Below are 72089 nucleotides of genomic sequence, written 5' to 3' on the forward strand. Positions count from 1 at the left end.
GAACATTTCAAATGTCGTGTGGCAACAAAGCATTCTTCCTTTAGTCACCAGATCGTCCCTTAAAAAATTGAAGTCTGTAGGCCTTACCTATGAGGCTGGCTGAGACAACATGAAACTATCTGAATTTAGAACTGCTGAGGTATGTGCCAATTACTATGCTGTATAGCCTCACATCTCCACACCCATCTTTGCTGCCCTGCCCTGTGGCACTGGGACCGGGACGCTGCAAACCACATTTCTGCTTGGCCAGCAGTCTCCCAGTTAGGCTCCGTTCTGCTAGAGGAAGACTGGGAGGCTGGAGGAAGGAGAAGGGACTCCTTCCCGTCTGTTTACAAGTCCTGTGAGCATCACACCAGCAACGCTTCTGCTCCCGTAGCAGCATTTAAATCCAGTTGGCAGGTTTTTTCCAATGCTTGCAGTACTAGTCTCATCCTGGCTGTTTTCTCCTTCCCGGAGGTCTGGTTCTCCAGCCCACGGGGTCCCCGCTCCAAGCTGAGACACTGTTTCCAGCAGAGCTATGCCCCTTCCCCAGAGGTGTAAACTCCATTCCATACGGCCCCTCCTCCAAGTTTCTAAATTTTAATAATCCCCGTCTTTATTCCCCAAACCCTGGAAGTATTAACTGCTTCCTGCAATTGCTAACTCTGTGATGCATTGATGCTCCTTTCTGTCCTTTAGGCTACCTAGTTAACAACAATCTAGACATTGAATTCTCCTTGTTCAAACAATTGGTATGGTCTCTGACTCTTGACTGGACAGCGATGGTACCAGGTTTTTTTAATATAATCATATAATTGGCTTAGATCCATTATTTTAGAAGGTTAATGAGTCATCGTTATCTAGGGAGCCCCAGCTCCTGAGTGTCTGGCCACCCTTAATGTGACTGTGTAGCCCGACTCCTAAATGCCTGGCCAACTGGATATAATCAGGCTGCCCAACCCACCTGCATTAATTCTTTCTGGATTCTGGACCCCACCAATTGACCCTATGCAAGGAATAGCCTGAGGCAATGGAACACACATGTGACTATGGTGCCAGCTGCAATGTGTTGACAGGGTCTTCTTTCCACAGGAAGGTAAGAAATACCAGGCTTTGTCCAGTACTTATGGCCCGTTAGGACATCATCACTTTCCCTTTTTACTGTCAGTGTGGGTGGAACTTTGCCCTCTAAGGCTTTGTCCCTCTGCCTAGGGACCCTGCCCTTCCTTCTCCACTGAGTCTAGGAAGGTAAGGGACAGCATAGAAAGACAAATACCATATCATTTCACTCATATGTAGAACTTAAAAAATAAACGAGCAAAGGAAAAAAAACAATAAAGAGAGACAGTGGCAAACCAAGAAACAGAATCTTAACTGTAGAGAACAAACTGATGGCTACCAGAGGGGAGATCGGTAGGGGATGGGTAAAATAGGTGATGGGGATTAAGGAGTGTATTTGTTGTGAGTTGTGATGAGCACTGGGTGATGTATGGAATTGTTGAGTCTCTATATTGCACACCTGAATCTAATATCACATTGTATGTTAACTAACTGGAATTTAAATTAAAACTTAAAAAAAAAAAAAAAGAGGCAGCATAAAAATTTGCCTGTGTTTTACCCATTTTCCCTGCATATTATTGTCTCATCAGAAAGGTCCTCTTCTTTGGAGGGAAAAGACTAATCTGTTTCCCCTTCCACCTCTGGAACCAACCAATCTGTCCTGAATGAGACCAGCACAACTGGTTACTAAGACATGGGGCCCAACTTCAAGGAGCTTGAGTATACTCGGGGAAACAGACAATCAGGTTGTAATTAGAATACAGGTTCAGCTGCATGAAGCAAAGGCCCAAAACTGCAGTGAGTCAAATAAGAATAAACCTATTTCTCTCTCATGAAACAGTGCAGACATAGGTGGAGGGTTGGTAGGCTTGCTCTATTCCATGAGATTGTCCAGAGAACAAGGCGAACTTGTTATACCACCACCCCTTGAGGGATGCCATTGTCCACAAGGTCTAAGATCTAAGATGCCTGGCTGTCAAGTTCACATCATACTCAGTGTGGCGGTATGCATGCCCTCTCCCTGGAAGCCACACATGTCACTTTCCTCACATTCCAACTGGCCAGAATGGAGTCACATGGTCATAACCAGCTGCAAATGATGCAGGGAAATATAGTCTTTATTCTCAAGGCAACCATGTATCCAGCCAAAAATTAGAAAGTTTATCTTTACAGAAGAAAGATAAAAATGACATTGACGGGAACTAGCCGTCTGTATGATAACAGGCAACTATAATAGTGTGGCAGGCAGTTCATGTAGAAGATGGGCATAGCAAGGAGAGGGCCTGGGGAAGTTTGAAGGGATAGAACATGTCCCAGAGCTTAAGATTTCTAAGATGGAACATTTCCACATACTGACAACGTCCACATGTAGCGTGGGGTGAGTGGCTAGAGTAGTAAAGGGAAATCAATTAGACCTGAGACAAAGATTTTCAAGGTAGCATGTTGAGTGATTGTTTACTTGGGCTTTGAAACTCACTGGAATAATGTTGTGCATTAGGATGGAAAGATCGTGTGGAAAGATCAAGAGCAGTTGACCAAACATAATAGAGGTGAGGAAAGAGTCAAAGACTTCTTTGAATATTCACTCTTGGGAAAAGATAGAATAAAAGTCCTACCCATAAAAATAAAATGTTGGGATGTTTCTATACATTTTCTATATATTACACGAAGTTAAAGTGGGATACCTGAGTACAACAATCCTCAGTCGATGGCTGGAAACCCAGGTCACCCTGAGTCTAGAAACCTGACTTACAAACCGTGCCTGTCTCTGAAAGTGACAACATCAACCCATAAACCATTGTGCATAAGAGGGGACAGTGGTAGGTGGCCCAGTTTGAACCTACTTGGGAACTGCCAGAAATGTAGCCAAGTTGCCTAAAAGACTGACGTGCCTTCTCGGTGGGAGAAATCACGCTATGTTTTTGCTAAACTTTGCATAAATTTTTATTATGTCTCCTGAGCTGATGGAAGAACCAAACTGAAATTTATTTGGTAGGAGCCTGAGGATCCCTCCCGCAAGAAACTTTTCCTACAAGGAAAGCACTTGGCACCAGGAAGTAATGCAATAAATAAGCTTTGGTTATTAGAGGCTGGGGTGATGCTGAAAACAGTCGTGTTTTAGTGATTAAGATAGGAGATTGGAGGTCAGACTGTCAGTACTTCACTACTTGGGCAAGTAAATTAACTTCTGAAGCCTTGATTTCCTCCTCTGTAAAATGGAAATAATAATAGAACCTATATTAAAGGGCTTATCACATAGCTACGCACATAGTAAATGCTCAATAATTGTTAACTATGTAGGCAAACCATAAGAGACTCTTAAATACAGAGAATAAAATGAGCGTTGCTGGAGGGGAGGTAAGCAGGGGATGGGCTAAATAGGTGATGGGCATTAAGGAGGGCACTTGTTGGGATGAGCACTGGGTGTTATATGTAAGTGATGAATCACTAAATTCTATTACTGATATCATTATTACACTCTATGTTAACCAACTTGGATTCCAATTTAAAAAAAATTTTTTTTAATTTTTTTTATATTTATTTATTTTTGAGAGACAGTGTGAGACAAAGTGAGAGTGGGGGAGGGGCAGAGAGAGAGGGAGACACAGGATTGGAAACAGGCTCCGGGCTCCGAGCCGTCAGCACAGAGCCTGATGCAGGGCTCGAACCCACAGACTGTGAGATCCTGACCTGAGCTGAAGTCGGACGCTCAACCGACTGAGCCACCCAGGTGCCCCTAAAAAATTTTTTAATAAAAAATAAAATGAAATAACAATATTATACCATGTTTACTACCAGGTTGGCAAAGCTTACAAACTGGAGATCCCAGATGCACACTGCTGATAAGCACACAGGCTGGCACGACTGTTTTGGATGGCATTTTCACAGTATCTATCTGAATTTCAAATATACTTACTTGTTGACCCAGCAATTCCATTTCTAGAAATCTGTCTTACAGACACATCACATAAGCGTGCACGATTGTATATCACAAGGTTATTTATGATAGCAGTGTTTGCAATAGTGAAAAAACTCAAATTATTCTAATTGTCATTCAATGAACAGTTGTATATAAGACATAGTAAAAAAAAAAAAAATAATAATTGCTGACTATCTATAATAACAACCCCACCCCCACCCCCTTCCGGTGGATGCATACCTGGGACCTAAGATATACAAGTAACAGAAAAAGGAAACAGTTCTGGTGGTACGTTTGGGTAAGTCATGCCGTGCAGCCCCTCTGGCTGAGAGCAACCTCAGGCTCCAAAGTGAGAGGGCATTCTTTCCCACCTCACGGATGCCACACAGCTCTGGCTTGTGAAAGCCCAGGGACATCAGGACTCAGGACTCAGACATGGCACTGGGGCCCAGCGGGGGACAGCAGGACCCAAAGGGTACCCTGTGGAGGTGGCGAAGCTAGCAGCAGTGCAGGCTGGAGTGTGTTCATTCACGCGCACTTCAGAGAAACCTCCCAGAGACGTCCAAAAATATTTTACAGGGCAAAGTCCTGTTGGAGTGGGTGGGATAAGACTCAATGTCATCTGGGTCATTAGGATTGACATGATTCCATCTGGACTAATAGGTAGGTATCTTGGGTCACATGTGAGATGTTGCCTAAGAACCAATCATAATCATGCTGCAATCAATGTTGTCTTTGACGGTAAGAGGCCTTACACTTAATATGACAACCAAAACACACTGCTTCACTTCAATATAAAGTGTCTTCATCTCCCTGAGCCCAAGAAAGGTTTAACACATGTGGTCTTATTTAGGCAACAAATCTGTACAAACACAAAAACAAACAGGAGTTTGGATGAAAAAAATTGAACTTCAGATACAAACTGAATTGAAATCAAGTACTACCAAGCCAAAGTCAGGGAAAAAATATATAAAAAGGTACCACTGTGGTAGGGCTGGATATCAGGACGTAAGATCACTTCCTGCCCCAGCTACTTGCACACGTTAATATTAAATCCGATATTATCCATGATTCAGTACTTTAAAGGGCATGCCAAGAGACTTTCACTTTTGGACAGGCCAGAAGCACAAAGACCTTGACCCTAAGGCTCCTCAAATTCATAAGTAATAACTTATTAAATTTTTTTTTAACGTATATTTATTTTTGAGACCGAGAGAGACAAAGCATGAACGGGGGAGGGTCAGAGAGAGGGAGAGACACAGAATCTGAAACAGGATCCAGGCCCTGAGCTGTCAGCACAGAGCCTGACGCGGGGCTTGAACTCACGGGCCGCAAAATCATGACCTGAGCTGAAGATGGACATTTAACCACCTGAGCTCCCCAGGCGCCCCAATGATAACTTCTCTAAATGAGGGTATCCAGACTACTGCATCCTCATTTTTACTGATGACTAAGATATCCTTTGATCCTGGATCACGTAGAAAAATAAGTTTGGGTTTCTCCTTGCCCAGAGTGTCGGTCAGCTATGCCTGAAAGATGAAACAGTTTGAAGTATTCCACAGGATCACCAATAACAGTCATTTCTTTTTTTCTCTCAAATTCATTAAAAGGGAAACCAAATGTCTTGGCTGAGGAAAGAGATGACCCTTTACTAAATTTATAGAAGAAAACGCCTCTTGGCCATGCAGAGTTCCGTGAATCAAAGGGAAACGCAAGGCCACTGCTTTTGTAGATAACAAATTGGTTCAGTCACAGAAAGACTGTAGATCTGACAAGGAAAAAATGGCATGCTCAAGAGAAGATGAATTTTTACCATATTTCAGTCCAGAAGACCACAATGAAAGAAAAATGACTTCATCCACCCCAATTCTGGGAGCCCTGGTGAGGCTAAGGATAAAAGGGGAAAGCCCCTGGAACTGACTTCCTGTCATACAAGTTGCATCCATCAATTCAGGGCAGCTTCAGAGGGGCGCATGCAATCACAGCTGACAGTGGATAAATCACAATTATCAAGACCTTATTAGCTATTGCCCTAGAGTTAAAGAGGGTCATTTGCTTCTATCAGATAGCAATCGATTGCTTTGTATGGGCTACAACTTATGAGGCCAAGGTCAAGGTATGGTGATGGAAAATTGGGTTAGATATCATAAATCCTCCAGCGCCAATCCTTCTTATCTGAATGAGAGTGCCATAAACTATTAACTCCAAAGATAGGTTTGTGGGAAATATAACAGAACCCAGAATCATAGCAAACTTTCTGATGGATAATACAGTATATCAGAAAAACTGAGGAAGACTGAACTTTCTTCAGTTGATAAGAAGAAAAGAAATTGAATTCACCCTGCCTTGATGCACACGGTTAATTCTTCAGATCAGCAAGCACTCAGCAAAAGGGGTCAAAAGACACTTTATAGAGGAAAGATACTCCTCTTCTCTTGCTATGATCCAAGAGAACCCATGCCCTAAATGAATGGCTCATAAGTAGTCCATACCATGAGGCTGACACTGAAGGAAAGTAGGGGATAATTCTGTTACAGTGTCTTTTTGTCTCTGTCACTAATCACCAAGAAACAAACTAACAAAAAAATGCAATTCTCATCTATCCAAATAAAAGATGCATTGTTACTTTTTAGAATTGTCAGAAAATACTCACAATTCAGAAATCCAGGTAAAGGGCATATAGTGTTACTTGCACCATTCTTTCAACTTTTCTGACTCAAAATATTCCAATTAAGAAGTTGGAAAAAGATCTTACCATAGTTGGTACTAAAGTAAAAGTAGCTTTAACTCATAAAAATAATTTTATGTACTCTTTATCTTTCCGTTTTTCTTATAGTTACTTGTATTTTTATTGGCATAATAAATGGTATCTATTTTTGTTATACTGAAGGTTTTTTTTAAGTTTATTTATTTACTTTGAGAGAGGGAGAGACATCATGAGTGGGGGAGGGGCAGAGACAGAGGGAGAGAGAAAATCCCAAGCTGGGTCCGTGCTGTCAGCCCAGAGCCCAATGGGGGGGCTGGAATTCACAAAACCATGAGATCATGACCTGAGCTGAAACCAACAGTCAGACGCTTAACCGACTGAGCCACCCAGGCAGCCCTATACTGAAGTTTTTATACCTAGCATTGTACCAGCTAGAAATACCCATAAATCAGCATTTTCATATTGATCACAACAAATGTTCAATCAATGAACTTATTTATGTCTTTGTACAGCAATTTCAAAAAACTTTGAAGAAGACAAAAAAGCAAAAATTAATGTTATGTCTGATAATGGTCTTTAACATTGGTGAATGAAGCAAGAAAAAAATGAATCAATTTCCTAAACTTTATCCTGCTGAAAAAGCATAAAGTTTTAGTAAGTCCATGAGAAATGACATAAATTTCTCAAATGAACTTTATTTACAAATGTCATAAATTAGGGATTGTTCTTTAAAAACTAATGGGCAATGAGAATGAATCTGATAAATTCTCTAAGCTAAGGAAGGGAAACAAGAAAATGTAAATCCAAAGTTGCGTCTGGATTCCTATCCAGTTGAACAAACCTTGATACCGCAAGAAATTTTTCTTAAATCAAAACTGAATTTTTCTGTACATTTCTATAAAGGCAAAAGCAGAAAGCTCCAGAAGCAGATGGGCATGAAAACTTTCAAAGGTTCAAACTTTATTACCTTGCAATCTCCCATTGCTTTCTCCCACTGTTGTTGGACACTATTATCTCCCAAAATGATCTATAAGAAATGCTAGCTTTATCGTGTTTCTACGTCTCCAAGTCTCACTATGTATATTTCTAATTACTCAGTGACAATTTATGTCTGCTCTAGTAGTCTTTCAGCTGTAAGTATAATTTTTTTTAACCAGATTCTTGTGTTAAAAAATACTGTGAGTGGCACCTGACTGGCTTAGTCAGTTAAGCAGCCAACTCTTGATCTTGGCTTGGGTCTTGAGATCAGGGTCATGGGTTCAGGCCCCGAGTTCGGTTCTACACCAGGCATGAAGCCGAATTAAAAAAACAAACAAACAAACAAAAAAAAACCCTCCATACCATGACAAGTTAAAAATAAAGCAAAACTCTGGTTGCACCAACTGTAAGTTCTAGATTCGGGGAAGGTGCTCATTTCGGCAGCACATATACTAAAAGTTAGAAGATTTGGGGAAGGTATAAAAGTTTCTTAGACTTAATTATATTTTTACATTATGTATGTTGCAGCTTTAGTGAAAACACATAAGTATAAGGAAAAATTTGTCCTGGAAATGTAGCTTCTCCTGCTAACCAAACTTTAATGATAAATAACAAAGTGAGCTTTATCTTTCCAGGTGCCTAACTAAAAGACAAAAAGAGTGTTTCAGGAAAGACTCTTCTTAAAAAATGAGTATGAGAAATAGATAGCAGGAATGGAGAGCAAAGGCAAATCCCCAGAAACCCAAAAAGGTAGGCAGCTGATCTGTACAGCAAGGAGAGATACCCAATCACTACTCTGTAAACCTTAAACTAATAGAAAGGTAGATGTCAATTCTATCTCATTAAAACTGGAGGGGAGAGGGGTGCCTGGGTGGCTCAGTTGGTTGAGTGACTGACTTCGGCTCAGGTTGTGATCTCACGGTCCGTGAGTTCCAGCCCCGAGTCAGGCTCTGTGCTGACAGCTCAGAGACGGGAACCTGTTTCAGATTCTGTGTCTCCCTCTCTCTCTGCCCCTCGCCCACTCATGCTCTGTCTCTCTCTGTCTCAGAAATAAACATTTAAAATTTAAAAAAAAAAAAACTGGAGGGGAGAAGCAAACATTACAGAACTACGCAGTATAGAAAAGGGAAGTCACCTAGAACCCACCCCTGGAGACTGCCCACTGCCAGCCATTTAGCACATCTTCTTCCTGATGTTCTCTTCTACATATATACTAACATACATATGTAGTGAGGTTGCAAAGTTTAATTTGCTACAATGCATACTTGCGGAGAACATGAATTTGACTGTGTTACATTTCTCAGGCACTAACTGCCTACACACTAACAGACAAACAAATATTTTACTAAGCATCTACTGCAGCTTAAACAGTTGGATCCAGTATTTTAAAGTCTTTTCACTTTTGCTTTTAATTCCCTTGCCCTTGGAGATGTGTCAAGTAAGAAATTGCTGCGGCTGAGGTAGAGAGGTTTTTTTCCTGCTTTCTCCTCTAGGGTTTTGATGGTTTCCTGTCTCACATTCAGGTCCTTTATCCATTTTGAGTTTATTTTTGTGAATGGTGTGAGAAAGTGGTCTAGTTTCAACCTTCTGCATGTTGCTGTCCAGTTCTCCCAGCACCATTTGTTAAAGAGACTGTCTTTTTTCCATTGGATATTCTTTCCTGCTTTGTCAAAGATGAGTTGGCCATACGTTTGTGGGTCTAATTCTGGGGTTTCTATTCAATTCCATTGGTCTGTGTGTCTGTTTTTGTGCCAATACCATGCTGTCTTGATGATGACAGCTTTGTAGTAGAGGCAAAAGTCTGGGATTGTGAAGCCTCCTGCTTTGGTCTTCTACTTCAATATTGCTTTGGCTATTCGGGGTCTTTTGTGGTTCCATACAAATTTTAGGATTGCTTGTTCTAGCTTCAAGAAGAATGCTGATGCAATTTTGTTTTTTTTTTATTTTTTTTACATTTTTTTTTTTTTCAACGTTTTTTATTTATTTTTGGGACAGAGAGAGACAGAGCATGAACGGGGAAGGGGCAGAGAGAGAGGGAGACACACAGAATTGGAAACAGGCTCCAGGCTCCGAGCCATCAGCCCAGAGCCTGACGCGGGGCTCGAACTCACAGACCGCGAGATCGTGACCTGGCTGAAGTCGGACGCTTAACCGACTGCGCCACCCAGGCGCCCCGCTGATGCAATTTTGATTGGGATTGCATTGAATGTGTATATTGCTTTGGGTAGTATTGACATTTTAATAATATTTATTCTTCCAATCCATGAGCCCGGATGTTTTTCCATTTCTTTATATCTTCTTCAATTTCCTTCATAAGCTTTCTATAGTTTTCAGCATACAGATCTTTTACATCTTTGGTTAGGTTTATTCCTAGGTATTTTACACTTGATCTTAGCCAAAAGGCCGAGAAGCGATTGTTCCTAGGTATTTTATGATTCTTGGTGCAATTGTGAATGGGATCAGTCTCTTTGTCTTTCCGTTGCTTCATGATTAGTGTATAAGAATGCAACTGATTTCTGTACATTAATGTTGTATCCTGCGACTTTGCTGAATTCACGTATCAGTTCTAGCAGACTTGGTGGAATCTATCGGGTTTTCCATGTATAATATGTCATCTGCAAAAAGTGAAAGCTTGACTTCATCTTTGCCAATTTTGATGCCTTTGATTTCCTTTTGTTGTCTGGTTGCTGATGCTAGAACTTCCAACACTGTATTAAACAACAGCGTTGAGAGTGGACATCCCTGTCATGTTCCTGATCTCAGGGGGAAAGCTCTCAGTTTTTCCCCATTGAGGATATTAGCTGTGGGCTTTTCACAAATGTCTTTTATGATGTTTAAGTATGTTCTTTCTATCCTGACTTAAAAGCAAAAATGAACTATTGGGACCTCATGAAGATAAAAAGCTTCTGCACTGCAAAGGAAACAATCAACAAAACTAAAAGGCAACCGATGGATTGGGAAAAGATATTTGCAAATGACATATCAGACAAAGGGCTAGTATCCAAAATCTATAAAGAACTCACCAAACACCACACCCAAAAAACAAATAATCCAGTGAAGAAATGGGCAGAAAACATGAATAGACACTTGTCTAAATAAGACATCCAGATGGCCAACAGGCACATGAAAAGATGTTCAACGTCACTCCTCATCAGGGAAATTCAAATCAAAACCACAGAGATATCACCTCACGCAGTCAGAGGGGCTAAAATGAACAAATCAGGAGACTATAGATGCTGGTGAGGATGTGGAGAAACGGGAACCCTCTTGCACTGTTGGTGGGAATGCAAACTGGTGCAGCCACTCTGGACAACAATGTGGAGTTTCCTCAAAAAATTAAAAATAGATCTACCCTATGACCCAGCAATAGCACTGCTAGGAATTTACCCAGGAGTGCTGAGGCATAGGGGCACTTGTACCCCAATGTTTATAGCAGCACTTTCAACAATAGCCAAATTAAGGAAAGAGCCTAAATGTCCATCTATTGATGAATGGATAAAGAAGTTGTGGTTTATATATACAATGGAATACTACTTGGCAATGAGAAAGCATGAAAGCCTTTTGTAGCAACATGGATGGAACTGGAGAGTGTGATGCTAAGTGAAATAAGTCATACAGAGAAAGACAGATACCATATGTTTTCACTCTTATGTGGATCCTGAGAAACTTAACAGAAGCCCGTGGGGGAGGGGAAGGAAAAAAAAAAGTTAGAGAGGAAGGGAGCCAACCCGTAAGAGACTCTTAAAAACTGAGAACAAACTGAGGGTTGATGGGGGGTGGGAGGGAGGGGAAAGTGGGTGATGGGTATTGAGGATGGCTCCTGTTGGGATGAGCACTGGGTGTTGTATGGAAACCAATTTGACAATAAATTTCATATTTAAAAAGTAAAATAAAATAAAATAGTCTTTTCAGTCTTCTGTGTGGATAAAGATGCTCAGGATCTCAGAAGGCTTCCTCCCACTGAAATAGGCTTACACATCCTTGGAGAGTATCGGGAGGAAAGGGAGCTGCGGCCTTGTGCTGGTCCTTGGGTTTATATGCCTCCTGTGTCCTGAGCTTCAGGGTCACTCTCTTTGTCTGCTGGATGGCCCTTATACAACTTGTCTGCTAGCCTCCCCGAAGACTCCACATTCTGTTCTTTTGGCTCACCCAATATTCTCAAGGATTATTAGCCAACTCCTCGTTGATTCAACCTCCTCTTAGTTTATGTTATCCCAATAGGCCTCTCCAATTTCTCACTGTGACCCCTACGAGGTCCTAGCCTGGAGGTGCCACTCCATAGTCCTCCTCCCTAACATACACAGATACTTCCCCCTGCCTTAGGAAGTCCCCTCTGACTCTCCAATCTGTCTCTTAGCAATTTCTGGGTCCTATCTAGACCCCAAGGGAACTAGATCAGCCCAGGGAGATACAAATTCAATGCCTTCCTTTGGCAATGTCCCAAGCTGGCAATGCACAGCCTGAGAGGTAGTCTTTTCTCAGATCCCTCCTATCTTCAGTGCTCCCCTCACCTGATCACCATAGCTCCCCACCTCCAGTTAAATAAAAGCCTCTGAGCCACTTCACTCTTGACTCCTCTCTTGTACAATCCGAGGCTCTCAAGCCTATTGTTTTGTTGCAGAAACTTCATTGCACTTCTAGACTTGCTCTTATGTCCAGGTATAGGGTTGGGTGTTTTTAGTGGGATGATTCTATAAATCTATTTCATAACTTTTTGGTTTTGTTTTGTTTTGTTTTGTTTTCTGTTTCACAATATATCATGGACATCGTTTCAAATCATTTCAGGGGAAGTTAGCTCACTCTTTTCAACAATTGTATGCCATTTCATCGCATAAATGTACCATTTACCTTCCAATCCCTACTAATGAACATTTGTGATGTTTCCAGTTTTTCACTATTAAAAACAATGTTGTAGGGGCTCATGATCTCATGGTTCATGAGTTCAAGCCCCACAACCAACTCCCTGCTGACAGTATAGAGTCTGCTTGGGAATCTCTCTCTCTGCCCCTCCCTTGCGTGTGTGTGTGGTCTCTCTCTCTCTCTCAAAATAAATATACTTTAAAAATGCTATAATTCTTATACATTGCTGGTAGGAGTATAAATTAGCACAGTAGAATGGATAGTGTATACTCACAAAATGGAATACTACATACAACAATGAAAATGAATGAATTACATGTAAGAACAGGATTAATTATACAAACATAAGCAAAAGAAGCAAGATACAAAAGAATACATAAAGCATTTTCCACTTATATAAATTTTTAAAAATAGGTGAAACTACATTATTTTGTGGATGCATATACAAGTGGTAAAAATCTAAAGAAAAGAAAATTATTATCAAAAAGTCAAGATAGTGGTTACTTGTAGAGCTATGTTGTCCAATATAAATAGAATATGAGCCACAGAAACAAACCATAAATGTAATTTTAAATTTTCTTTTTTCTTTTTTTTTAATTTTTTTAATGTTTGTGTTTATTTTTGAGAGACAGAGTGAGAGTGGGGGAGGGGCAGAGAGAGAGGGAGACATAGAATCTGAAACAGGCTCCAGGCTCTGAGCTGTCAGCACAGAGCCCAACATGGGGCTCGAACCCACAGATCACGAGATCATGACCTGAGCTGAAGTCAGATGCTTAACCAACTGAGCCACTCAGGTGCCCTTAAATTTTCTAATAGTCATATTAAATGAAGAGAAGGAAAAGAAGGTAAAAGTAATATATATTTTATTTAACCCGATATATTCAAAATATTGTCATTTCAGCATGTAATCAACCCTAAAACTTATTGATATGCTTTACATTCTTTTTCTGACACTAAATCTTCACAACCCAGGGTGAACTTTACACTTGCAGTAAATCAGAATTCCAATTAGCCACATTTCAATGCTTACTTGCCACAGGTGGCTACTGGCCTACCACATTGGACAGCCCAGAGCTAGCAGACAGGAGAGTCAGGAAAGAAGTTAGCTCTATAGGAGAAAAGTAGGCCATAACTGGGAATGACATGTGGGAAATTCTGGGGAACTGGCATCGTTATTTTCCTTGAGATGAGCGCTGATCATATATTTGCGTTATATTTATTAAATCGGACATGTGAGTCTCATGAACTTTTTTGAATGTGTTTTGTTTTATCCCCCCCAAAAATGTTTCAAAAATACTGAATGTATATTCCTGTACGTGTATCATTATAAACGTGAGAAAGTACTTCTGAAGGATAAATTTATAGAAGTGTAACTACTGGACCAAAAGATACAAACATTAGAATGTTCAATAGTACTAAATTACCTTCCATGTGCTTATACCAATTCTCACTTCGAACAGGACCAATGAATGAGAACTCCCATTTCTCTAAATACTTACCAACACTTCCATTTTAAGACATTTTTGACAGATGTAAGAAGATATTTGAAGAGTTAGAGTCACTCAGTGACCGTTTCAAGAAATTACAAAATATATTCCATTCGGGACAGGTTCTGCCCTACCATCCATAGACGCTAACAATCAGGTCCTTCCGGTGCCCCTGAAACAGATGGCGGGGGCGGGGGAGGGTGGGAGGTGGGGGGCTCGAGGTCCAGGATTGTCACTGCCCTGCACCAGCAACTTCACCCTATAGCTACATAGTATCTGAAATAGACTTGCCTTGAAAGAGCATACACCAACCTGCATTCTGACTGAGCGTTTCAGACTCTGACACCTCATTTCGGGGCTGTCCATGCTGTCCAGGGTTGGCTTGAGTGGTGGTAGCCAAATGCAAAGACTGCAAAGCCAAAGATGACCTTGATTTGACAGAATTATTTTAAAATCTTTTCATCTTGGCACGAGGTCAAACTTTCTCCTCTAGCATGGCATTTTGTTTCCTTTTGTGTGACAATCTAAAACGTATAAAATAAACGTTTGGGACTCCTCTAGTAAAACTGTCCTCGGAGATGGATTATCAGCCATATGATAAAAATGAGATTTATTAGTCTATAATCACAAAATACTCCTTTATTTGTCAGATTCTTCTCTCCCTCTCTCCTTCTTTCTTCCTTCCCTTTCCTCTTCCTTCTCTCTCCCTTTTATTTCCCAACGTTGCCTGGCTTAATTCTGATCTCTCCTTCCTTGCTCTTCAACTTGAGCCCACGACCTAAGGATCCCAAGAGGTCACAGTCTACAGGCAAGATGCACCAGGATGAAAGGTGGGCAGCAGAGACGTACAGAACCCTGGAGATAAAATGAGACCTTAACCACAGAAGGACATGCCCAGGAGCATTAGCAGGTAGGTCTACGGAGGAGGGGCCCTACATTTAGTGCTTATGTGCTGACAGGAATCAATAAGATGCACACAAACAACTTGGCAACTTCAGTGAAATTATCAGGTATTAAGTCAGGCGTGCTTGTACTTTTCTCTAAATTAAGAAAAGACTCTCTGGTATTATAGAACTATAGCTGTAAGGGCGCCCGGGTGACTCAGTCAGTTAACCGTCTGACTTCGGCTCAGGTCATGATCTCACAGTTTGTGAGTTCGAGCCCTGTGTCGGACTCTGTGCTGACAGCTCAGCACATTCTGTGTCTCCCTCTTTCTCTGTCCCTTCCCCGCTCTCACTCTGTCTTTCCCTCTCTCTCTCTCTCTCTCAAGAATAAACATTAAAAAAATTAAAAGGAAAAGAAATATAACTGTAGAACCACAGGACTGATTAGTACGGATTTGCAGGCTCTGTGGCAGATCTGAATCAAAACCATCAAGGATTATCATGCTGGTTAGGAACCACTTAACATTGGGAGGCAGAGTTTCTAGCTTAATAGCCCTGGGCATAAATCCGCAGACATACACATACACAACAGTTATTAGTATGTGACCTTTGGAAGTACTAATCTTGCTTTCCCTATCATAGGATAGAGATAATGCCTACCAGGCAGGACTATTTTAAGGACTCTGTAGGTAAAGCACTTGCACATAATAGATTCTCAACAGTAAGTACTGATGATAATAATGATGATTTTAACAAAATGAAAGCGCCATCCAATTTTACTGAAATTTTGTACAATAAATTTTTTTTTCAATGTTTATTTACTTTTGAGACAGACAGAGACAGAGCATGAACGGGGGAGGGTCAGAGAGAGAGGGAGACACAGAATCCGAAGCAGGCTCCAGGCTCCGAGCTGTCAGAACAGAGCTGGATGCAGGGCTTGAACTCACGGACCGTGAGATCATGACCTGACCTAAGCCAAAGTCTGACGCTCAACTGAATGAGCCACCCAGGAGCCCCTTGTACAATAAATTTCTACCATTGTTATACTTAGGGGAAAAAATAAAACTACTTCTATTTTTAATAGGTCTGGCTTTTTCAAAAGCATGGTCTTTAAGTATCCATTATTGAATCTGCTATTAAAATATTAAAGAGGAGGGGGAATGTGGGTCAGTTTCACAGAATAGGAACTAGGAGAAAAAGTACATTTCGTATCTTCAAAACATAAATTTTTTCATCCCATATATATTTACAGACATTGAAATAGAAAAGAACAAAACAGACACAAGACCTACTCTCAAAGTTTTTACAGACTAGTAGGAAAGAGACAACTTATAACAGAAATTACTAAAAGTGTGCTAAGTGACGCTGTGTTGTGCACAGGGCCCTGCCCCTGGTCTGGAGTGTCACCGAGGTTTCCTGAAGAAGAGACAGCTGTACTGGGTAGACAAGAGAAAATCTACAAGCAGAGTGGCGAAACAGCCTCCAGGCTGAGGAAAGAGCCTAGCTAAATACACTGAGGTGGAAAGAAGGCTGGGGGTGACAGGCAGAGTTAGTTGAGAGTCTTAAGAAAAAGCTCGTGGAGCACAGAGAGGTGAAGCATGTAGGCCTTACGGGAATATTGACTTGGGACTTGGTCCCAGATGCAGTAGAAAGCTATGGTGGGTTTCAGGTGGAAGCGATATAATCTAATCTGTTCTTTCATATTTCAGTCTAGGCGCTATGTGAAGAACTGAGATATTATGATATAACAAGAAATACATTTTTTGGTCTTCATCCTAGCACAGAGCTCCTAAAATCCTTGTAATTTACTTTAATAGTAAGTCCCTTTCAGCTATACCTGGGTTTAAGTTAATGAGGGACTCTTGGGGCACCTGGCTGACTCAGTCAGTAGAGTGTGCGACTCTTGATCTTAGGGTTATGAGTTTGAGCCTGGTGTGTGGTGTGGAGTTTACTTAAAATGAAAAATTAAAGGGGTGCCTGGGTGGCTTAGTCGATTGAGCATCTGACTCTTGATTTCGGCTCACGTCATGATCTCACAGTCGTGGGATCAAGCCCCACATCGAGCCCTGCATTGATCTTAGAGACTGCTTAAGATTCTCTCTCTCCCTCAGCCTCACTACCTCTCTCTCTCTCTCTCTCTCTCTCTCAATAAAATAAAATGTGAAATTTTAAAAAATGAGGAACTCTTGATGGAAACTTAAATAGTCACAGGATGGGGTTGGAGGAAACAACCATGTGATTAGAGTGTTGGAACTTTCAGGCCCACCCCACCTCTTCACCTCCAGGGAGAGAAGGGGGGCTAGAGATTGAGTTTAATCACGAATAACCAATGACTTATCCAATCATGCCTATGAATTGCAATCTCCATAAAAATCCTACACAATGGGGTTGGGCAAGCTTCTGGGTTGGTGAACACACTGAAGTACTGGGAGGGTAGTACACCTACAGAGGGCATTGAAACTCCATGTCTCTTCCCACATACCTTGCCCTAAGCATCTCCTCCACTTGGCTGTTCCTGAGTATTCTTTATATTAGACCAGTAATAGTAAGTAAAGTGTTTTCTTGTGTTCTTGCAGATTATTGAACTTGAGGAGTGGGTCATGGGAACCCCCAATTTATAGCCAGTAGGTCAGAGTATAGGAGTATCTGGATTTTTCACTGGCATCTGAATCGGTAGCAGTCTTGTGGGACTGGACTGGCTGCTTAACCTATGGGATCTGATACTAACTCCAGATAGATAGTGTTAGAATATAAATGAATTGTAGGACACCCAGTTGGCATTAGAATTGGTCATGGTGTTGCAAAAACTACCCACATATTCAGTATCAGAAGTGTTGTGAGTATAGGAAAAGAGTTTTATGGTAAGAATGAATTCAGGGAAGGTAGGAATGAACGGAGTACTGGCAGTGAAAGTAAAAAAAAATAAAAGTAGTGGGGTGCCTGGGTGGCTCAGTCAGTTAAGCACCCAACTTTGGTTTCAGTTCAGGTCATGATCTCACAGCTCATGAGATTGAGCCCCAAGTCAGGGTCTGTGCTGACTATGCAGAGCCTGCTTAGGATTCTCTCTCCATCTATCTCTGCCCCTCCCCCGACTCATGTGCCCTCTCTCTCTCAACATAAAAAAACTTAAAAATAAAATAAAATAAAGTGGAGAGTTCATACCAATTACATAGGAAGAATTACTAAAACTCACTGGTTGATCAGAAATGGCAAAGGCAAAAAAGGGAAGCAATAAGGTAATCCAAAGTTTCTGCCTTGGGTAACTGAGCTGAGAGGTACCATATATTGAGCTGGGGGACTCGGAAGCAGGATCAGGTCTAAGCCACGAAGAAGAGGAATCAGAGTGTCCAATACATAGCAGGAAATATAAGGTAGGCACTCAGAAGCAAGGTCTGGACTACATTATAAATTTCAGATGGTCAGCCCAGAGATGTGTAATCAGTATGGCCCCAGACCCCAGATCCTTTTACTCCAGAGTAAAGCTATAAATTTGCTCCATCCTTTCCCAGGGCTCCCCTCCAGAAATATCCAAAGGCTCTCAGGGCTGCTCATGATAGCCCAGCTCCCCCACCCCGCATGTGTCTCTTGTGGCCACCACAGCAAGGGAAAAGGACTCAGATGTGTCCCTCCAAGCAGGTCTCCACCACCACTGACCTTGCTGTGGCCAGGTCTATGGGCCACCTCCAGCAGCTGCTCTCTGGATGGCAGACTCAGAGGCCAGTGTTACCACCAATGGAAGAATTGTTCCCACTCTCAATTTCCTTGACGAAAGATTTTCCTTCAATGCACTCCTGGCTTCTGTCTACCTGGGGAGATAATATGACAACCTACTTGGAAGTTTGGCAAGAACTAGGAACGCAAGGCCCATATTCACATATCTTCTTGGGAATGAGCTAACCACAGGGAGCATGAATTTAGCTGTTCCTCTGGAGGCTGACTTCCCCCTCCATGCCCTGGCCCAGCAATGCCTGTGACTGAGAGGGAAATTCTGCCTTATTCTGGCTCTGAGATGAGCACACCCATTTGAATAACAGATGTAAAGTATATCATGCCCTTTGACAGTAAAAAGATGGTATTGAGGCTCACTGTGGTAGCTAATATGTACGCTTGTTATTTGCTATCTCTCCATAGCAAAACCTAGATGTACATCACTTTTAAGGTTTGCTTAACAGTTCTCAGTATAGAGACACCATTACTTCACCACTACTGTAGTTAACCATAGTAACCATTACTAGGAACAGCCATTCTTCTTGTTACTTTTCTACTATTTATACCTTATCTCAATTAATATCCTTGAACAAATAATTTTATACAACTGTCTACAGCCTAAAAGAACTATATATGTGTGTGTGTGTGTGTATATATATATATATATACACACACACACACACATATATATAATTTATTTATTGTGTTTTTTAAATATTGATACATCTGGTCTGAGACAATATACACTTCTACCAGCATGAATGTATTAGTCTTCTATTGCTGTATGACACATTGCCACAAACTTAAAAGCCTAACTTTCCATGGTTCCGGAGTGCAAGTACATCTTTTCTGTGTCCCCCACTCAGGGTTTCACAAGGTTGCAACCAACATTGTGGTTGGGCTGTGTTCTCATCTAGACACTCAACTAGAGAAGAATTCTTTTCCTTGTAGCTGTATGAATGGCTTCTTACTGGCTATCAGCTAGAGGTTGGCCACAGCTCTTAAAGAGCACCCACAGTTCCCTGGCACATGGCCCTCTCCATAGTTAAGTTCAAGGCATGGTTCTTTACTTCTTGGCCAGCAAAACAATCTATCCAGTCTTATAAAATATAACATCATGGAAGCGACATCTCATCCTCGTGTCACAGAAGCAAATCACATCTCCTACCCACCCTCAAGGGGAGGGAATTCTAGAAAACATTAACACCAGGGGCAGAGATGAAGGGCCATCTCAGAATTCTGCTTCCCACAATGAGGGTGCCCAGCTCCCCATACTAGTCATAGGCTATCAACCTCTGCCAACCTCACAGGTAACAAAAAATTTGCCAATGGACAGGCAACAAAAGATATCTTGTTTTTAACTGGTATTCTTTACCAGTGAAGTGAAATACCTTTTTTATATCTTTACTGGCTATTTCCTATTTCTTCTTTTGTGACCTATTCTGCCCTTTGCCCAGTGTTTTATTGAAATGTTAGTACAAGTCAACAATCTTTTATCTACAATCCCCAAAATCAAAAATAACTCTGAAAATCTTAAATTGGTTACAATCCATTTGGTAGCATAATCTGGCTTGATCAGCATAAGCAAAACCTTTTCTGGAATGATGCAAAGCGATTAGTACAGATTTGTTTATCTCATTTAGTGTGATTATTCATGTTTCAATGCAGAACTAAAATGTATTTGATTAACCACATACTGCCCTGGGCCTCGCTGGGCATATTAAATAATGTATACCACTTACCTTCCTAAAGACCCCCAAGAATGAAATATTTATAGTCCCAAGGGTTTTTGATAAGAGGCTACCTGTTTCTTACTGATTTCCAAAATGTTTTTGTAGATTAGGAAAGTAAACCCTTTTTCATAGGTTTTGCCAGTTGTCCCCCATTTTGTCATGTTCCAATCTAGTTCCAATCTACTACTATAGATTTTTAAATTTCTAATTAATCATGTTCATTGCAAAAAATGCAAAAATATATTGTAACAGATCTTAATCCTTTCAAGACAATGATGACTTTGAAAGTCTGATTAAAGTGATGGGAAAGCGCCTCAAAAAAATTATATATAATTTGGCATGTAATTTGAGGAGATTTAGTAGACTTAGGCACCAGATGAACCTCTGCTTTCTATGCTCTTCCCAATAACTTTCATCCTTTCCAAGGGATGATCCTTTTCAATTATCACCTACCCAAGACTAGCAAATATATATATGATACATATTCAAATCTCTATTTATACATCTATACTTATATGTAGCTTCAGCACAGATCTATTTGATAATCTTATCTCCATATTCACCAGACTACTAAATATCTCCACTCAAATATTTCACTAACATCAAACTCAACGTATCAAAAACTAAAATAGTTTTCTCCTATGCCAAACTCATTCATCTCTTTAATTATTAACGATTGGAACCACTAACCATTCAACTGAGTCAGCCAAAAATCAGGTCAGCAACCATGACTTCCATCTAATTTTCTCTCTTCTCAAACTGGTGTCTCTCAATTTTGTCTACCTCTCATCTCTACTGCAACAAACTTAGTTTTGATCACTATGCATTGCCTGAATTATTCTAACAGCCTCCTAAATAGTTTTCCTACCAGAGTCTTTATCCCCTCCAATCTATGTTCAACATCTGTAACCAGGGTAACCTGTCTAAAATGCAAATCTGATATCAATCCCCCACTTAAAACTTTCCAATCAGTCCCCCCACTGCTCTAAGAATAAAGTCTATTCTCCTTAATATGGCTTACAAAGTCCCTTACCATCTACAACCCACTTAATTCCTACATGACCACCCTATAGCTGATCCCTCTCCCCCAGTCGCTGTATTAGTGAATGTCACCATTTACCAAGTTGCTCAAGACAGAAGCCTGGACACTTTCCTTCCCATCAACTTTTGTATCTAATCAGTCACCACATCCTGTGGTTTCTACCTCCAGTGCCACCACCCTGGTCCATGTCACCATATTTCTCTACTAACCCGGCCTTCTCTCATTGAGAGAATACAACAGATGGTTCTCATGAATAACCTGACCAACTAGCCTTAATCATCTTTCTCCTTAATGAAACTGAAGTCAGGGTAGAAGTGAAGGGAGAAGGGCACACAGAGCAAGAGCAGCTCTAAGCCAATGAGCAAGGCTTTGCATTCAATTTCAGTAGCTCCTCATTCATGGCTCACCTGAATGAATATCTAAAGTTTGCGGGTCTATATTAAATAACATGCCTCTCGGGCACCTGGGTGGTTCAGTCGGTTCAGCATCAGACTTCGGCTCAGGTCATGATCTCATGGTTTGTGGGTTCAAGCCCCACATTGGGCTCTGTGCTGACAGCTCAGAGCCTACAGCCTGCTTCGGATTCTGTGCCTCCCTCTCTCTCTGTTCCTCTCTCTCTCTCTCTGTCTCTCTCAAAAATAAAGATTTTAATTTTTAAATAAATAAATAACATGCCTCTCACTGCTGATGCCATCAATTTTTGAGATTCTTTTGCTTAGCAGCCACAGCCACACTGACTTTAGAGTTGTCCAATTATCCTAAGATTCCTTCTTCAACCTGCCCAGAGGAGAGTGACCAACAACTAATGTACCCTTTAGGCAGTTTCTTTCAATCCTACCTCTCACTGCTCAGCCTCTAATCATTAATTAACAAGCAGGATAGCGGGGGATCCTTATTCCCATAACCCACCCAATACTTGGGAAGAAGCATTTATTACTGGATCACAGGGAATTGTCTCAACCTTCAGTCTGGCCTGTGGGGCCAATACCCTTCCTCTTCTGGAAGACCATGTCTCTGTGAGCCTCCCATATTCATCTCCAAAACTCAAGAACTCTAAGCGTCTGAGACTTTACCCTACTTGCAAGCTAACAAGTTAGTCTGGCACGGTTTTGTGGGTCCTGGCAGAAGACTTGAGATTCTAGGGTTGGATACAAAAGACTTTATTACTCACAGCAATAGCCAAAGTATCACTGTCTTGCTCTGGCTCCCAAGTTCCAATTCCAACAGGACAATGAAAGGAAAAGCCAGGTGATATGGATACATGCAGAGGGGTGTGTTATAGGGAGGAACCCAGAGCACAGGGAACCCAAATCTTTCATAGTGTCCTTTGCTCCAGAGACACTATCTTCTAAGGCTGTAAGTAATTTTTCCTTTGTTCCAGAGGGAGACATTATCTCTGTTCTATCTTCTCCCTATCATACAAGCGTCCTTGAAAAATATTCCAGAAAAAATATTCAGTACCTCTGTCTGGAAGACATACAGAAATGTAAGAAACTCATGGTGCACTGTCTAATAAGTACCTTCTTGTAAACAGATAAAGTAGAATGATTTCCCAATTCATTATTTACTAACAAATAGACCAGACTCGCTTCAGTTGGTGGAGAGAATGCTGCTCTGATTACCTCTCAATGGACCCGTTCCTATTTCTCTTTCTGGCTCTCCTCAAGATCCTCTGTAAAGCTCAACTTCTCTTCCATCTATCTCACAGGCCAGTGTAGTCATGTAAATCGTAATAATCACCAGCTACACAACAGCAATTTAATGGATTTTGGAGAAGAGCAAGGATGAATTAAAGATTTCTGAGTAGAGGGCTGGGATAAGTCATCTATATACGCATCTAAACTAGTGATTTTCAACTTTCCCTGTCTTCAACTCACCAGAGATACAGATATTAGACATCCACTTGTCAGTGGCTCTCTACGAGGCATCAACAGGGGAAAGCCAAATTTGAGCATTAATTGAACAAATCCAAAGTTAAATCCTCATATTCATCAATTTGAGACAGTATGAATACTGAAACTAAATAATTACATATTACCTTCACCATCCCTATTTAACAGTGACGATATAAATGGACTCTTTGAAGACACTAAACTCCATACCTCTAGGCTAGAAAACACTTCAAAAGTCTAGTCTTTAAAACTGAGAGCCAAAAATACTTACATTTTTTAAAACAGTGAAACTATTATGGGAGGCATGTTAAGATGTCTATTCCTAATTAGCATTACTTTTATATTGAGAAACATTTTAAGATATACTTACTGCTTACTTGTCCACAACAATCAATTCAGAAAAATGTAAGTACTAGATCAATATTTAACAACTGGAGAAAAATATACTGCTACATCAGCTGATTTTTCCTTGAATTTAATGAGTTACATCAAAAAATTAGGTAGTCATTTTACATTTAAGGAATAAAAATCTTAAAAAAAATACAAAGAGTGAAAGGATTTTAACCAAGTTGACATTTCTTTTTGCTAGTTTTTAACAATTCATCTCATCATATCTTATTGCGATGTGCAAATGCATTTGCAGCACCCAGTACAATCATGAAACTAAATTTAAGCAAGTACATTGTTAATAATAACCCTCAGAGGAAACTGATTTACTTTCTACTAAAAACTCTATGGTATATAAGCATTACATAATAATGCCATTAATGCTATTTAATGCTTTTGTCACAAGAATCATCACCAAAGTTTTCTGGAAATGAGTCCACATAAAAATTAAATATTTAAAAGGTGAAATGTTCCTTATTTTAACTTTAGCAAGATCTTTCTTTTTCATTATTAAGAAATACTTTAATAGTTTTAAAGCAAAAGCTGTTAAGAGTAGAGTCTAGATAGCTAAAACTGTACTCCTGAGTTCAAACTTACAGATTAAGTCTTTTGTAAATAGTTCTCAATAAAATATCCTCCCTCCCCATCCCCCTGCCCCAAATCTTGTATTGTTTCTTACAAAACTTTGGTCAAGAGTAGAAATATATCCAGGCAGATGTATGTGCCATACAATAGCAAGAACAGTAAAGCCCAACTAATGACTTTGGGTTTTAGAAATAGAAGGCAATTAAAATGTACTCAAAGTTACATTAAGAAAAGCTTCCACAGGGTAATATTGAAACAGTCACAAAGGTTAAGAAAATACTGATATCAAAGTACAAATGACTACAATGTTAAAATACACAAAAACTACTATACAAGAGCCTCTTTTAAAATTAAAAATAAAGAACACAACACATGAGTCAGGATTATTTTCCTGTTCTACTCATGAATTTTAGTCTTTATATTCATAGGGTTAGTTATGTTGACATCTAGTAGAGTTTCTTAGGACATCTGATGAAGTTTCATCCCAACTTCAGAAGGTGGATCTTCCCCAAGGAACCGCTCAATTCTGGTCACGTCTTGGTCACTGTACAATTTCAAAGTAGTGCAATATCGCCATGATGTGCTGAGGCATAAAGACATATCCTGTGTACAGGGCCATCCCCACGATGGAAACCAGCATGGAATCTGAGTCATAGTTAAGGAAACAATTTACTTTTTCTTAATTTATTCAAAAGTAAATCCCAAAAGTTTTTTCAACTGTTTTATGTTGAAGTACCCATTCACTCACTTAGTGCTTTCTCATATATGTCAAGAACTAACGATTCTAGCCACTAATATTAACGCACCTGGCACTATTCTAAGTTTTGTAGCTCACTTAATCTTCACCATCACCTTCCAAGATAGTACTGTTATTCCCCCTATTTATGCTTCAAAACATCAGACTGCTTCAACTGAAGCAGAAAGTGACGCTGTTCAACCTAAGAAACAGAAACATATAGGAATAAAATTGCATTTCATTACTTCAAAAGGTCTACCAACTTTAATAATAAGAACGTCTGATCCAAGAATTTTAGAACTATTTAGACTATTTGGTTAAAAGTGCTGGCTTTAGAGCCTCAGCTAAGATCAATCATATATACCTAACGACACATAAGGTGACAGAAGCAGCTACTGTTAAACATTTATCATCATCACTAAACTTTGCAACATCCAATAAAAGTCATCTTGATAACCAAAACAAACATCTGTTTTGTGTTCCTTTGTCCTCATTCCAAAGGAACTGAAACGTATATGTTCAAAACAACGAGGGGCCCTCCTCTTGGGCCACACAAAATACTGCTAACAGAAATTATGTCAAATCTAAGAGATTTTTGCTTTGCTGTCATGTAACCATGTTAAAAGGAATAACTGCTTCTGAATTGGGACATTTTATGAATTCATTCATTCATATTCTCTCTCTCCCCTGCCCCCACTTTTGTCTTTCATATCTTTCAGTTCTACATAATAGTAGTTCTATAATACCTTACATTCTTGCACAAGAAGATAGGGTTTAAATAAACAACGTGCTTACCTACCAACTAATATTTGTATAACAGTTCAGTTGACAAACCTCTTTTATATATTATCTTGCTTGCTCTAACAGCTTTCTTGTGAAATGTTTATCATGACTGTTACTCATCAGAGCCTGACAAAACACAGGGCCCTACAAAAAGCTGTCTTTTGGGGTGCCTGGTGGCTCAGTCAATTAAGCGCCCAACTTCAGCTCAGGTCATGATCTCATGGGTTGTGGGTTCGAGCCCCACATTGGACTCTGTGCTGACAGCTCAGAGCCTGGAGCCTTCTTCAGATTCTGTGTCTCCCTCTCTCTGCCCCTCCCCCACTCGTGCTCAGTCTAAAATTGAATAAACCTTAAAAAAAAATTTTTTTAACTGTCTTTTGAGCCAGAGCACAAACTGAAGCTATCCAACTCAAACCCTAAACTCATTCTCCTCATCAACATGGATGAAAGTCTCCCATAATCATTTTTTTAATTTAATTCTTAGCCTCTCTTAATCCAGTTCTTTCTTAAGCTACCACTTTCTATATACCCTTTAATTTCTTAAAATAAAAAAAAAATGCTTATTGCTTTCATATCATTACCCATCACCCACACAACCATATAAATTCTACCCCTGCAGGCTACAGACACAGTTCTCAGGTCCCCAATGGCCACCTATCAAATCCAATGGCTATTTGAATGGACAATTTCAGTCCTTCCTCTTCAAAACTCTTCCCACTCTGAGCTAAGAAGGTGCTTTTCTCCAGGACTCTCCTCCCATTTCTCTCACCATTTTCCTGTGTCGCTGGCTCTTTTTCCCTATCTGTCCCTCATATGTAAGATAATTAGAGTGAATTTTGTGCTTTTCTCCCAAACATACACTCCACCACTACTCTTAGAATGGCAGTCACATTCTCTGGATGGGCCTAACGTTTCCCATCTCCAGCCCCGACTGATCTTAACCAACTAGAAAACCCATCTCTTTGGGGCGCCTGGGTGGCTCAACTGCTTAGCCGTCAGACTCTTGATTTCGGCTCAGGTCACAATCTCATGGTTCATGGGATCAAGCTCCGCATAAGCTCTGTGCTGATAGCGAGGAGCCTGCTTGGGATTCCCCCTCTCCCTCTCTCTGCCCTACCCCACTCACGTGGGCTCACACTCACACGTACTCTCTCTCTCAAAATAAACATTAAAAAAAGAAATTATCTTTGTAATAATTCCCACTCTCAAAACTGATCAGCCAGCTCAAAGTTTAGGACTTCTACCAGGAATTAAGGAACACAGATTCATTCTCTCTCTCTCTCTCTCTCTCTCATGGAATATGCAGTTTGTTGATGGAATCCTGGAATCACTGGAGTCACTTTGCCTCCATGAGAAAAGCACAACTCAGAACAAAGCTGCCACATTATTATTGCAACAAAAATAATCACAGGAAAATGGAGCCAGACACCTCATCAAAACACCTGAAGCTTACCTCACCAGTGGATTTTGTTTGTTTTGTCTTGGACCCTACAAACTCTTATGGCCTGAACAATCACCTTAATGTTGCTGACCTGAACCTACCTTCTGTACTGCAGACAGGGATTTCCTACAACTTGCTAAACATTTTCACCTATGAAATTTCTGAGGTACTTCCTAAGTTCAACAGAGCCAAAACTGAACTCAATAACTTTCTCCAAAACTACCTCTTTCTAGGAGTGTCTTATTTTTTTTAACTATTTGAAATAGTTGACATAATTATTAACAATTTGCCTAGTCACTAAATCCAGAAATTTGATTCCTCCTCCCCAGATTCAAATTATCTAAGACTTCTCAGTTCTTCCCAACCCCTACAAATGACTTTTATGTCTCATGTCCCCTTACCCTAATCGATAATAAATGACTGAGGTACTTATCATTCCTTAATCATGCCAAAGCTCTGATTCTAGGCTGTTAGCCACTTTCCATGCCACTCTTTACTAAAGTGATCCTTTCAAAATACATTAGGCTTCCAGGGGCTCCTGGGTAGCTCAGTCAGTTAAGCATCTGACTTCAACTTAGGTCATGATCTCACAGTTCGTGAGTTTGAGCCACTGTCGGGCTCTCTGCTGTCAGCGCAGATAGGCTTCCCGGTGTTACAGGACAGCATGCGTATTTGTAAGCCGAAACATCCAAGGACCTTTCCAATCTAGTCCAAAGTATCTGTCTTAGGTTGGAGTCCATAGAAGTAGACAGAAATTGAGAGATTGGGACAGAGATTCTTGTACAAGTTATTCTTGAGGGAGTTTTAGCATAAAGGAGTGAGTAGAGCAAAACAGAGCAGGGAGAAAAAGCTAAGTAGGTTCAGGGGCTCAGTTCCCACAGGATGCTCTGGAGCATGAATTGGACCACATGTTTTGCTTTGAGGCAAGAGGCCTGACTTTTTCTGTCCCTTTATCTGTCAATCGTTGGCTGCAGAACTGGGTGAGAAAAACCCACCTGGATAAGACAGCTGCCTTGGCGAAGGCCAATACTCTGAAGAACGGGACAGGTAGAAGACAAAAGAGGAGGGACACATCAGCCAGTAGAGGGGGTCGAGGTGAAGACCAACAGCACCACCTACTATACTAATTTTCCCTTGTGCCTTCCAACACTCCAAATAATTCCCCTGACAAACATATCCTACTCACAGCCATATTACGTGAGTCTCAGAAAACAATGCTGTATATTTTCATACTGCTCTGCTTCTGCTTATGGTTTAATAATAACAGGAGTCAGGATAATAGTGTGGTAATAGCAGCTCTTATTCTGTGAATGTCTAGTGTGCGCCCAACACTGTATTAAATCCTCCAGCAAGTTCAAGTAACCCTGAATCTCAAAATCAGAGGAAGCAATGGAACCAATTCCAAACCAAATCAGTCACACTCCAAAAATCTGTGTTCTTAACCACTATGAATACCTTCGTATATATGAAAAATCCTACTCCTTCTGGTAAAACCCAATCATTCTTAGAGCGTGGGTAGTTACCCTCTCTCCTATGAGGCTTTCTCTAGCATTCATATTTTTCCCATTCTTACTCCCAACCTCCTGGCCCCACTGCTCATAAAGCTCTTTATTCATATAATTCAACACTTATCACTTGACATTACCTATTTTTTTTAATGTATTTATCTCATCCATATTATCAATTCCTTGAGCACAGGAACAATGTCTTATTATTTTTGTATCTCCAACATCTAACGTAACACACAATAAATATTTGATGAATAATGCAATTGCTCAAGAAACATTGATTCTAGATTCATTGCAGTGCTTTCTACATATTCCACATATTACTGTGGTGAAAAACTTTAAAGTGACTACAGAAAAAATAAAAGTCATTTCTAGGCAATACCGTATTTTCAAAATGTTTTTTTAGATTTTTACAGCTTTTATTTAAGTGTACATACCAAGTAAAGGAAATGGCAAAGATCTTCAGGTCACTGGCTCAAATTCAATCAAGTAGGAAATGATTACTAAAAACAGTCATTTGAATGATTATATTACATACTCTTTATATTATAAATTTAATTATAATTCTTTAATTTAGTATGGAGAATATATCAGTTAAGAAGCATGCACAAATTACCTTAACAGGTAACTACTCTAAGAATCTGAAACTTAAACTCTATTTGTGAACACTAAAGTGTCAAAACTCTAAATTCTTCTATGCATATATGTTTTGCAGGGCACCTGGGTGGTTTAGTCAGTTAAGCGTCCAACTTTGGCTCAGGTCATGATCTCACATTTTGCAAGTTCAAGCCCCATATCGGGCTCTGAGCTGACAGTGAGGAGCCTGCTCAGATCCTATCTCCCTCTCTGCCCCTCCCCCACTCGTGCTCGTGCTCGCGCTCGCACGCGCGCGCTCTCTCTCTCTCTCTCTCTCACAAAAATAAACATTAAAAAATGTTATGTCTTGCCAGTGAAATAAGAACTTACCAAACTTGAAAAGGTTTGTTTTTTTTTTGCCTGATTAAAATATGATACTAGAGTTCATGATCTTATATAGCATTATGCTGTGATGCATATACATATGGAGTAAAAGCAATAGGAAATAAATAATGATTATATATGCTAAATTCAGGATGGCTACTTGGTAAGGTGAAATGGGGAGAGGAAGGAAGGAGAAACAACTTAGAAGGGGTATAAATGGAGCTTCAAATGTATTAGTAATGTTTTTCTTCACCTAGTTGGTAGTAAATGCACATTCACTATATTATTCTTTATGGAGTTTTTGTATGCCTGAATAGTCAATAACTTTTTTTAATAAGAACTGTAAAGGAAAATGAAGCTACATGCAGTACTAGACTAAAAACTGTTCTGTGTGAAGGATTCTCCTCCCTTACAAAATTTGAGTTAGACATCATTGGGCCTATTTTGCCACTAGGAAATAGAAAGTCTTAGCTCTCAGAAATCAACAATTCTCAATTCTGGCCATGATAAACAGAAAAGTACTGAAAGTCACTTGAGCCTAGATGCAAAAATGCCAATTTATAAGCTGCTCAAAGAATTATTTAATAAAAAAAAAAAAACCTAACCTTTCACTCATAGCCACTTATTAAATTTAACTTTTATCCTGTGTCTCCCCCCAAATGTTTCTATATTCTGATCCTATTTCTAATTATTTCCAGAATCACAACTAAATAAGCTTTAACAGTAAGTTTTCTGTACCATTAAATGTCAAAATTATTCCCAAAAATTATCTTAAAGCTCTCAAACATAAGAAAATATTTTTTTTTCTAAATTTTTTTTTCAACATTATTTATTTATTTTTGGGACAGAGAGAGACAGAGCATGAACGGGGGAGGGGCAGAGAGAGAGGGAGACACAGAATCGGAAACAGGCTCCAGGCTCCGAGCCATCAGCCCACAGCCTGACGCGGGGCTCGAACTCACGGACCCCGAGATCGTGACCTGGCTGAAGTCGGACGCTTAACCGACTGCGCCACCCAGGCGCCCCAAACATAAGAAAATATTTAAAACCAACTTAACTAAACCATGACTACACAACTCACACTAGGTGAATAAGTAGACAATGGGTCCATGAGGAACTTTTACGACCCTTAATAATCACCTTGCAAAAAATGCAGAAAGAATGCCCCTTTTATGAGTAGCTTTCTACAAATGCCTATTTAAGCAATGTAATTGAAATAGCTCCAGTGTAACTGAGTTGAACATTCCCTGAGATTATGCTTGACACCATTTAAAATGGTAGTTTTACTGAGTACTGGTTTTATTGTGACATTTGCAAGGTTAGGGAATGTGTGATGTTCATCTCCTTAGAAGTTTCCTCACACAGAGTATACTACCTATAATTTGCTATCTGGCATTTGATCAGATTTCTCAATCCATCGCATTCTTGAATACACCTCTCAAAGTTTAAAGTATACTCCATACACTCCATACACTGTGAAGCACAAGAAATGAGTTCTGGAAACACCATGACACTGGAGAAAACCTAGGTTTGAGCTGTAACACTGCCAATTCCTGATTGTGTCAAAAACTCTGTGATCACCAGTCTCCTTATCTATAAAATAAGGACACACATCACCTACCTTTCAGGGTTCATGTGAGAATTTTGAATCAAATCTATTCTGCAACAAAAGGCAATACAATCCTTATTAAAATTATTATTTGAGGGGCACCTGGGTGGCTCAGTGAGTTAACTACTCTAAGAATCTGAAACTTAAACTCTATTTGTGAACACTAAAGTGTCAAAAATTTTTTTTTTAATTTTTTTTTTTTAACGTTTATTTATTTTTGAGACAGAGACAGAGCATGAACGGGGGAGGGGCAGAGAGAGAGGGAGACACAGAATCGGAAGCAGGCTCCAGGCTCTGAGCCATAAGCCCAGAGCCCGACGCGGGGCTCGAACTCACGGACCGCGAGATCGTGACCTGAGCTGAAGTCGGAGGCTTAACCGACTAAGCCACCCAGGCGCCCCTGAAGTGTCAAAACTTTAAATTCTTCTATGCATATCTGACTTCAGCTCAAGTCATGATCTCACATTTGTGGGTTCGAGCCCCTCATCGGGCTCTGTGCTGAAAGCTCAGAGCCTGGAGCCGGCTTCAGATTCTGCGTCTCCCTCCCTTTTTGCCCCTCCCCAATTTGCGCTGTCTCTCTCTCTCAAACATTTTAAAAATTAAAAAAAAAAAAAAATACTATTGTTTGAGGCCATAGGCATTTGACATCATGACTTACACAATGTTTGGGAACTTCCCAAGGTCACCCTGCTACCAATTTGTTATTAATTTACAGTACAATTCTGAGACATCACAATCCCTCTGGAACAGTTTCTTCTCCATAAAAAGAGGCCACTTCCTGCATTAACATCTTAGGATACCACCTGCATGGAGAGGGCACTTAGGCAACTCTCATCCACCCCTGATGTAATCTTGTTTCACATACACACAGAGAAAAAATGTAAATAATCAATGTTTCCTAACACGCATACATTGGAAGGCAATACTCAAAATGACAGAATAATCTAAGAAAACCCTTACTGTTGTCTGAAAGATATACATACCAGTAGCAGTACACTAATTAACTGGGTTGGCATTCTAGAGGGGGACTATATGATTCGAGAAGTATAAAGCTAGCAAAATCTGGAATATAAAAAAAAAACTCAAAAACTAAAAAAAAAAAAAAATGTGTGTGTTTGTAACTGCCTCTACCACTGAATTTTAAGTGCTTAAGGGCCAGAGTACATTGACTCAGCCGCCCCTTGGCTTGCAGCTGTAATGCATTGCTAGATAAAGCAGGTGCTTCATAAATCATTCAAGAACTGAGCAGATAATGTGCCAGGATATGTGCAGGCGCTGAAGATAAATGTTTGTTCAAGGACTGAATGAACAATCAGGTTATTTATAACCTGGATATAACATAAATGTTTTATGGGTTCAGTGGATTTAAAAGCAAATAGATGTGAAACCATATATCTGTATGTTGTTTGCTGTTCTTTAACAGGAAACCCCAACTAATCATCAGCTGATAAGTTTCCAGCTAGATAGGAAAAAAAAAAGATTTCTTTTGCTCATATAAGGGCCATACCCAACCCTTTTCCTAGAGACTTACAATAAAAAAAATAAAAATAAAAAAAATCCTGATAACAAAGAGAGGAAATGCTTTGAAGGTAAGTACAGTACATCAGAAGCAAGACCACAGCAACTAACACTTTCCGCCCCAGCCAGTAACCGCACTATCACCGCCTACCTTAGTAACCTATTCACAAGACTTTGGAGAAATCAAAAGTAGTTTCTCATTGGGAAAAGGCCAGGGACCTCTGTTCCAGCAGGTACAACTCATACCTCTTCACAAATCTAAATAATTTCAATGCACTGATTCTTGCCATTTGCAACATGGATAGAGCTAGAGAGTATAACGCTAAGAGAGACAAGCCAATCAGAGAAAGACAAATACCATATAATTTCATTCATATGTATAATTTAAGAAACAAAACAAACAAGCAAAGGAGAGAAACAAACAAGGAGACAGAAACAAACCAAAAAACAGACTCTTAATTGGAGAGAACAAACTGCTGGTCAGCAGAGGGGAGTTGGGTAGGAAGATCAGTGAAATAGGTGATGGGGATTAAGAGCACACTTATCATGATGAGTAATGAGTAATGTAGAGAATTACTGATTCACTATATTGCACACCCAAAACTCATATAGCACTGTATATTAACTATATTGAAATCAAAATAAAATAAAAAAAAAAACACCTGGAGATCATCACCAAGAGAAATGTTAAGAAAGTGCATTTTTACCAAATATATCAACTATTTCTTGATACTTTTCTGTTACCTTAAAATAAAAGCAAGTAGAAGATACTGATACTGTTACAGTCCCGTGTAGGTTAGTCAATTTGATATCCATGGGTCATTTTAAAGGACATCACATTAGCATCAGAAGTTAGTATTTAGCAGGGTGCCTTGGTGGCTCAATCGGTTAAGCATGCGACTTCGGTTCAGGTCAAGATCTTGCGGTTTGTGAGTTCAAGCCCCGAATCAGGCTCTGTGCTGACAGCTCAGAGCCTGGAGCCTGCTTCAGATTTTGTGTTTCCCTCTCTCTCTGCCCCTCCCCCACTCATGGTCGGTCTCTCTCTCTCAAAAATAAACGTCAAAAAACAATTTTTTTTTTAAGTATTTAGCAAGCAAAACACATTCTCTAAACTTTGCATAGTATGATTACATCGAAGGATGGAAATTGATTCTAGAAACTACAACTTGATGACAAACTAAAGAAACAAAAAATCATACTGCTGAAACCACCAATGATCATGTTCAACTCTGAACTGAAGTCCTGGAAATGGTTTGCAGCTCTGAGCCCAGAGACACCCAGGCTGTGTATCATTGTGCACCTTTGTAATTAAAGCTTCTAATTTCATGCAGATTTGAAGTCCCAGGATCAAGGGGACAAAACCCCCAGCCTGCTCTGAAATATAATCTGTTCTGCTGTGATACATTCCTGGAATACCAGCTAGCTCACACATGACTAGCATAACATAGGAGCTGTACTGTTTCATACAGGATTCTTCATAAATTAGGGGAGCCAGATTAAGTGAGAGAAGAATTATAACCTTCAGCAAGAAACATCCTTTAGCTTAGATGCTGCACAGGCAAGAATCCTTTGAGCCCTATTTTAAGAAAATTAAAAGTGGGGCGCCTGGGTGGCTCAGTTGGTTAAGCGGCCAACTTTGGCTCAGGTCATGATCTTGTGGTCCGTGAGTTCGAGCCCCGCATCGGGCTCTGTGCTGACAGCTCAGAGCCTGGAGCCTGTTTCAGATTCTATGTCTCCCTCTCTCTGACCCTCCCCCCATTCATGCTCTGTCTCTCTCTGTCTCAAAAATAAATAAACGTTAAAAAAAATTAAAGAAAAAAAAAAAAAGAAAATTAAAAGTTAGTATCTGCACCCAGACTCCCTCTCCAGAAAAGCACACCTCCAGGCTAGCACAATTCTTAGCTAGTGGCAGGTTGAACTCCTTCCTGTACCTCTTCAATGGCAGCCCACACCATCTACACTACTTAGCATTTCCAGTCAATTCTGCCCATGCATTTTTAATGTCCTCTGAGGCAGCCCCCAGCGTGCCTGCCTGGGCTATCCAAGTTATCCCCCCAAGATGTCAATTATTGTTTTAGTTAGTGCTTGCTTACTAAGTTGTATAGATTTTGAGTGCTCTAGTGCTATTTTCCCATAAACCCTATAACTTGGGGATTTTTTCAGGAACACACGTGATGGCCAAAATTTTTTTATTAGTAGTAATTCTTTTTTTTTTTTTAATGTTTTATTTATTTTGAGAGAAGGACAGAGAGACAGAGCATAAGTGGAGGAGGGGCAGAGAGAGAGGGAGACACAGACTCTGAAGTAGGCTCCAGGCTCTGAGCTGTCAGCACAGAGCCCCACTCGGGGCTCAAACTCACAAGCAGTGAGATCATGACCTGAGCCGGTCAGACGCTCAACCAACTGAGAATTAGAAAAGTAATTCTACTTTTCATAGCTATTGATCATAAATACTATCTTTCTATCATTTCATAACTACTATTTTTTAAGCATTCCAGTTTATGAAAAGTATATATGCTCTATTAAGTAGATCTTCTTTTTTTTTTTAATTTTTTTTTTTCCAACGTTTTTTATTTATTTTTGGGACAGAGAGAGACAGAGCATGAACGGGGGAGGGGTAGAGAGAGAGGGAGACACAGAATCGGAAACAGGCTCCAGGCTCCGAGCCATCGGCCCAGAGCCGGACGCGGGGCTCGAACTCACGGACCGCGAGATCGTGACCTGGCTGAAGTTGGACGCTTAACCGACTGCGCCACCCAGGCGCCCCTTAAGTAGATCTTCTGGAACATATAGTTTTAACTATTAAATTTGAGCATTGGGGGTTTTTTTGTTTTGTTTTTTAACAAAAGAATCCATCTTATCTTTGCTCCTAAGTACCATAAATGTTAAAGCCTAGGGGGTGGGTCACAAAGTCTTTAAAAATTTGTAGTGGATGGGATGCCTATCTGGCTCAGTCTGTAGAGCATGTGACTCAATCTCAGGGTCATAAGTGTACACACACACACACACAGTTCTTGTGTAATACAGTTTTCTTCATCTTCCATCTTTCCTGAGAGCTATTAAAGAAAAAATTGTAATATCCAAAGAAGTATAGATAAGGGATATTCTAACATTTTCACTTAGCCAACCCAACATCAAGGCAGGGTAAAACAGGCTAGAGCAGCTGTCTTTGAACTAAAGCACAGGAGCCTTCGAGATACAAGAAGACTTTCCAGAAGGTTAGGATCTGTTAAAGGGAAGGGTTTACAGATCTTCAGCTGCCACTGACTCTCCTAAAGCCTGATCTGAGCATTATCATGATCTGCTATTATTCATGATCTGCTAGTTCTCCTTCCCATCCCCCCTTGCAACTTCATTTCTACCACTTTACTTCCTGAATCCAAAATTATGCATTTCCCCAGGGTATAAAATAATTTTTGGGACAGCAAACAAAGGAAGAGTAACTACCTTGAGTTGTACTTTATTTCAACTCGGTAACAAACTCCTGGCACAGCTACAAGCTTCATCGATCTATCCATTTAATAATTTCAATCCAGAAGGGAGACAGCTTCCCAGCCTGGGCCTGACAGAATGGCTCCTACAAAGAAGGATGGTGAGAAGGGCCTTTCTGCCATCAACAAGGTAGTGACCAGATAATACAATGTCAGCACTTAAAAGCACACCCATGGAGTAGGCTTCAAGAAGCATGCCAAAAGTCTGGAAATTTGCCATGAAGAGACGGGAAGTCCAGATGTGCACAGCTCCACAAAGCTGTCTGAGTCAAAGGAATGAGGAATGGCCCAGGGCATACCCATGTGTGGTTGTCCAGAAAACATTAGGATGAAGATTCACCAAACAAGCTTTAATACATTGGTTATCTATGGACCTGTCACCACTTTCAAAAATCTATAGTCAGGGGAGCCTGAGTGGCTCAGTCAGTTGAGCATCCGACTTCAGCTCTGGTCATGAGCTCATGGTTCATGAGTCTGAGCCCCACGTCGGGCTCTGGGCTGACAGCTCAGAGCCTGGAGCCCACTTCGGATTCTGTGTCTCCCTCTGTCTGTCCCTCCGCTGCTTGCACTCTGTGTCTCACATTGTCTCAAAAATAAATAAACATTAAAAAAAAAAATTTTTTTTTAATCTACAGTCAATATCGATGAGAAATAAGCACTGGTTGTCAAATAAAGTCATAAAATTAAAAAAAAAGGCAAGAGGGGTAAAAGTGTTTATGTAACAATTGCTTGAGCAGAAAAATGGCACTGAGCTTTTTCTGACAGAAATTAAGGTTGATTTTGCCTATTTAGCTTCACAATAAGGACTGGTGTTTCCAAATAGGTTATGCGATAAACATTTTCTATGAATTATACAAGAAAAAATATAGTTTTAAGGTTTTAACAAAAATATACAATCATAGGGGCACCTGGGTGGCTCAGTCAGTTGAGCGTCTGACTCTTGATTTTGACTCAGGTCACGATCCCAGGGTCATGGGATCAAGCCCCACATCAGGCTTCATGCTGAGCATGGAACTTGCTTAGGATTCTCTACCTCTCTCCCCTACTTGCACTTTCTAATACACATAAAATAATAAAATACATATGAAAAGCAAGGAATTAAATCCATTGTAACTGTTTTAATTTACTATGAAATGTTTCAAAAGTCAACTTAAATGAACAAGATAATACCCATTACTTTTTGTTCTTGTAGGGGCTACACAAAAAGTCTAAATACCACTGGGGTGGAGGCTTGGAAGCATTAATTTATCAGTTACAACTATTCTTACCTCTGCTTCCCCCTCTTCAGCCCTCCCTTGTAAGAGAGAGCTGCATTCATTTCTACAAAAGGAATCTCAAAAGAAAATGGCATGAAATGTAAAAGACTGAAGACTAGTGGGAAGAAATTCTTTTTCTTCTTAAGTCTGAAGGCTATGTTTGGGCTATTTCAACATTATTCTGAAATCACATTTTGTTTGAAGACACCTTGATAAATCTTTCTAAAAGGCATTAAACTGATTTACTAAATATCTTTCTAGAAGTAACTTTCTCTGATATTAACAGTTTTGCCTAGGTGGCTCAGTCAGTTAAGTGTCCGACTTCTGCTCAGACCATGATCTCTCAGTTCATAAGCTCAAGCCCTGAATCGGTCTCTCTGCAGTCAGCACAGAGCCTACTTTGGATCCTCAGTCCCCCTCTCCCACTGTGCCCCTCCCCCACTCATGGTCTTTCTCTTTCAAAAACAAATAAACATTAAAAAAATATACTTTTTTTGCCTAATCATCAAACCACATGCTGATTTTTACTGGAACTCTATTTAAAGTATCAAAGGATTTTGTACATACAAACATTTTCTTCAAAAGAGGTACTCATTAAGAAGAAAGTTCTAGTAGAAGACCCTGGTGAATTGGGGTTTTAATGATAATACCTTCTATTGAATAGCTCAGAGGAAGCTCTGCCAAAGACAGAGACACTGAGCTAAAGCTCCCCCCGGCCAAAATACAGTGTTTCTTGGTCAATTTTGTTTTGTTTGTTGTGTTTATTTACAAAAATATGTTACAGAGGAAATACACAGAAAAAAATACTAACTTAATTATTAGTGACTCCAAAAATGGCAAGGCAAAATATACACCTCAAACACCTCTCTCCTGGCTTATAAAAACCTTGATTTTACCAAACCAGGCGCTATTAAAAACAGCTTAAGTGCATTTTCCAGGTTTTCACAGAATACTTCAGGAGAGATACACAGGAAACTGGTAACATGGGTTGTCCTGAGGTGGCTGGGTGGAAAGAAGACTTTTACCACCTACCTTTTTGGTGCCTTTTGAGTTCTGAACCATGAGGATGTATGATCTATTTTTATTTACAATTTAAAAATTCATATTTTCTAAACTCTCAAATACTTTAGTATATTGAGATGCAAAGAAAAATTCTTCTCAATTCTAGCTGTTAGCATTTGAGGATACAGCAAAAATCTACAAAAATAAATTAACTTAGCTGCTACTGACACAGCATACACCTTTAAATTTTTAATGCTCTCTTTTTCATTATCATGCAAAGCCTACCCCAATCCAAAATACCTACCTTTGCTTCTACCCCTGCCTCCCCTCATGGCCCTTAATCTTTCCCAAACCCTGTAGCTAAAGTAAACCTTTTCAAACTTAGACTGGATCACTCCTCTCAAAAACCTTCTAAGAGCATCCTTTTCAACTAAGATTAAAAGCCAAAATCCTTACCATGACCTCCAGGATCTCCATGGACTCTGCCCTCTCCCCCGTGGTCACTCTGCTCCAGCCACACCTGCCTCGGTGATGGCCTTCATATGTGCCAGGCAGGCTCTGGACTCAGGGACTTGCCCTGGCTGTTCCCTCTGCCAGCTATGTTCTTCCCTTAGATTTCTACTCTCTAACTCCATCACTTTCTTTATGTTTTTATGCAAATGCTGCTCAGGGAAGCCTCTCCTGATATCCTCTTTAGAAACAACTCCATCCCATCTGCACATTTATCCCACTGACCTACTTCTCTGTCTTCCACAATGCTTACCACCTAGCATACTATGTAATTCAAGTATAAATGTTCCACAAGGAAGGGATCTTTGTCTCATTTGCTCAGATGTATCACAAGCACCTAAGCCAGCATCTGGTACAAGGTATGCACCCAGAAGTATCTGGTAAATTAATAAATGGCCCTAACCTGCTTTCTCAACTTCACTTGCCACTTCTTCTGCCTTAAAGAATCCCTGTTCTCGGGTCGCCTGGGTGGCTCAGTCGGTTAAGCGTCCGACTTCAGCTCAGGTCACAATCTCGCGGTCCGAGAGTTCGAGCCCCGCGTCGGGCTCTGTGCTGACAGCTCAGAGCCTGGAGCCCGTTTTGGATTCTGTGTCTCCCTCTCTCTCTCACCCTCCCCTGTTCATGCTCTGTCTCTGTCTCAAAAATAAACGTTAAAAAAAAAAAAATTAAAAAAAAAAAAATCTTTCCAAATGCCCTTCCTGACCACTCTAGCTAAAATTGAAAAACACTCCTTCCTACTTCCTATCCTCTTCTGTTCTGTTTTTCTCTAGAAGAGCTATAACAATTTAATAGTCTATATTTTTTATTTAGTAGCATTAGAATAAATATTTTTATCTGTTTTGTTCAGTCATACCCCCACTACCTAGAATAGTATCTGGCAATTAGGAAGTACTTAATTCTTGTGAAATGCAGAATTCAGCAAACATACATATTTTACAAATGAATATATATAACAAAGTAAATTTTGTTAACATTTTTTAAAATAAATCAAAGAAGTTCTTTCACTCTATAGTATTTTTTGCTTCTTTTAATTTGAATTCTCTCCAAGAACTGAATTTTTTTCACCAGCAACAGCCAAGCTCCAAAGCTACCCAAATCCGCTTTAAAATCAGGTCTCTTTTACCATTCCTAAGTACTTCTGCAATTCCTTTGAAATAACAAATCAATATACAAACAAATGTTTCTCAAGCACTATCTATGTGCCCAGCACTGTGGTTTAAAAAAATTTCTTTTCTTGATGGAACACAGATTGTCTTTCAGGGTAAATCTAATTCCTAACATAAACCAAAAAACTGCCCACATTTTGCCTAAAATAAATAGAAGTATAAAATGTCATGGAAACATAAGAAGTCATAGAAAGATGGCAAATATAGCTCAGTGATTACAGAATAAAGTCCTTTTTTATCTTAAAAAAAAAAAGCTAAATAATTTTTACTTATTCTTCAAATTATTTTAACAAGGTATTTTTAATTTTTCCATACCTCTCAGCAGCATGGTTACAATGTTTTTCAGTGAGACACTACAGGGAGTGCCTCGCTGGTTACAAAACTTGCCTTAGTTACAAAACCTGGTGTTTTCCTTTCCCACTGATGGCTGCCAGTAGGGAAAGGGGGCTTTTGAAACATGTAAAAACTTCTACTTTGGAGATGGAGCTCAATGAATTACAGTCTGCAGGCTCTGCTGTAGTATTCATTGTAATACTACTCTGCCCTTATTCCATTCACTTGATTGTTACCTTCTGTTTTAATCAGGTGTCACGTCCCCTTCTCATGTAGGACAGATACCATGTCTGCACATGGAAAATGTTCAAGTACTGGTTGACAAACAAAACGCTAATTATCGTTTCAAATATGGTAACAGAAAGCAGATGATAAGAGAAAATTTAGGGGGCGCCTGGGTGGCTCAGTCAGTTGAGCATCTGACTTTGGCTCAGGTCACGGTCTCACGGTTTGTGGGTTCAAGCCCTATGTCGGGCTCTGTACTGACAGCTCGGAGCCTGAAGCCTGCTTTGGATTCTCTTTCTGCCCCTCCCTTATTCACGTTCTGTCTCTCTCTCAAAAATAAGCATTAAAAAAAAATTTTTTTTAAAGTAAGAGAAAATTTAGGATACGGGCCCTAGCATGGTACAATTACAAAACGGGTTTTTAAACCTTATTCTTTCAAGAACCATTTGCAGTGGGCCTGACTTGACACAGATGCATTTCCTTTTTTTTTTTTTTTTTAACTTTTTTTTTTTAACGTTTAGTTATCTTTGAGACAGAGAGAGACAGAGCATGAACAGGGGAGGGGCAGAGAGAGAGGGAAACACAGAATCTGAAACAGGCTCCAGGCTCTGAGCCATCAGCACAGAGCCCAACGCGGGGCTCGAACTCACGGACTGTGAGATCATGACCTGAGCCGAAGTCGGACGCTTAACCGACCGAGCCACCCAGGCGCCCCCAGATGCATTTCCTTAAAAAACATATTTAAAATTATTTTTTGTGACAATTTCCTTACTTAGATAATTTCAAAAACCCTCATATTCAACTGGGATTCACCTTCCAATTTACAACAACCATTAACTTCTAGCTATTTCATTTCGGAGAAATAGAGAAGCAAATTCAGATGTTTAAGGATGCCTCTAGAAAAATGTACAGAAGTAGTTAATAGAAGGCTGTCAGTTTCCCTAAAACAGGGACAACTTCAATTTATTAAAGGAATTACAGCAGTGACATGTAAACTAGTGCAATTACCTTCTTCTAGAGTCTTTAGTTAGGACTTCTAACTCAGAGACCATTTTTCAGACAGCCAGACAAATTTCTTACATGAAATTTTAGTTTGCTAGCAGCAATGACTGTATTCAATGCAATTTTTAAGAAAGTATGTCTCTTTTCAAAACCATGTAACTGGCTACAAAACTGTTCTATATGAAACTTACTAATTATTGATGAACTTATGAAATTCAAACTACTTCACAGTAATTAAAGCTCCTAATAACTGGGGGGAAATCCAGCTTCCTCATTCAGTTTCTTCCTCCGCCCTAGAATGAAGATTCAATTTCAAATCAATGTTCCAAAATCGTATACAATAATTAAATGCCTGACTTAAACTCTAGAAGTTCAACTGGAATTGAAGCACAACAGCTGATAGTAATTTAAGACTGGCATATGTCAAAAGTATTACATTTCCACCTTGGTTAATTCAATAATGTGAACTTTGAAATAATATCTTTTTAATCTTAGATTTAAAGCCATAGTGTTCTACAGCCCCGATGCTAGTTTGTTGCAGTTCTCACTAGTTTTTTTAAAACAAAACACTTGGTCACAAAAACCAATGAGAAGTCAAAAATCTACAGACGCATTATATTTCATTTCATAATTTATGCCACCATCTCCCTCCCAAAGAGCCATCATCTGGTTTATTTACAGGACACTATTACTATTGCAATATAAGAGGAAAACCTTAATACCATTGACACTGTAGCATGTATCCAAGCAAAAGCTTGTAAAACTTTTGATGGACTCTGACAGTGAGCTCTACATTCAACCTCCTACTTAAAGAGTGTTGATTTAGTGCAACATTGTTTAAATTCACTTTTTTTAAAATGTTTATTTTGAGAGAGAGAGAAAGAAGTATGTCAAGGAGGCTCACCACTGTCAACACAGAGCTGAACACGGGGGTTCAATCGAACAAACCAGTGAGATCAGGATCTGAGCTGCAATCAAGAGTGGGGCCCTTAACCGACTGAGCCACTCAGGTAATCCTAAATTCACTTTTAAATTGATTTTAACTGAGAGGCACCTCTATTTTTCTAGAGGCATCCTTAAACATCTGAATTTGCTTCTCTATTTCTCCAAAATGAAATAGCTAGAAGTTAATGGTTGTTGTAAATTGGAAGGTCAATCCCAGTTGAATATGAGGGTTTTTGAAATTAAGTAAGGAAACTAGCTGACTCAGTTGGAAGAGAATGTGGCTCTTTTTTAAAAAAAATTTCTTTAATGTCTATTTATTTTTGAGAGAGATAGAGACAGAATGCGAGTGGGTTAGGAACAGAGAGAGAGGGAGACACAGAATCTAAAGCAGGCTCCAGGCTCTGAGCTGTCAGCACAGAGCCTGACACAGGGCTCGAACTCACAAGCTGTGAGATCATGACCTGAGCCAAGTCAGACGCTCAACCCACCGAGCCACCCAGGAGCCCCTGATTTTAACTGAGGGGCACCTACCTGACTCAGTTGGAAGACAATGTGGCTCTTGATCTCAGGGTGTGAGTTCAAGCCCCATGTTGGATGTAGACATTACTTAAGTAAATAAAACATAAACCTTAAAAATAAAAAAAATTTTAAAAAGATGATTTTAGGGGCGCCTGGGTGGCTTAGTCGGTTAAGCGTCCGACTTCAGCCAGGTCACAATCTCGCGGTCCGTGAGTTCGAGCCCCGCGTCAGGCTCTGGGCTGATGGCTCGGAGACTGGAGCCTGTTTCTGATTCTGTGTCTCCCTCTCTCTCTGCCCCTCCCCCATTCATGCTCTGTCTCTCTCTGTCCCAAAAATAAATTAAAAACGTTGAAAAAAAAATTAAAAAAAAAAAAAGATGATTTTAACTGAGTCAAGAAGCCTGTGCTTCTATACTTAGTATACCTTTTACACAGGTGACTTGATCTCTAACCTATAGAACTTAGAGTAAGACTAAACTGCAGCTACAAATAAATGGTGCAGGAAATCAGAGCACACTTTACATTCAGACTTTAAATCCAAAAATATGGTTCTTAAGTGCTGGAAAGCTTTGGAAAGAAACAATAATAAAAATAAATAATTTTTCTTGTAAGCAGCTTAAAAGTCCTCCAAAGTGTTGAAACAAAAAACAGCTCTGAGTACAACCTTATGCTAGTTCAACACAAATAAGCACACTTATTAATGCTTGGAAGGAAATGATCTCAGTCACTCCACCAGAATCCAACAATGCATTTGCAAAGCTGTTCTCAAGCTACTCCAAACTAAACCACATTGAAAAGGAGCACGTGTAATATACAGTTGTCAAATCACTATGTTGTACACATAAAACTAGTGTAGCATTGTGTTAACTATACTTCAATTAAAAAAAGAGAAACCCCATATGAAGTACATGTTATGTGAAATATTTTTTATATTTGGCCCCCAAATTTAAAACAAAAACAAAAAAAAAAGTTACAGCTCATTATTACTATATTCTGCAAATGAAAACACAAACATCACAGGCTTCAGAAAGCCTATTTACACAACTTTGCTTATTAAGTGAGGTTGTTATGAAAGTTAGATGGGTTAAGATACAGGCAAACGCTCAGCACAGTTGCTTGGCTCCAAGTGACCATTCAATAGTCTTTAACAAGTATTTATTAGCTATCTATGAAAACACAGTTTCAAACACTATTTACAACTAACCACAAATTCCTTTCTGGGCTCGACTTCTATGGACTGTGAAAACAGCAACTTAATGAATAAAACACACTTTTTAAACTCCCCATCCTGGAGACCAAAAAGCTACAACAAACTGCTTTTAAAAAACTATTGGGGTGTCACAAACACAAACTCACATGATTTTAAAAGTCTAGTAAACTGGTTAGCATTCTCATTAGGACCAAAGTCAGCTAACTCAGGGACAGTTAAAGGTCAAAGGCGTCCAAAGCCAGGAGCGATTTGCTCCACTTGCATGGTCCCTGCCTCCCAAAGCAAAGGGGACGAAACCAAAGGCAGGCGCGGCCGAAGTGCCGGCGAGGACGCACCAGGTTAGACATCGCCCTAGGGGATTTCCTCCAGTAATAAAGCCGCTTCTACCTCGGCAAAGCGACTCACCGGCGACCCCGGATCAAGGGATGTAGCCCCCCCCACCCTCTCCAGCCGCACGCCCGCCGCCCTTGGGCCCCGAGACCTCCGCCCCGCTCGCCCACAGCGAAGAAGCGAGTCCGCGCGCGCGCGCCGTCCCCGCACAGCCGCCTCTCCGCCCCCACCCCGGCGCCTGGGCCCAGGAGGATGCCGCCCGGCTCCGCTCCCCCGCCCCCCGGCCCCCGCGCCCGCGGCCTGGGCAGGATACTGAACACAGTCCGCTCCCAGGGCTCCAGCATGTAGAGCGCCGTGACCAGCAGATACTGGTAGTAGAACCAGGACATTTGCTTCCAGGCCCGCGCCAGCGCCATCCCCGCCACGCGCCTTCCTCGTTGAAGCCGAACGTCAGTCTGTCCGGCCGGCCTCCGGTTAGCGTCCTACAGCCCCCGGCCGCGAGGCCCGCCCGCCCGCCACCGCGAGCCTATTGGCCCGGCCGGCCAGGCGCGTCACCCGCTGGCACGCCCAGCCCCGCGCGCGCCCAGGCAGCCGGCGGCGAGCCCCGCCCGGCCGGCGCTCATTGGCCCAGCCGTGGCCACGCGTCACCCCGCTCCCTCCCTGGTCTCCCCCTCTCCTACCCCGGCCGCGCCCACGCGAGCGGGAGAACCCTCCCCGCGAGAGCGCCCCGCCGCGCGCCGCCGGCCGCACCCTACCCCGCCCCGCCTGGCCCGGCCGCTGGTGGGCGGGGAGTTAGTCCTCGGTGGGGTAGCGGTAGGCCGACCGGGGGTGGTCGGCAGCCCCAGTTCGCCCCAGAAACGTTTGTCGAAGACCTGTTCGTAGAATGCCTGTGATGCTTCAGGCATCCTACTGGGCATCCCACGGGGGTTAACAGGATCGTGATGGGTTCCTTGCCTCGAGCAGTTTCCTATCTAGCAGGGGAGACGGGCATTAACCACAGAAATGCAACAGCTGTGACCCGTGCAGAGAGGGAGAATAAGGTGCTCTGAGGGTGGGGAGGCTAACATCACCCAACCAAAGAGGTCAGGGAAGGCGTCTCTGAAGAAGTGATGTACACATTGCCTCCTCCCTCCTCCGCGCACACACAAACACACACACACATAGACCAACATATCCCCCTGCACTCCTTAACCTAAAGACAAAAGAGATTACCTTAACAATGAATATCTGCATACCTCTTTTAGTGGCTACAGGTACCCTACAGGTCAAGGCCAGGAAATGGTCCCTGATCTGGTGAGCTCTGTAGATGACAGGCTGCTTGAGATCCCTCTGTGGGTTGGTGATACCTCTTGGAGATGCACTTTTAAATGCCCATATCTTCCCACTGGCAAATGGGCCAGCAAGATTGCACTCACTTCCGGGAACAAGGTGAATGGCTAGCACGTGAAATGACCATTAAATGGCCTGCTGTTTAAATGTTAAAAAGTTTCTTTGGGGCGCCTGGGTGGCGCAGTCGGTTAAGCGTCCGACTTCAGCCAGGTCACGATCTCGCGGTCCGTGAGTTCGAGCCCCGCGTCAGGCTCTGGGCTGATGGCTCGGAGCCTGGAGCCTGTTTCCGATTCTGTGTCTCCCTCTCTCTCTGCCCCTCCCCCGTTCATGCTCTGTCTCTCTCTGTCCCAAAAATAAATAAAAAACGCTGAAAAAAAAAATTTAAAAAAAAAAAAAGTTTCTTTTAGGGGCGCCTGGGTGGCTCAGTCGGTTAAGCGGCCAACTTCGGCTCAGGTCATGATCTCGCGGTCCGTGAGTTCGAGCCCCGCGTGGGGCTCTGTGCTGACAGCTCAGAGCCTGGAAACTGTTTCGGATTCTGTGTCTCCCTCTCTCTGACCCTCCCCTGTTCATGCTCTGTCTCTCTGTGTCTCAAAAATAAATAAACGTTAAAAAAAAATTTTTTTTAAGTTTCTTTTAAATATCCTACGGCTTAAGCTTTAAAACTTTCATGGTTGATAACTTTTTATTTATTCATTTGGAAATATCAACTGCTGTTTATGAGCTAAATATTGGGGATAGAAAGCCAGCTACGCTGAAATCTACCTTCCTAACATAACCAGTCTGCTAAGGCAGAGAGGTGAGTTAACTGACTACAGTGAGATGTGGTAAAGGTGGGGGTTTTTTTGTTTGTTTGTTTGTTTGTTTGTTTGTTTTTTTATGTGTAGAATGCCATGATAGGTCAGAGAAAATCAGATTGGGGTTATAAAAGGCTTCTGAGATGGTGCTTGAGGGAAAAGTAGAAGTGGCAGAATGAATGAGTTTAGGGAGAAGAGGGTAAGACAGATATTCCAAAAGGCACATGGAACCGCTATATGAAGGTGTGATGCTTTTAAAGGGCTGGATAAACTTTCATGTGGCTGAAGCAAAAAGACTGTGTAGTCAGGAGCAAGAGATGGGGCTACATGGTAAATGGGGACCATATCCTGAAGGGCCTTGTGTAAGAAGCAAAGGAATTTTTACCTTAACATACAAAAGTTAAAAGAGACAACAGCTTGATAAGACGAAACAAGAGTTGGGGGTGCGCAGTAGCCCAGAGGATACTAAGAAAAAGAAGATCAGGTTGGAGGTAGAACCTGTAAATGAAATGAACATCTATAACCCATACTCATTCAGGGGCTTCTTACCCTTGAGAAATTGAAGTCCACTTGGCCCTCCCATTTCCAAGTCTTACTGTGTTGGGCTTCTCTCTGTCCCCATTCCTCTCTGAAGTATTTCTTTTCAGATCTGTTTGGGTAAGTTCCAGCTTTGTTCCTTTTTCTTCCAGAGCTCCAAATACCTCAGCACCTACTGATGCTCAGTTAAGGTTACCCAGGATTGGAAGCATCACCCATAGCTACCCTTCCCTCACTGGGCCAGCTCCCAAAATGCCATTCCTACCACCTGGTTCTCTCCATTGTATGTAGCTCCTCAATCTGCTGCTTCTCCTTGGGCGTACAGCCCTATCAAGCCAATCTGCATCCCTCAACTTCTCTGGGATTCTAGGGAACAAAAATTCCCTCATCTTGCTATTCTTCATAACTGACTAGAAATGGGGGAAAGAAGCTGGGATCCTGGATGATGACAATATTCACAAAGAATCCAGGGGAAGACATCTGACTGAAAAGACATGAATTCTGTTAAGGTGAGGCTGAGGCTGAGGTACCTGAGGGATATTTAAGTGGAGTTGTCCAGAGGCATGTAGGCCTATGGGCCCAGAAGTCAGAAGAGAAGTCTGAACAGGCATGTGAATGTTCAATAAGTCCCTAGTAACTGCAGCTGTGGTTGTAGATGAGGTCACCCAGGGAAAGCACAGAGAATGGGAAGAACAGAGTACAGAATAAACCCAGGGACTCTGGCATTTAGGGGATGAGTCCAAAGGGAGCCAATAAAGGGCACTCAAGAGGAGCTGAGATTTGATAGTAAGGAGGGGAGACCTGTGTGAGAAGCCAAGAAAAGAAGGGACAGCCAGGAGATCAAGTGGCTCAGGGAGATCAACCAAACGTTGGAAGGGAAGTGCCAATTTGTTTTGTCCACATGGGGCTCAACTGATGACCCATTCATTGTGGAGTGATAAGGGCAAAAACCGGATTAGAGAGGGAGTAGGGAGGTAAGAAGAAACCAGATTAGAGAGGGAGTAGGGAGGTAAGAAGTGAGCTAATCAGATTTATCTTTGCAGGAAGCTTGTGAAGAGAAAGAGATAGGATAGTAGCAAGGGGTTTTGTTTGGTTTGATTTTCAGATGGGACAGGTGTGAGCCAAGTTTATGAGCTTAAAGATACAGGTGAAGACAGTGAGCTGGGGGATCAGATCTAAAGCCTTAATAAACAGCAGCCATGGGGCCCCTGGGCGGCTCAGTCAGTTAAGCATCCGACTTTGGCTGAGATCATGATCTCATGATTTGCATGTTCAAGTCCCCCATTGGGCTCTCTGTTCTCAGCCTAGAGCCTTCTTCAAATCCTGTCCCCTTCTCTCTCAGCCCCTCCTCCCTCTCAAAAATAAATAAACATTAAAAAAAAGAATATATCTAAGTATAATTAAACTCATAATAAAGGTTATCATTAACATAATTGTCTAGTCCTTCCCTTTTCAAATTTCAAAGTGCTTTCACATCATCTCATTTCCTCAGAAAGAGCAAGCATAACCCCTATTTAATAATTATGGACGCTGGAGTTCAGAGACATATTCAAGCCCAAACTAATCGTGCACCTTCTTTCTTATCTCACATTCTTCTCTCTGTTAATGGCAAAAAGCACTTCAATCTCCAGCCCAGAAACCTTGAACCAGTTTTAATTCCTTTCTCATCTCCCCAGCCCCGATTTCTATCCCTAAGTAATATGGAGTCACTCTTCCAAGTATCTCAGGTCTGCTTTTTTTGGTAAGATCTGCCATTTTAAAAATCCACACACAACTTCACTCTATCAATATAACAAGCTGACTATTGTCACCCCAGCTTGGCTTACCAGCAACCACTGGCTATTCCTGCTTATTAATCATGTACTTGAGTTCCAAGAAAACTTTCGTCCTGAAAATACTTTCATTTTCCAAGACCACTTTCGTCCTGAAAGTGCTTTTATTTTTTTTTTTTTAACATTTATTTTTGAGAGACAGAGCATGAGCAGGGGAGGGGCAAAGAGAGGGGGCAAACACAGAATTCGATGCAGGTTCCAGGCGCTGAGCTGTCAACACAGACCCTGATGCAGGGCTCAAACCCATGGACTGTGAGATCATGGCCCGAGCTGAAGTCAGACGCTTAACCGCTTAACCGACTGAGCCACCCAAGTGCCCCTGAAAATACTTTTAATTTATGAGAAAAGAATGACAGGCTTTCAGGAAACTATCCCATGTATGTTGTTTACCTCCTGTAAATTTTCACTTAATCATCTCTTCAGTTGGAATGAGCCAGTGGTTCACCAATCCATTCACTTACCTCCCACTACTCTATGCCCACAATATGCTGGCTACGCCAGTGCTGGGTTACAGAAAGACCAATATGACATGACCTCTGCCCTCGGAGTTTATGGTCTAGTAAGAAACATGTCCTTATGTCCCTTGGAAAGAATGTTATAATAAAGTTTAACTGTAGTAAGTATGTCTCCCTTTGCCAGGGGCCCTGGGAGTGGTAGGGCGGGTCACACAGAGCCAGCACTTAAGGAGTTCCTGGCCCAGGCAAGGAGACAAGAAAACACATAATGGCCCACTAGGTTTTTGTGATATACATGGACCAGCAGCCACAGTAACCTTGGGGTTCTTTGCCCAAGTCTCTCGTGCAGGGGCTGGGCAGAGCCTTTGAAGTCTGAGCTATTGCAGGAGCAACGAAGAGGATGTTTGTGGGTGAAGGAGAAAGACAAGGTGAAAAGAAGATTGGCTCTGGTAGCAGGGTTGAGATCTTGTTCCTAGGGTAGAGAAAGTGCTCATACAGTGGCTTGGTTTTGGAGGAAAGGACCCGACCAAGGCTAGTCAATTTGAGTACATAAACTAAGGAAAACCCTCTGAACATGTCACGCAATGTCTCAAAACACAGTAAATGCTTGGTAAAACTTTTGTGCATTTTTAAAAGTTAGTTTATTTTGAGGGAGAGAGAGACAGGGAGAGGGAGAAAGGAAGAGAGAGAATCCTAAGCAGGTTCCATGCCGTCAGCGCGCAGCCCGATGCAGGGCTTGGTGCCATGAATCTTCTGGCCTCCCAGCTCCATATTAAATGAGGTTTCCTTTATTCTGTTTCACGAGGTAAATACACCTTATCAATTTGTTAAAATATGACTATGGCAAGTAACTTTTTTAAGTTTAATTTTATTTATTTTGAAAGAGAGCGTACTTGCAAACATGAGTGGGGGAGGGGCAGAAAGAGGAAGAGAGAGAATTTCAAGCAGGCTCCTTGTTGTCAGTGCAGAGCCTGGTGTGGGGCTTGAACTCACAAACCATGAGATCATGACCTGAGCTGAAATCAAGAATCAGAGGCTTAACCAACTGAGCCACCCAAGTGCCCCTAAATATGTCAAGTATTGTAATTTGATTCCAAATAAAGGAGCTACAGAAGAGTCAATCTAACCCCTGTATTCATTCATACATGCACGTAACAAATCCTTATTGAATGGTTACTAAGTGCTAGGCACTGAGGCCTGCTTTCTAATACTCCCATTGTGTTTGGCACCAGGTGACTGACTATTAAGAAACTTCTGGGAAATGCAACAAGCAAGTGAGGTGGCATTGGTAGATCAGGAACCCTGATATTGGCCGACATGTAGTCCAGATGCCAGTGGTATCAGTAGTTTCCTGGGAGATATGGAAGGAAGTGAATTTTCCCCACCACACTTTATTGTCAGCACCATCAGTCCCCACTCTGACCTCAGGTCCTCAGAAATGAAAACTTGCTCCCCCTTGCAAAGGTATGCCCCCCACATGCAGATCCACAGACCTGTGGACTAGAAAGGTGGCATGATCTTGCTCCCCTCCCATCAGAAGTAAATGAACAGAGTTCATCCATATGACCAGAGCAGCCGAGGAAGGGGGCTTGGGGCGGGAGATGCAGAATGAAAGGAGATGAGAACTGAGGAAGCTGAGTGTTGAGAAGGCCAAAGCTGAGTATGCAAGGAAACAAGGAGGCAACAAGGCTGGGCTGTGGAGAAGGCTGAGGAAGCTGAGGCCCCGAAGCTGCTGTGAAGAGAGGAAGGCAGGGAGCAGTGTCGGGCTGGAAGGGTGGGATCCTACAAGTAGACCGAAGGACAAGGGCCAAATATACCCTTCTGGAGGTCATTGTTTGCCGACCTGCCTGTCCCATTAGCAAATGCATATAAACAAGAGGACCCACTTAAACAAGTCTCACGTCAACAGATCCCACCTCCTCTAACTCATTCTGCCTAATTTCCAAGGACAAACACAATAGTGATTTCATCCTTAGTCTCCTTTAAATCTCAAACAAATAGCAGGCCATTCCTGCTGTAGCATTCTTTGTAGCCTTTAAAATAACCTCCGAGGGAGCAAATATAGAATACAAAATAACGTAACTAAAAACTTTGTTGTTCAATGAATCATTTTGATACGTGATCAACAGTTTTAGGATGCTATACTTTTAAAGTGTAAAATTCCTCTGCAGGAGATTTGGCTACTTAGGAAGATATCTGAACCGATCAATAGTTCACCTATGAGACAAGATTGAACAGAATAATCAATTAGTAAAGTAAAATAACTTCCCTTCTGTGACTCTGAATATTATATCAGATAGGCTTTGGACTGTGCTATTCATTACTGAGCATTATAAAGATATTAAGTCATACTTAATGCAAAGTTAGAAACAGTGAAAATCCTCCCAAATTAAAAAATAATCAAGAATCATGTATTCTAGAAATAGTTGGCTTAGTCAACTCCATTTAAGTATTGCTACAAGTATTGCTACAGTCTCTGTCTTGAATTAATGTTTTAAATTATATAAAGTCTATTTATATACAGACCATTTAATACTGTATGTACATATATGTATATGTATATATATGTACATATATACAACTATTTAATATATATACTGTATATATATACAGTATACTCTATATATATGTGTATATATACATATACATATATATATATATGTGTATATATACATATACACATATATATGTATATATACATATACACATATATATACTGCTATTTAATACCAACATGATAAACTTAAGGTCCTAGAAGAGTTTGTCCAAAACTGGACAAGGTGGATGTGGTTTCCAACTATTTGCTTAAAATGCACATCTGCTCATTAAAGCTAATTGGTGTTTTCTGTCATTAACACTAGAATTCTGAGCTTCCTCCTGCTGAATTTCAATCCCATTTGGAACATATATCACATAGGCCAGGGATTTAGAAGCAGCTGCCTTGTATTATTATGTCACATTATATGTTATTTCATTATAATTTTATAAATTATTTGTACAATATAAGCTGGATTATCTGACATCTCTCTAAGAAGTTCTAGGAATCTTTGGTATCCCTGATAGGCTGCCAAAATAAATATTTATGCTGGTTGACTATTAATACAGAAATTCAACCAGTATTAACACATTCTGAAGACATGTCAGAGTCATCTCAAAGTCTTTAGGTAAGCAGAGGAATGGAAAAAAAATAAAGCTTTCTCACAAAATTCAAAAATAAGAAGAGCTTAAGAGATTGATAAGATATTCCTTTTTTAAAGAAATAAAATGTGATGTAGGATACAGGGCTGTTGGATTTTATGCAGGGTATGTGTTCCTAAAGACTATATAATTTAAAACATTAATTCAAGACAGACTGTAGCAATACTTAAATGGAGTTGACTAAGCCAACTTTTTCTAGAATATATGATTCTTGATTATTTTTTAATTTGGGAGGATTTTCATTGTTTCAAACTTTGCATATTAAGTATGACTTAATATCTTTGTAATGCTCGATTTCAAATACAAATAATTGAAAAATACATTAAACGTGATTACATTACAGAAGAAACTGGAGGAAGTTATAGAAAAGAAACGAAGGCTGAAGCCTGCTTCAGATTCTGTGTCTCCCCCTATCTCTCCGCCCCTCCCCTGCTCGCACTTTGTCTCTCTCTCAAATATAAATAAACATTTAAAAAATTATTTTAAAATGTTTTTAATAAAAGATAAACTATAGTTTTTAAAACAGCAAAAGAAAAAGCATTTCACAGAAGAAATAGAACCTATTAACATTAAAAGATGCTTGACATCAGCAACAATTAAAGAAATTCAAATTAAAGCAATGATTAGATGCCATTTTCACTCTCCCAGAGTGACAAAAGTCAAAAAGACTGATAAATAGCCATTGTTATCATGGGTCCGGGTTGGGGGGGGCGGGGTGAGAGATGAACTTTAGTCACCGTTAATGAGGGTGTAAATTGTTACAACCTTCAAAAGAGGGTGATTTGGCAACCTATGTGAGAACCAGAAATTTCACACGTGGGAATTTGGCCTAAGGAAATAAAGCCACAAGGAGGGGCAAATGTCCATAAGCATTGTTTACGGGACCCAGCATGTGCCTGCCAGACTGACTGAGGTTCCACAGGTGCCAGCTAAGACACCAGTCCATCCAGCAGCTTCCACCAGGAATCCAGCCAGGCACACAGAGAACACAGGGACTTTTGTAGCTGCTCTGAGGTAGGCAAGAAGGTAGGTGGGATGTCACATCTCTCAGTGGCATTTCGCCCAAAAACTGCTTCACAAAGAGCTGCCTCTTCACTTGGGCCTCTGGCCAACCCTGTGGCTCCTCCCAGGTCACCACTATTCAGGAAATCTGGTGGCCCTTTTTAAAAAGCCAGGCCCAGGGCTTGGCATCCAACCTACAGTCATGGCTTACCAGACCATCTTTGCCTAGGAGGAGGAGTGGCTCACAGTAGCCACTAAGAACATGAAAATATCCCCATTATTATGTTTGTAACAGTGAAAAACTAGGTCATAAGTGTAAATGTGCTCATATAGAAGATTAGACAAATTATGACACATTCATACAATGGACTAGCTTTTGAAAGGAATGAGTCAGTCTGTTTTGGACCAAAATGGAATGATGCCTAAGAGGTACAAGTAAGGAGAAAGGCTTGCAGAACAGGATACATGCCCGATTGGACATAGAGGTACCCTAATGCCTGGAACAATGTCTCAAACAAAGGAGGTGTTCGAATATTTGTTGAATGGATGCATGTTTGTAAAGGGAAAAATCTAGAAAGCCTACAACCTTGTCTACTATGTTCCCTGCAGTCTCCCAGAAGCTGGAAAATTACCTGGTAGCCCAAGTAGTCCCAGAGTGTGTCCTTAAAAAATACACAACAATTACAGCAGCTAACCCTGACAGAAGGAAGACTTCAGGGAGAAGGGAGAGGCCACTTTTTACTTCTGTTGATTCTATATTCTTTAGCTTTCCTGAAAAGCAGGTAACACTATTGTGATCATTTATATAGTAGAGGAAGAGGGCAGAAAGCTTGACGTTTTTAGAAAAATAAGAGTAAAGTAAGTATATGTCCTTCAGATTATTCTCATTTTAACTACTTCACTCCAGCCATTTTGTTCTAAGTCTCTCAGTAATCTGAGAAAAACCTCAAAGTTAGCATCCATGTGACTCCTTGGCTACACCTGTTTACACAAACAATCCTTCCCACATCTACTTCTAGGTCCACATGTGTAAGTCTTGAGTAACAGGAATTTGGGATACCTAAAAACTTCCATTCCTCTAACACAAGAAGTGTTTTAATGTGGAAACGACACCAGTAGGTGATTTCGGAAGTGGAGAGTTTCCTCTTCTTCCTTTCAGTGGAGTGCCCCCCAATGACAGCGGGAGAAAAGTTGACACAAAATAGGGAGGGATTCCTGGTCCTGTTGCCCAGTCAGTGCCAGTCGCTGACCTTCGGGCGCGGCCATCCCAAGTCTGTGAGGCTCCTTAACTCTCCCAGCAGCCCGTGAAGAATGTCTCACAGGCCCTCCCAACCTTCACTACTGAGGTGCCCATGAGGTGCAGGGCAACAAGTTCTCCCTAGAGGTGAGGGAGGGATCAGCCAGAACAACTGGCACAACATTTATTTGAAACCTCATTCTAAATCTGCATTCTACCCCAAGACTGGATAGCTGCATTTGTTTCCATATAAAAGTATTTTCCCCCCAAATCTCCCAAATAAATCCTATGTTCCAGGAAGAGGGGAACTGTGTATATGGTGGTTTCGCACACACCAACTAAGATTTGAGTTGCCTCGGCTCTCACTTGATTATCTAAGTCTCCTGGCAATTCCAGGACACCAGGACTCCCAGGCTTCAATCAACCACTCACACCATCTCCCCAACACATGGCTGTCCTCATCACTCTTGTTGCTGCTCAGAAAGCATAGGGGTCCTCTTCTTTCCTTCTGTATTTGGCACAGACTCCTTTGCCATGCTTTCCTGAATTTCCATAGTTGGACTGCACCGTCCTGGGTCCTGTAGCCCCCACACCTGCTGCTGGTCCCACACTCACAAATGGCCTCTCCATTTATAAACACTACATGCTTGTTACCACCCTTCTGCCTGGAATTTCTTTCCCACATACCTCTAAATGTCCAAATCATGTTCTTCTAGGCCCAGCTTAAGTTTTCCTTCTCAAATGTAATGATTCCCTGTTCTTCAACAATGTAGTGATAGCTGCAGTCTGTGCTAACAATTTGGCTGGTCGCTTGATTTTTTTCTCACATTTTGGGTAATGCCTTAGCTCTGGTCCCTAAGTCCCCTCCTAAGCCATCCCAGTGGCCCCTTTTTTCTCACCCTCCCCCAACTCCATGCCAAATCCCTGTCTTGGTCCCTGCCTATGTTGTCCCTCCAGGCCTTCCAATAGTCCTGGCCCTGAACCCCAGGCCCATCCTGCTTTCCTGTCAGTCCTCCCTGATGTCCACCTATTGCTACTGCCAGGTGCCAGGGGGTCCTGCCCCCAGGTTGGGCACCCTCATGTAGCCTCCTCAGGGTGGGCTCTGGGTTCCAACCTTCCCAGGCAGATAGAACACTGGTCAATACATTTCTGAGATCTGTACACCTTAAATGAATGAATGTTATGCTGTATGCAGGTATGTGAATAATGGCAACTGAGGCAGACTAGTCTCTCCTTTGTGCTGTCCTGCCCACTGCTCCCTTGCAGCGTATTCAATAAACTTCTATCTCCAGGGCACATGGGTGGCTCAGTCGGTTGAGGTCCGACTTCAGCTCAGGTCATGATCTCACAGCTCGTGAGCTTGAGCCCCGCATCTGGCTCTGTGCCGACAGCTCAGAGCCTGGAACCTGCTTCAGATTCTGTGTCTCCCTCTCTCTCTGCCCCTCTCCCACTCATGCTCTGTCTCTCTCTCTCTCTGTCAAAAGTAAACATTATAGTTTTTTTTTAAAACCTGTATCTCCTTTTAATAAAAATAAAAGAAATTAATAATAATAATAATGGCAACTCAAAGATGGGCATGTGGAGCCTCTGTTAAAAGGGCACACAGTCAACTGGAGAAAACAGTCCAGAAGAGGCAGTTTTCCCTGCCTGCAATGTGAGGGTGCCAAGAAGGCAGAAGGGACAATATTTGGCCTGGGCCTCAAAGAGTATATTGTATTCCCCAGCCTGAAGTTGGAAATGGGAAGGAGGGAAACATGTGGAGACACTACAGACAGAAGAAAGTGCCTGAACCAGAGGTTTTAAAAACACAAAAGGCCCAAGCCTCTTCAAAATACCAAACATACTAGCTCAGTTAAAGACTGAGTTGGCACCAAATTTTTTCCAACTATGAAATGTTTTCCTAGTTCCAGATAAAAGCAAACATTTTAAAGAAGAGGGCAGAACTTGGGCATGTTCTCTTGTAAATCCTTACTGGGGGGTAAACCTTATCCTTTGAAAGTAGATCCTTTTTTGTAAATATCCCAAAGTCAATTAAAGGATAATCTAATGATTCACGTAGGTTACCAAACTGGTTCTTGCATTATGGAATGAGTAAAAGAGAAGACCAAATGACTCATTTTTCATGCTCTGTAGACTGAGTAAAAAAGGAATGACAGTGACCTTGGCCCATGAAAGGTCTCAGAAGGCAATTTTAAAATTTTTGTTTTAACATCTATTTATTTTTGAGAGAAAGAGACAGAAGGTGAGAGGGAGAGGGACAGAGAGAGAGTGAGGCACAGATTCTGAAGCAGGCTCCCGGTTCTGAGCTGTCAGCGCAGAGCCCGACGCAGGGCTCAAACCCACTAGCGGTGAGATCATGACCTGAGCTGAAGTCAGATGCTCAACCAACTGAGCCACCCAGGCTCCCCAGAAGGCAATTTTAAAAGTTAGTGACAAAGCAAGGAATATAGGAATTATCCTAGATACTCCCTCTGCCTCTACCTTCACCTGAACAAGATCTATAATCTTCTCCCTAACCATTGAATGATCCCAGTGTCCTTGCTAACTCATTCCTTTCCTTCCCAGTCCCTAACTTAGGTTACCCATTGATTATCACCTGGATGAACCAAAGGTGTAACACAACTAAACAAGTTTGGTGGAAGGTGGGGGAAGTCAGGTTATCATCTTCTACCTTGAAAAACGTTGGGGCACCTGGCTAGCTCAGTCAGTGGAGCATGTGACTCTTGATCTCGGGGTTGTGAGTTCAAACCCCATGCTGGATGCAGAGGTTACTTAAAAAAAAATAAATAAATAAATAATGGGCAATTCCCCAACCAAGGTCAATACTCCTTTAGGATGCATTCTGAAAAAATTGGGATGTAAATTACTTTGGGGCCAAAATAAAATTAATGCATTCTTCTACAACCAGGGGAGTCTTGCTTAGTCGGACAACATTGGAGTATGAGAAATTGGGGAAGACCAGGTCAGCTCTCAGAGGTAGGGTCAAGCATGGGTAACAGTGACTACTCCCAGCACCTCACAAGACTACCAGGGCTTTTGGCTGCCAGTCGCATAGCCAGCCAAAACGCAGGGCCAGGAGATGAGGTTTCTCCTGGCCAGTTATAGGAAATTGAGATAAGGGACGCCTTTTCCTTCTTCTTCCTATAAATGGGTAACTCCCCAACAAAGGCCAGTACTCCTCTGAAATGCATTGTGATCTACAAACCCTAAAGAAAAAGTGACTCATTTTCTTTTGCACAAAGGCTTGGCCCCAGTACAAACTGGCGGAGGAAATGTGGCCGCCAGAGGGAAATGTCAATTATAATATTATCCTACAATTGGACTTTTTTTGCAGATTTGAGGGGAAATGGGGAGAAGTCCCCTATGTTCAGTGTTTTGGGCCTTAAGAAAAAAAATCAAGATATATATAAGCAATGTAAGGTCAATCCGGATTTAATGACAACGCTTTCTAAAACCCAGCAATCAAGCAGGAAAACAATTAAGGGCCCCGTATCTGTATCCAAAGAAAGCAGACCTAGAGAAGGAGGAAGAGAAGTCTCCACCTCAACCTCCTCCTCCTCAGGTCGTCAATCTATATAAAAAGTGCAGTTCAGCTTCCTGCTGCCCACCTTATCCAAGCCCTCCCATAATGTAACAGGCATGCTTCCCTTACGAGAAGCTAGAATGCCAGAAGGAGAGACCTTTTACTTTACAAGATTTAAGTACCTTTTTCATGACAAGATTTAAAACAGATAAAAGGAGATCTAGGTAAATTTTTTGATCCAGATAAGTATATAGAGGCTTTTCAGAATATTACATATGTTTTTGAGTTGACCTGGAAAGATATAATGCTTTTGTTGAATCAGACTCTTAATGAGACAGAAATGTGGGGTTCTGGCAGTGGCTGAGAGGTATGGAGATGAGCAACTCATTAATTACCATGTGACTGGAGGTCCTATAGGGAACTTCCAGCTCCCTACTGGAGCTCAGGCAGTTCTACCCCAAGATCCTAATTGGGACTATGACCGTCCCATTGGGGAATGGTATCACTGCCACTTCCAAGCTTATGTTTTGGAAAAATTAAGGAGGTCTAGGGTTAAACCTTTACATGACACTAAATTAGCCACTATCTTACAGACACAGGATGAAACCCCGGTGGCCTTCCTGGAAAGGCTAAAGGAGGCTCTCATTAAATATATGGCTATCTCCCCTAACATCCCTGAGGGTGAGACGATTCTGAAAGACAAATTTATCACTTGATTGGCCCCAGATATTTGGAGAAAACTGCAAAAATTGGTTGTTGGCCCTGAAGGGACCCTGGGGGAGCTCTTACGAGTTGCCAGTTGGGTATATTACAACCAAGATCAAGAGGAGAGTAAGGAACAGGAAAGGAGGTTTAAGAAAAAAATCTGAGGCCTTAGTTGCTGCCCTACATACTATGTCAGACTGGACTTCCCGAGGTCCTGGCACTAAGTGCCATTTCTACGGCCCTTAAGAACACTGGAAATGAGAACGTCCTCAGAGGGGACAAATGAAGTAGAAACCCCGTGAACTATGCCTCTCGTGTGGAGACAATCACTAGACATCTGAATGCCCTCAGGGACCTCTATCTTTTTTTTTTTTAATATGAAATTTATTGTCAAATTGGTTTCCATACAACACCCAGTGCTCATCCCAAAAGGTGCCCTCCTCAGTACCCATCACCCACCCATGGAAAGAGGCTCAATGTCCATCAGCTGATGTATGGATAAAGAAAGAAATTGTGGTTTAGGGGCGCCTGGGTGTCTCAGTCGGTTAAGTGTCCGACTTTGGCTCAGGTCACGATCTCACAGTCCGTGAGTTCAAGCCCCACGTCGGGCTCTGGGCTGATGGCTCAGAGCCTGGAGCCTGCTTCCGATTCTGTGTCTCCCTCTCTCTCTGCCCCGCCCCCGTTCATGCTGTGTCTCTCTCTGTCTCAAAAATAAATAAACGTTAAAAAAAATTAAAAAAAAAATTGTGGTTTATATACACAATGGAATACTACGTGGCAATGAGAAAGAATGAAATACAGCCCTTTGCAGGGACCTCTATCTTTGAGGGCTTAGATAACTAATGTCCCCTGGGACTGACAGGGCCCAGGACTCTTTACAGGGGCTCCCCTAAATCAACTGTCTATCAGAAACCCAGAACCTCATGTAACTCTGGATTTAGAAGGAAAACCGGTTGATTTCCTTAACACCAGAGCCACCTTTTCTGCACTCCTTTCCACTCCTGGCCAACTATCCAAACGCAACCTAACAGCTAGAGGTGTCTCCAGAAAACTTATGACTAGATGTTTCTCTCAGCCACTGGGGTGCGTATGGGGAGACTTGATTATCTTTTGCGTCCTTTTTTGATAATGCCAGAGAGCCACACTCCCTTGCTAAGAAGGGACATTATGACCAAATTAGGGACTATAGTGCTACTAGCTCCAGGACAGATAAACAGCTGACTAAACTTGTAGTAATCTGGATATCAAAGATCAATCTTTCCTTGAGGTAAAGTGAAATAAGCCTCATGAATTGTTCATATGGAAACTGGATGGCCAAAGGAGGAATTGAGGATTAAGGACCATGAACTAGTTTAGGTGTTTAGTTATTCTAATCAACAGTATCACCAGATCCAAATAATATGGAAGAGGGAGGAAAAACTATAGTTAAATTGATTTAAAAAATATGACCAGGCATGCCAGGGATTTTTTTTGGATGGCTACAATGTGCCTTCCCTTCCTATGGTGTGGCCTCCTCCCTAGGAGGCATTGTTTTGGAATATTAATGCTTGTTGGTCTAATATTCTTCTTGTATGTCATTTGTAGAAGCTGTCACATATGCCAGAAAAATAAGACATCCAAGAAAATTCTGCTAGCCCCGATGTTCCAAACACCCTCCCATTATATCAGACCTCTGGATGGACCTCTGAACCTGCCCTGACTGCCCTATCATCAACCCCCTTCAGTAAATAGCAGTTAAGATTGGTCGTCATCCTGGTTCCTAATGGCGGTTAGGAGTCACATGTTCAGAGGTGGAAGTATGATAGGTGAAGATCAGATTCAGTAGGCAGAGACAGAAAGATTAGGGCCTGAGGTCCCTGGGTGGGGAAAAACACCTATTTTGGAACAATGCTGGGAGTGTCTCACTGACCCCCTAAGCAAACTTCCTCAGGCATAAGGTTCCTCTTAGGAATATAACAGACCCCATCTATCCCCCTCAGGTTTTCCCTCAGGAATTTGACAAAAGACCTAAGTAAGGCCTTAGACCAACCCTCATACATTGGAAACGAGCCAATCAGGAATGGACAACCCAACACCTAGAGCTATCAAGCCAATAAGGGTAGAACCTGAGAAGGAACAAGGGAGAAGGGGAAGAGGAGGGCTGACCAGAAGCTTATAAAACAAGGACCCTCACCTATAGTTCTTGGGCATTCACTTCCGGATGTCCCCTTGCTGTAAAGAGAGGTTTCCATGGGGCGCCTGGGTGGCGCAGTCGGTTAAGCGTCCGACTTCAGCCAGGTCACGATCTCGCGGTCCGTGAGTTCGAGCCCCGCGTCAGGCTCTGGGCTGATGGCTCGGAGCCTGGAGCCTGTTTCCGATTCTGTGTCTCCCTCTCTCTCTGCCCCTCCCCCGTTCATGCTCTGTCTCTCTCTGTCCCAAAAATAAATAAAAACGTTGAAAAAAAAAAATTTTTTTTAAATAAAGAGAGGTTTCCTACCATTTTTCCTAATTTTATATTCTAATAAATTTTGCCTGCTACTCAACAACAACAACAAAATCTTTAAAAGGAAAAAGGCTTACTGTCATGTTCTTGCAGGACACATGGAACTGTGGGCTACATTTTACCATGTACAGAAACAGTTCACATACTAGATACTTCTAACACATTTCTCAGGGTCAGAAAAGTATTTCACCTCCCGCTAGGAATCTAGGGGCAGTGCACATTCCCTCGGGCACCTCTCACAGTGCCCCCCAATTCTGTGCAGAGCAGCAGTAGCCTCCATACCTCATCTTCCTGTCTTGCCCCCAAACCCAGTCCTTCCTTCTCGATACTGTCAGCGCATACTTTCCAAGAACCTTTCCCTGATTATTGTCTCAGCATGATGGGCAAGCTCTGCTCTGCCCTGTCTCCCCCCCACACACTGAAGGATTACTAATCTCTGTGGAACACACTTGGTCACTCCCTTGTGCCTACAGGAAAGAACTGTCATTCTCTACCAGAAAGCATGTGAGTCCCCACTCCTGCGCATCCTGGTGAACTCCAGCTCACCTTTCAAGAGTCAGCTCCAGGGGTGTCTGGGTGGCTCAGTCGGTTAAGCGTCCGACTTAGGCTCAGGTCGTGATCTCTCAGTCCGTGAGTTCGAGCCCCGTATTGGGCTCTGTGCTGACAGCTCAGAGCCTGGAGTCTGTTTCAGATTCTGTGTCTCCCTCTCTCACTGCCCCCACTCGCACTCTGTTTCCCTCTGTCTCAAAAATAAATAAACATTAAAAAAAATTTTAATAAAAAAAAAAGAGAATAAAATTGGGGCACCTGGGTGCCTCAGTCAGTTAAGCGGCTACTGGTTTCGGCTTAGGTCATGATCTCACAGTTTGTGAGTTCGAGCCTCACATTGGGCTCCATGCTGACAGTGCAGAGCCTGCTTAGGATTCTCTCTCCCCTTCTCCCTGCCCCTCCCCCACTCACTCTCTGTGTCTCTCTCTCTCTCCAAAATAAATAAGTAACCTTAAAAACTTTTTTTAAGAATAAAATTAACTTTGGGGTGCCTGGGTGGCTCAGTCGGCTAAGTGTCTGACTCTTGATTTCTGCTCGGGTCATGATGTTGGGGTTTGTGAGTTCCAGCCCCACATCAGCTCTGTGCTGGCAGCACAGAGCCTGCTTGGGTTTCTCTCTCTCTATCTCCCTCTCTCTCTGCCCCTGCCTTGCTTGTACTCTATCTCATTCTTTCAAAATAAATAAACATTAAAATTTTTCATAAAGAAGAAAGTTAACTTTTAACAATAGTGGCATTTTATGCTTACACTGGATCTTACAGGGGGAAAGTCATATTTTTTAATATAAAGGTTTCACTGATATCATCCCCTGACTTAAAAAATATTAAAAACGTTGGGGCGCCTGGGTGGCGCAGTCGGTTAAGCGTCCGACTTCAGCCAGGTCACGATCTCGCGGTCTGTGAGTTCGAGCCCCGCGTCAGGCTCTGGGCTGATGGCTCGGAGCCTGGAGCCTGTTTCTGATTCTGTGTCTCCCTCTCTCTCTGCCCCTCCCCCGTTCATGCTCTGTCTCTCTCTGTCCCAAAAATAAATAAGAAATGTTGAAAAAAAAAAAAAATTTTTTTAAAAAATATCAAAAACGTGCCATACTTAAACATCTAATAGTCATGACTAATCAAGCCACAAATTAGCACCTTCTTCTTCCTGTTCCAGCCTGGGATAAAGATAGAAATCAGAAGGTACAAATATCTGATGACTAACAAGGAGTTGTTTGGAAGGAAAAAAAAGCAACGGTCTGATTTACTGATATCATTCTAAGTACTTAATAGGACATGCAACAAACCAACAAACTAGAAGATTTTCGCCTTCTCTGTTGGCAAAGCCCAGCTAGGAGCTCATTTAACGAAATTTGTCAATGTGCTGGGCAGGCACCGTAACAGTAAGACTTGCCCAGACCCTGAAGAGCACTCAGTCTAGTCTGAGAGACATTTCCTGGATGTGACTGCTCTGATTAAGGGTTCCTTGGGAGCCACCGGATACCAGATGGGAGGCACCCACCCAGCGAGGGGTACCACCCATTCCCCAAGGAGCTCCTTTTGTCCCTTTATTTCATCAGCAGGTTGCCCTTGACCTTCATACTTATGACTTCCACAGAACTTGCATTTTTCAAACATGGATTGATGCCCCCAAACAACCCTTTATGAAGAGAATTCAGCTCTCTTTTCTCCAGTTTGACCAACATCCCATCCTAGCACTTCCCATTCTAACCATGAGACTCTCGCCATTTCCTAAGCAGGATTCACTCATTTCCAAATTAGTGCCTCTCTAAATGCCATTCTCTATAAACCTTCTCCCTCAGGCAATCCAGTTTATTCTCCTCCTATAAGTTAGTGGTTCTCAACTAGGGGTGATTTTGCTCCCCAGGGAAGATTTGACAATATCTGGAGACATTTTGGGTTGTCAGGACTAAGGACTGCTACTGGCATCTAGTTGCCACTGGGTAGAGGCCAGGGATGCTAATATCCTACAGTGCACAGGACAGCCCCACACACAAAGAATCATCTGGCCCCAAAATACCAATAGTACCCAGACTGAGAAATCCTGCTTTAAATTACTCTATTTCAATTAGGAAATATTCCCAAATTAACTATACCCAACTCTGATTATGCCTTTGCTCTGCATTACCTTGAGTGTATAGAGTATTCCAATGGTCAACTAATCTTTGACAAAGCAGGAAAGAATACCCAACAGAAAAAAGACAGTCTCTTCAACAAATGGTGTTGGGATAACTCGATGGCAACATGCAGAAGAATGAAACTGGACCACTTTCTTACACCATGCATGAAAATAAATTAAAAATGGATGAAAGAGGGGCTCCTGGGTGGTTCAGTTGGTTAAGCCTCTGACTTTTGGTTTCAGCTCAGGTCATGAGCTCATGGTTCGTGAGTTCAAAGCCCTACTTTGGGCTCTGTGCTGACAGTGTGGAGTCTCTTGGAATTCTGTCTCTCTCCTTCTTTCTCTGCCCCTTCCCCACCTCTTCGTTCTCTCTCTGTCTCTCTCTCTCTCTCTCTTTTTCTTTCCCTTTACCCGCCCCCCCCCCCGACAGAATAAATAAACTTTTTTTTTTTCAACGTTTTTTATTTATTTTTGGGACAGAGAGAGACAGAGCATGAACGGGGGAGGGGCAGAGAGAGAGGGAGACGCAGAATCGGAAACAGGCTCCAGGCTCCGAGCCATCAGCCCAGAGCCTGACGCGGGGCTCGAACTCACGGACCGCGAGATCGTGACCTGGCTAAAGTCGGACGCTTAACCGACTGCGCCACCCAGGCGCCCCTAAATAAACTTTTTAAAAATGGGTGAGGGGCGCCTGGGTGGCTCAAGTGGTTAAGCATCCGACTTCGGCTCGGGTCATGATCTCGCGGTCTGTGGGTTTGAGCCCCACATCGAGCTCTGTGCTGACAGCTCAGAGCCTGGAGCCTGCTTCGGATTCTGTGTCTCCCTCTCTCTCTGACCCTCCCCCGTTCTGCTGTCTCTCCCTGTCTCAAAAATAAATAAATATTTAAAAATAAAAATAAAAATGGGTGAAAGACCTAAATGGGAGACAGGAAACCATTAAAATCCTAGAAGAGAACCCAGGCAGCAACCTCTTTGACCTCAGTCACAGCAACATTTTTCTAGCTATGTCTCCTCAGGCAAGGGAAATAAAAGCAAAAATAAACTATTGGGACTACACCAAAATAAAAACTTTCTGCACAGCAAAGGAAATAATCAATGAAACTAAGACAACTTACTGAATGGGAGGAGATATTTGCAAATGACATATCTGATATCCAAAATATATAAAGAACTAATACAGTTCAATACAAAAAAATAATAATAACCAATTAAAAATGGACAGTGTTGCCTGAGTGGCTCAGTTAGTTGAGCAGCTGACTCTTAGTTTTGGCTCAGGTCATGGTCTCGGGGTTCAAGCCCCACATCAGGCTCTGTACTGGCAGTGTGGAGCCTGCTTAGGATTCTCTTCCTCTCTCTCTCTTTCTCTCCCTCTCTCAAAAATAAATAAATAAACTTAAAAGAAAAAAACTAAAACTAGAACTACCCTACAACCCAGCAATTGCACTACTAGGTATTTATCCAAAAGATACAGGAGTGCTGACTTAAAGGAGCACATGCACCCAATATTTATAGCAGCACTATCAACAATAGCCAAAGTATGGAAAGAGCCCAAATTTCCATCAATTTATGAATGGATAAAGAAGATGTGGTATATTTATGTACAATGGAATATTACTCAGCCACCAAAAAGAATGAAATCTTGCCATTTGTAATGACGTGGGCGGAGCTAAGGTGTATTATGCTAAGCAAAATAAGTCAGAGAAAGACAAATACCATATGGTCTCACTCATATGTGGAAATTAAGAAACAAAACAAATGAACTTATGAGAAGGAGAAAAAAATAAAAAGAGAGGGAAACAAACCATAAGAGACTCTAAACAACAGAAAACAAACTGAGGGTTGATGGAGGGAGGTGGGTGGGGGATGGGCTAGATGGGTGATGGGTATTAAGGACGGCACTTGTGATGAGCATTGAGTGTTACATGTAAGTGATGAATCACTAAATTCTACTCCTGAAACCAATATTGCACTGTATGTTAACTAACTAGAATTTAAATAAAAATTTAAAAAGAAAAAAAAAGAATGTATAGAGTGTTCTACATTAACTCGGATAGAGGATAAGAATCATAGAGTCTCAAGATCAGATAGGATCTTGATTAGATAGTCTAATCACTTCAACTTTGTTTCGCAAACATGTTATACGTGAAAAACTTGTCTTTCATCAACTAGATTATAGGAAGTTCCATTAAATCCTTTTATGTTCATGCATTCTGCAACATTTATTGAGCACCTACTCTGTGCCAAGCACGATCCTAGGCACTGGGGATACAGTGATAAGTAGACATTATTTCTACCCCTGTGGATCTTAAGTTTAGTGTGATCAACACTTTTTTTTAGTGTTTTATTTTTGAGAGAAAGAGAGAGACAGAGACAGTGCATGAGCGGGGGAGGGGCAGAGAGAGAGTGAGATACAGAATCGGAAGCAGGCTCCAGGCTCTGAGCTGTTAGCACAGAGCCTGACGCAAGGCTCGAACTCACAAACCATGAGATCGTGACCTGAGCCGAAGTCAGAGGCTTAACCAACTGAGCCACCCAGGCTCCCCTGAAATTTTTTAAAATCATGTAACTTCCACTGTAATAAGTGCTCTCACAGGAAAAACATAGTTTCCCTGGTAACAGAGGCACCTAACCTGATCTGGTGCATCCGACGAATCTCTGAGGATGAGTCTTTTAAGCATATATTAGGCATTCAGTTAGTATTTGTTACATAAATAAAGGGAAAGCCTGCAGGGTAAATAGAAAGTACCCAGCTAAAGTGTGCTGAGGCAGGAGGGAGACACCAGGGAAGCTGAGTAGCCATGATGGGTTTGAGATGCCTATGAGACCCCAAGGTAGAGAAGCCATATAGGCCATTAGATGCATGTATTGGAGCCCAGCGACCCAGGAAAGTCAAAAAGGGATGGAAGAACCAATAAGAAACGGACAAGGAAAGGCCAGAGACACAGGCAGAAAACCAAGAAAGGGTGTCATAGAATAAAACTTTTCAAGAAGACAGCCAACTTGCAAGACTGACCAGGAGGCCCATCCTCTCACTCATCACGTCTCCTCAGCACTAGCAAGTGAAGAGCCTAAACTGATTATACAGGCATCCTACAGGATGAACAAACTACTATTTTCACATTTTGAATTATCATAAAATCTTCCTTTCTGATGAATTTTCGACCTTACAGTTAACCACATTGATCTGAATATCAATCAGAGTAAGATTTTGTGGGTGTTTTCATTTATGACACTCAAATTTATAACACTCCTTTAAAAAGATAAAGTCTAGGGGTGCCTGGGTGGCTCAGTTGGTTGAGCAGCCGACTTGGGCTCAAGTCATAATCCCACGGTTCATGGGTCTGAGCCCTGCATTGGGCTCTATGCTAACAGTTCAGAGCCTGGAGCCTGCTAAGGATTCTTTGTCTCCCTCTCTCTCTGCCCTTCCCTGCTCATGCTCTGTCTCTCTCTGTCACAAAAATAAACACTAAATAAATGAATAAATAAATAAATAAAATAAAGTCTACCTAATTTTAGATTCCTTTTAGCTCTTACTGTCACAATGTTCTCCCAGTTTAGGGTATAAATGAGAAAGAGTCTGAGGCTAGCATCTCAGTGGCTTAATAAAAGATGCATGTGGTAACATGCAGTTAGCTCTTGATTATTTTTGCCAGTGAGGGGTAGGAATGCGCAAATAAAATGAATGGAATCTAAAACCCCAAGTTCAATCTTTTTTTTCCAATTAAATACTTCACATTTTAAAAATTGCTAAATAGGGGCGCCTGGGTGGCTTGGTCGGTTAAGCATCCAACTTCGGCTCAGGTCATGATCTCATGGTCCGTGAGTTCGAGCCCCGTGTCGGGCTCTGTGCTGACTGCTCAGAGCCTGGAGCCTGTTTCAGATTCTGTGTCTCCCTCTCTCTCTGCCCCTCCCCTGTTCATGCTCTGTCTCTCTCTGTCTCAAAAATAAATAAACATTAAAAAAATTCTAAATAGCCACAAACCTTATAGTAATCTCATTCTGTTTCTGTTCACCCTGATCTGGAAGGGATGAAGCTGCTGAAAAGCCATTTAGATGGGGAAAAAATAATAAGGTGTGCATATAACCTAGAAATTGAGAAATCAACTCCTCAATAACGTTAACTATAGCAATCTCTTACTGTATAACATGAAATCCCAAAAAAGTGGTTCCATCTCTAATTCTTTTAGAATTGAATTCATTGTGGGGCGCCTGGGTGGCTCAGGTGGTTAAGCGTCCAACTTTGGCTCAGGTCATGATCTCGCGGTCTGTGGGTTTGAGCCCCACGTTGGGCTCTGTGCTGACAGCTCAGAGCCTGGAGCCTGTTTCGGATTCTGTGTCTCCCTCTCTCTGACCCTCCCCTGTTCATGCTCTGTCTCTCTCTGTCTCAAAAATAAATAAACATTAAAAAAAAAAAAAGAATTGAATTCATTGAGTATTTACCCAATATAAGACATGCTAGAATTATTAGGTGAGTAGACAGTGTCTTACCCCGAAGGGTCTTAGACTCCACCAGTGAGACAACAAGCTAAAAGGCTGATGACAATAGGTCTAACAGAACCACGAGCAAAATGGTAGAATCACAGAGGAGGAAGTAAGTCATGCCAACATGAATGGCAAACAGGAAAGTAGATCAGAGAAGACTTCATGGAAGATAATGGGAGGTAAGAGAAAAGCACTGGAGTAAAGGAAGAGCAGGAGCAGGACTCTGTGAGCATGAAGCAAAACTAGCAACTAATTTGGCTGAAACATGCAGATGCGTGAAGTAAACGGTGGAAGAGTGGTTAGGAAAATCTGTTAGTCAAAACATGGAAGGTCTTGAAAATCTTGAGTATGGACTGCAAGTTTCACAAAAATGGGGAAGCTTTCTGAGAACTGACATGCCAAGATTGGCTCGAGTTAGAAATAAAAGTGTGGCAACAATATAAATCATGCAATTAGGACAAGAGAGATGGAAACAGGAAAAGCCCCATTAGGAAGTTATATGAAATCTCGTGTTCCAAGAAATACTGGTGTTCTCAAAAGAAAGAGTGGGGGTCCTTCTTGGAGAGTTATCGTGCATGTCAGCATATTAGGTGCTCTTTGTTCAACCCAATGGGTCCCAAACTTAGTAGACCAAAGCATCTCTGTTGTTATGATGGTGGTTGTGATAGAACATCTATTAATACTGGGCAAAACACTAAGGTTACATGGGGTATAATCTGGACAATGCAATTCAGGTAGTAGACGGTGAGATTGTGAACTAGGATATTGCAATATAAGATATAGTGATCAGTCCTATATTTGCTATTTAAATCTTGAAATATCTCCAACATGATGATTTCCTTAGTTCAGTCACTTTTCTTTATATCCTGTACATAGGAAAATTCAAAACTGAGAATTTGGGGTCTCATCAGGAATTGGAAATATTGGGCTCTGTGAGAGAGGTGAGAATGAGATGAGAGGCTGGGGACAAGAGTATTGGTTGAAAGGCTGTATAAGGAGCTATTTGACATCAGGCCTCATCACCACCCTGGAAAGCCAAACGACCTTCCTTTTCCTGAAACCCTGCAGCACACAGTAATTTTACTCTCTGGAGACATTGAAGCAGAGAGGCTCTAGGCTTGTAATACTAGGTGCAGCACATAGTACGGGTACCAACTGAAAACAGAGGTATTCTACTTCTGATCTTAAATAGTAGACTTTTTCTTTTTAATTTTTTTAATGCTTACTTATTTTTTAGAGAGAGAAAGAGACAGAGACAGAGCATGAACTGGGGAGGGGCAGAGAGAGAGGGAGACACAGAATCCAAAGCAGGCTCCAGGCTCTGAGCTGTCAGCACAGAGCCCGACGTGAGGTTTGAACTCAGGAACCGCGAGATCATGGCCTGAGCTGAAGCTGGGCACTTGACTCACTGAGCCACCCAGGCGCCCCCTAAATAGTAGACTTTTAAGTCTCTCAAGTATAGTAAAATTCACCAGTCTGCACGGATCATCCAATTAGCTTAGCACCTCATCCTTCAGTGTCATGGAAGAGTCATGGATCACTGGACCTTATGTGGGAAGCTTTCTACACAAAAGACAGACACCCAAACAAATCAACAAAAAGAAAGAACTCAAAGGATAAGAAAACTTCAAACCGTTATCTCCAGAGTCCTAAAAGATATAACATTCATAAATCAAGAAAAAGATGTTATAAAAATAACAATCAGGAAAAAAAAGGGATCTATGTAATAAATGAATAAATAAAGCCCAAAATAAAAAACAAGATGAGTATACTAGAAGATTAAGTTGAGAAAATCTCCCAGAAAAAACAAAATGACAAAGAGACGATACCTGTCGTAGCTGGAATAAAGACAAACAGATGAACAAGTTTATATCTATTAGTTGTCTTTTTTTTTTAAGTTTATTTATTTTATTTATTTTGAGAGAGAGAGAGAGAGAGAGAGAGAGAGAGAGAGAGAGAAAACACAGTGGGGTAGGGGCAGAGAGAGAAGGAGAGAGAATTCCAAGCAGGTTCCATGCTGTCAACGCAGAGCCTGATGAGGGGTTCGAACTCACAAACCATGAGATCATGACCTGAGCCGATATGAAGAGTCAGACATTTAACCAAGTGAGCCACCAGGTGCCCTTATCCGTTCATTTTCTTAAGAAAACCTAAGAAAATAAGAATAAGTCCAAAAGGTCCTACATCTGACAAGAGATCTTAAAAGAGAACAGAGCCTAGTCTGAAGGAAATTACAAAGAAATAAAGAAAACACTTCTACAACTGAAGATCCAGATTGAATGGATCATCTGAGTGACATATACTATGAGGCAAACAAACAAACAAACAAAACTCAGCTAAGGACACATCACTGACATTTCAGAGCATCATGGAAAAAAGAGAAGAGAGGTGGAATGAAACATAGGCCCTGTCCTGGGTTAAGTATCCCCAGAAGCACATCTCCAATCTGAGTACAGTTTATTTGGAGGATGATCGCAAAGAAACCTTAGTAGAGAAGTAGTGAGACAGAAAGAGAAAAGGAGCTTTAATGTGGACAACTAGGGCTCAGTCCCACAAGACATCTTTTGGACACAGGGTAGAACACACTTCAGAGCTGTCCCACCCAAAGGGCAGTACCCCCCAGCTCCTTTAATCGTTGGTTGAAGGCACTAAAACTGCCCAGCACTTCATCATGCAGAGGGCATGGCCTTTGCAGGCTTCTTGGGGCTAGAGAAAGCCCCCAGGCAAAGCTTCCTGGGCATGTACAGTAAGAAGCATGTAGCACACAGGAAAAGAGGATCGGGAAGGGGTTACAAATGGGCAGAAACAGTACTTGCTTCTGTCATGTGCAAAGAAAAGAAATCAAAATGACATCTGATGGGGCGCCTGGGTGGCGCAGTCAGTTAAGCGTCCGACTTCAGCCAGGTCACGATCTCGCGGTCCGTGAGTTCGAGCCCCGCGTCAGGCTCTGGGCTGATGGCTCGGAGCCTGGAGCCTGTTTCCGATTCTGTGTCTCCCTCTCTCTCTGCCCCTCCCCCGTTCATGCTCTGTCTCTCTCTGTCCCAAAAATAAAAAAAATTAAAAAAATTAAAAAAAAAAATGACATCTGA

At 41.5% G+C, this 72089-nt stretch overlaps 1 protein-coding gene across 3 annotated transcripts; it reads right to left on the reverse strand.

Moving 5' to 3' along the window:
- Positions 1-17060: 17060 nt before the first annotated feature.
- On the reverse strand, positions 17061-45242 carry SPTSSA (serine palmitoyltransferase small subunit A). 3 transcript variants are annotated; one of them, XR_009264373.1, is made up of 2 exons: positions 36224-39621; positions 17061-18680 (listed from the first exon to the last, which is right to left on the reverse strand). XR_009264373.1 is itself a non-coding variant. In XM_058738795.1 (2 exons), exons 1-2 carry the CDS (start codon positions 45178-45180, stop codon positions 24763-24765), a joined length of 207 nt encoding a protein of 68 aa, XP_058594778.1. In that variant the 5' UTR covers positions 45181-45242; the 3' UTR covers positions 23709-24762. The 3 variants fall into 3 exon arrangements, 1 of the variants encoding a protein (XP_058594778.1); XM_058738795.1 differs by lacking the exons at positions 17061-18680; positions 36224-39621 and adding exons at positions 23709-24866; positions 45078-45242; XR_009264372.1 differs by lacking the exon at positions 17061-18680 and adding an exon at positions 24754-24866.
- Between the last annotated feature and the right edge of the window lie 26847 nt (positions 45243-72089).

This window comes from Neofelis nebulosa, chromosome 7 (genome assembly GCF_028018385.1).
Source record: "Neofelis nebulosa isolate mNeoNeb1 chromosome 7, mNeoNeb1.pri, whole genome shotgun sequence".
NCBI lineage: Eukaryota > Metazoa > Chordata > Mammalia > Carnivora > Felidae > Neofelis > Neofelis nebulosa.

Coding starts and splice junctions, on each gene's coding strand:
- SPTSSA (XM_058738795.1), bottom strand. CDS start 45,180: ATGGCGCTGGCGCGGGCCTGGAAGCAAATGTCCTGGTTCTACTACCAG. Junction 24,867..45,077: donor CTGGGAGCGGACTGTGTTCA/GTATCCTGCCCA, acceptor ACTATGACTCAG/ATTCCATGCTGGTTTCCATC.